This window comes from Aplidium turbinatum, chromosome 16 (genome assembly GCF_918807975.1).
Source record: "Aplidium turbinatum chromosome 16, kaAplTurb1.1, whole genome shotgun sequence".
NCBI lineage: Eukaryota > Metazoa > Chordata > Ascidiacea > Aplousobranchia > Polyclinidae > Aplidium > Aplidium turbinatum.
The window spans coordinates 13,456,883-13,528,971 of record NC_137487.1 but is presented as its reverse complement, the minus strand read 5'-3'; the positions used below and the strand labels follow the sequence as shown (position 1 = coordinate 13,528,971).

At 35.2% G+C, this 72,089-nt stretch overlaps 1 protein-coding gene across 1 annotated transcript; it reads left to right on the top strand.

The window, feature by feature from the left end:
* The first annotated feature begins 14,719 nt into the window (after window positions 1-14,719).
* Window positions 14,720-67,004, top strand: LOC145785230 (laminin subunit alpha-1-like). Its single transcript, XM_082596915.1, has 58 exons — window positions 14,720-15,029; window positions 16,475-16,617; window positions 17,516-17,662; window positions 24,050-24,174; window positions 24,668-24,788; window positions 24,943-25,122; window positions 34,092-34,181; window positions 34,459-34,570; window positions 34,948-35,095; window positions 35,424-35,639; window positions 35,791-35,893; window positions 36,088-36,221; window positions 36,637-36,806; window positions 37,106-37,212; window positions 37,608-37,831; window positions 38,270-38,401; window positions 38,655-38,730; window positions 38,894-38,988; window positions 39,112-39,234; window positions 39,355-39,512; window positions 39,761-39,906; window positions 40,664-40,844; window positions 41,240-41,376; window positions 41,555-41,664; window positions 41,904-42,027; window positions 42,119-42,262; window positions 42,715-42,744; window positions 43,586-43,759; window positions 44,038-44,226; window positions 44,882-45,003; window positions 45,301-45,433; window positions 45,735-45,848; window positions 46,303-46,502; window positions 47,010-47,203; window positions 47,885-48,027; window positions 49,893-49,955; window positions 50,447-50,560; window positions 50,856-50,967; window positions 51,330-51,483; window positions 51,644-51,866; window positions 52,399-52,515; window positions 52,913-53,085; window positions 53,188-53,420; window positions 53,576-53,692; window positions 53,916-54,101; window positions 54,227-54,381; window positions 54,811-54,954; window positions 55,496-55,635; window positions 55,762-55,915; window positions 56,742-56,872; window positions 56,987-57,158; window positions 57,655-57,799; window positions 57,995-58,133; window positions 59,585-59,720; window positions 60,152-60,328; window positions 63,231-63,376; window positions 64,109-65,502; window positions 65,620-67,004. The coding sequence occupies exons 1-58, from the start codon at window positions 14,720-14,722 to the stop codon at window positions 65,790-65,792; spliced, it is 9,753 nt and encodes a 3,250-aa protein (XP_082453041.1). The 3' UTR covers window positions 65,793-67,004.
* The last annotated feature ends 5,085 nt before the right edge of the window (window positions 67,005-72,089 follow it).

Sequence of the window (72,089 nt, the reverse complement as noted above, 5' to 3'; positions counted from 1 at the left end):
GTACTAACCAGTGTTTTGAAATTGAACATTCCTACACTTGGAGGCGGTGAGCGTACGCAAATGCAGGCGAGAATGTCGTTGTCCGACACCGTAAAACATGTTCGGATCATGTTTCCGCTAATCTACTTCATAGACAATTACCATTGAAGTGAGATCATTGTCTGCTTTCGTTTGATCTATTCCCAGTCACGACGTTTTGGCTAACCTTGGGTCAACTTCATTTTAACTAACCTCAGGTTTAAAGTTTTTTTGTTTCATTTTGAAAATTAAACTACTTTTAAGTGAAATTGTTTTTGCAGTTAATAGAAAGAAATAATCTTCAATGAGGAGCTTTAGACTCACACTAAAAACAAATCCGTATGTCACAGGTTTCAAACATTGCAAATTCAATTTAAAACAATGAAAACTATTAATACTACAAAAAGTGCTCAATGCTAAGCAAAAAAGAAAAGCAGAGCGAATTAAATCAAATATAGTTATTACTATCTGAATCCTTAACAGCCTGTTTCACCTATACGGATCATCAGAAGTTCTTAATCAAATAGCAATTCAATTTTCGTTTTTGTCGGAATGCAAAAGAAACGATGCTTATTAAATAGAATATAGAAACAACAACAACGGCCCCACCTTTCCTGTTTTGAAACAATCTCGAAAATTAGCTTGTTTAGTTTAGAGAGGTGGAATGACCAGATCCATCTTGCGTAATTCACTTCACATTCAAGGCATGGTGTCCTTTTTTAGTAATTTAAAATTGAAAAGCGGTCCACCTAGATCAACAAAACCAAACAATGAATTAAGAGTCGAATGACTTCAATGAAGGGGTCTAGTGAATTATACGCATAGCATCAGGCATGTTGTAATCTCACACGGATTTTTTGAAACAAGTATGGTGGAAAACGAGATTGTTCCTTGTTATTGACAGCATCTTGTTGCTAACGCTTTGACTTGTTGCACCACAAATGTGTAAAACTGGGCGACACCAGAGTAATTCACGTTACAATAGTCACTATCAATCCAATAACTATGTTGCTTTGTAATTAGTATATTTTTTTACTATGTAATATTTTAATTTCTTTAATAATTTTTTTCTACTTTAAACATGACTAACATATTCAAAACTTATAGGTTACAACAAAGGTGTTACAATTAAAAAAAATTGTATGTTCTTGTGGTGTATAGCCTACTGCCCACCAAACTGTTGCGAAGCGTTGTGATTCATCTGTATTTCTTCCGAAGTTTCGACAACTAAACGCTATAGACTTCTTCAAGGAGATAGATCAGTAGTGATTCCCTGTCTTAAGTAGGCTATCATACAAGGCACAAGCCAAATGCAGCAAACAAATAAGCATGCAAATGTCATGCTTTACTTGCATCTTTCTTTGTGTTAGCATAGATTGTTTCACAATTGAACTGTGCAAGATGGGTTGCATTTTAAAGGGTGCACAGATGCTGTTGTCAAGTCATGCAAAGAGAGAGAAATTTTCAACTTGGTCAAGTATGAAAACAATGACAAGTACATGCTTAAAAAGCAATCAAAATATGTTGAATGGTAGTTTGGAAGCTATAAGTACTTCTTAACTTTTCTTTTAAATCGGTTGTGATTCGAGTAATTTTCATAAGAGTAAACAATCAATTTCATACATTTTGAGCCTTTGCTCACTTCACCATGGCTGGTATAACGACACCATTTGTAAAGGTTGTCATTTTGCAAAGTTCAATAACTACAACCTATTTCTTTTTTGTTTTTTTAACCCAACGATCAAAGTATTTGCAGAGACTTAAAAATTTTATTTTCTCGAAAGGATTTTCGAAATTAATTTTGGTATTCCCTAATCTTTGTAATAACATGAAATATGTTCAGTTGCTCCTTGCCTTTTTTTAATTTCATAAACCTTACTTCAAACGTCTCTCGGCATTGTTGTTTCGTCAACTTTCTTATAATCGGAGCAATTTTACTTTTATTTTCCTGTACTGAACAAAAAAATTGGATTATCACAATTGTTAACACCCTACAACTAGATGACGCGTTGTTAAGATAAACACAAGGATATATGCGACTTATAAGTGATCGCCATCCCTTGATCCGCTGAAATAGAGCCATGTTGTAAAATCACAAACTGTGTGTTCTCTGCTTCAAAAGAGAGTTTAATTTCATAACCCAGTCTGACAAATAGTCTCCTTTTTTTTTCTCCAAATCCGATGTGCCTTGAAAGTAATGAAAAATGGCATAGTTTTATCAAAGGGCTTACGTCAAGCATTTTCTAATATGAATAGCCAATTCGGCCTGTGAAATACCGCGATTGAATAAGCAAATCCATCGTTTCATTCAGATTGTCTCGCCTGTTTGAAAAAAAAAGCTACCAAAACGAAGATCAAACAATTTTTTTGTTTGTATTACTTCATGTTAAAGATTCCAGTCCAAGACTTATGCGATAGAATTAAACCTTTGAAATCACATCCCTCGCTGTTAATGCACACGAACGGGTTAAAACTTGTAATCTTCTAATAACATCTTTTGATCTGTGGCCTATACGGATATTTTATATTTTAGCTGATATGTTAAATTTGGGGTGCTCTCGCCAAGAACGTTAGCTATAACACCCAGAAACAGACGAAATCACACACACCCCCAGTAAACCATCCATTGAGCCAAAGTTGACAAGGTCGTTCCATTTTTTTGTCGCTATTGGTCGTTATGCTTTGTAGTCCAACACATTTTAACCAACAGCAAAAAAATTACAAAAATGTCAAATGAAAAAACAGAAGTGTTTCAAATGCAAATAAAAAAATAAGTTACATTTTTAATTCCGTTTGAAGCTTACCTTTTGCTGTCGAAGCGTTACGCGCTCATCAAGCAACTGATCAAGAAGGTTTTGTAGTTCGACGCTTGTGTTAGGTATAGCAGTACCAAAGCAAACATTTCAAACATTTACCTTTTCTGTAAACTCAAAAGAAACAAGAAGGTAAAACAACTCGCACTGCCAACACGCTTCCAAGACTTTGTTTTTGATTATATTTGATGAATTTCTTTGTCAGGGGCTTATTATCTATATCAGAAAATCAAATGCCAAAAAGTAAATACCATTCCTCAGGTTTTTTACAAATAAGTCAATAAACAGCTTTTTTTTATTTTAGATGCCATAATAACAGGATTTTCAGTCTCAGAATTTCGTATTTTTTATAGTTGATTTAACGTATCAATAGCAGGGATAAACGACTATTTCTTTTTTTGTTCAGCATTTCTATTGCTTTGTTGCTGTGTAAAAACATCGCAGTGTTAAATATTTTTCTCGGTCTTGTAACTGAATAAATAATGAAGGCGTTTTTGCAAAACGTTGAATCCTAAAGGATTATCAATGAAGCGTAGAAAGGTGTCACCGCTTATTGAAAAGACAGAGTAGGCCTATGTGTTTAGCGACGATAATGGTTGTCACAGGTCGTTGATTCGCTACAATGGATTTATACCTGATACTTTTTTTTTTCAAAATAGGAGTCCACGTTTTACTTGTCATAAAAATTTTATCAAAATCTGGAAACGTTGACTCTGTGGAAATGAGTACAGAAAATTCAAAGATATCATTTATCATACTTTAAAACATTATTTGGCCAAATACTTTGACAATTTTCTTCAAAGCATTAACATGCAAGGTTTTTGTAAAACGTTGAGCTTTTTAAGATAGACTATTGCAATGTTGAACAGAAATATCAAAAACGATTTTTAACATCCAACGTCGCGCATTTTATATCTATTACAAAATTACAAATTACGAATTTTTGAGAAATTCATTTATAAAAACCGATCGCTTTACAAATACAAGATTCTGAAGCAAATTAACCGACTTGCCTGGAATGAATAAACAGATAATGCTTGAACAGGAGACCCCAACCAAATAAAAAGCTATAACAAGGTGAGAGGTGAGGCGGCAATTTACAATTTCCTGTGCTATGCCCAATGCCCATAAGCGGAAACCGAATTATTCAGCAGTTGTGCAGACGGGGTTTAGCGTCGGTTGTTCTACAAATCATAAGTAGAAAGAAATCAGAAAACCACAAATTGGCTTCAAGTTTGATGTGCACCAATTTTTTCATTTACTGCGATTACCTACAAGTTTAGTTTTTGTTATGTGCATTATCATCTTCGTTTCATCTCAAATCATCTCCAAAGTGATGTCGTAAGCAATTTTTAGCAACGTTTCAAATATTTAAGCGAATGGGAGCTTTGTGCAATAGAACAGAAAAATCCGTGACTTCTGTAAAGACAAAACTGTCGCATAACTCATTACAAACGTGTTTTAAATCCTAATAAACACATACAATAGCTTACCAACATGCTTTCATACAATAATTATTATTTTTCGTAATCAACATACACATTGACTTCAAACCAATAGCCTTCGTTACGTGAAAGAAACATGTGTGATACAAATTTTTGATACCGTTGTTGCTTTTGTAACGCCCGTTATTCTACTTTTTTTTGATTAGCCAAATGGGAATGAAAACTGATCTGTAGTCTCTTACGAAAAGTTTAAGGAAAATAATGAGTAGCAATAACTTTTGAACATTTTGCTTAGTCAGTGCCAATATAAGATGTTGAAAAAACGCAACATATTTTTTCCAGCCTGTGGTGCTGGAAAACACGTTGCAATAACTTTGCAATTGAATAAATAAGCTTGTTTGGTTGTCGTAAACTCGTGAATACCATCGAATGTAAGCTGCTACCCGACCAGCGAATCACTCCATTTTAACATTGACTCAATTCTGCAGACGTTGAATCAATGTAAAAACAGACTGATCTGATCAATGGCTGTTTATTCCAAAGCGGCATGTTGCATCTTAAACAAAAATAGACTTAAATTGAAAATGGAGTTGACACAGACAACTTGATGAAGCTTTTGATGTACAGTATACTGCCGGTTTTATAGCACATTTAAATTGTATGAATGAAGGTTATCCAAACTTCAATTCTGTTTTACGATGGTCACGTAGAAAGGTCTTTTTGAAGGCTCCCAAGTAATTTTAAAAACTGGTTTAAGTCAACATATTTTACAAAGTAATGATCGAAAATTTAGCTTGATGCAAGCGATAGGCTATAGTCAACACAGAAAAACATGCCGTGTTTACATTACGACAGGTTGCTTACATGCAATTAACAACAGTAATTTAAGTAACAAAAACAACACTAAACTTGGATTAAAAATTCTTTTTTATCTCTACAGTTATGTTTCATTTAAATGCGTAAACCGAGCCTTTATTTATGTCTCACAGTACGAACTATTGGTTTCGTTACAAATAGGTTCATTTATGTGCAAAGATTTAGATTTTTAAGATGGTTGATTCTGTACAACACACGTTTAAAACTTTTGAAAACCTTGTATTTTTATTTTTTACAAAACTTTTTTTTCAAAGTGATGTTTTCAGTTACAGGGATTATAAAACGCTTGCAAAGGAATTAAAATGGCAGTGACGTTTCAGTACCAAACAACTTTGCCAGCAACAATGTCTGCAATAGATTGCAAAATTTCTAAATCAATTAACAACAAAAATTAGATGAACTTCTGCTTTCGGTATCGTTTGGTTTAAACGAATTACGTAACTGACTGCCTGCACAACCTTTCTTTTGAATGACCAAAGTCAAAGAAAAGCACATTACGTAATCACACACGTGCCCTAAGACATTACATAGCCTACTTAAAAAACGTTCAAAAAATCGTTCTCTTTTCAATCAAGAAATTGCATACTTGATTGAAAAGAGAACGGTGTTTAAACGTTTTTTGTCGACTTTCTTTAAAATTTTAAAGGCAACTTTTGTACTCAATAATTCGATTGGTTCATAGGTCAAAATTTTGGAATCACTATAAATTTATGCGATTAATGCGAATAGACGCTTATGTAAAGTGTCTCCTAAGAGTAGTCAAACTGTTGAAGCATCGTCGATCAAAAATTTGTAACGATCGTGTTCACCAAGACAAGACACCAAGACATAGGCTACATGATGTAGCATTTTTCCAATGTCGTCCGCCATAAGCACCAATACCGATCACTTTGCAAAAAACTTCTGCTTAAGCATGATACGTGTACAAAATAGGCTCACTCACAAGTTAAGCTTGTATTGGCAAATCCGATCGATCCTTCTTACATTTGAGCCATCGGATAGCTAAGTAAAATTAGGCTGTTGCATTTGAACAATTTTATTTCATAAACCGTCAGCTTAAAAGGTTTAACCACGAAATGGTTTTGTAATGTTATCAAAGAGAAATATGTTTATTCAAAAATCAACCGTTGGCATTCTACTCGTTGCAACGTTGCCAAGTTTTCTCTGCCTCTGATTTTGTCAGTGCTGTTGTATGGCACAGCAGGGAAGTCCTCAAACCACGAACTGTGGTTGTAATCCTTTCTAACTGGCACCATACTTGAGCACACTTACTATAACTCTAACATCTGGAAAGTTCATCGCTCAAACAAAACCTAGGAAGAAAAATCAACGTTGTTTCAAAAGAGATAATCATTTAGTGATGAGTTGTGACTAAAAAGTTGGCCTGTAACTGTTTGTCATAAGTAGTCTTCATATGATTTTGATATGAGAAGTCCGATGTACAAAAGGATTAATGATTGAAAATACTACTGTACGGTATACTTGCAAACGCACGATTGCTGGTTTGTATACATGAAGATTACAAAAGCGGTATGCGCAAAGTTTACGTGAAGACGTTCAAACGTTTTAACTTATTGTAAATTTCCAGAATGTTGTATAGCCTGCCTTATATGGACAAGGTAAAAATAGGTTTTAAATTTGCTGAAACTTCTGAATTTTAAGCAAAACCAAGACATAAGAAAGCTTAAAAGAAACAGTGTCCTAGACAGCAATTGAACAGTTAGAAAACATAAAAGTCGGTTTAAAATTATGTATAGCCTATTAAGATAATACAGTAATGCCAACTGTAGTGTACAAAGCACAAAAATATTCGAAAATATCTTTTTTTTCTTTTTTTTCTCGGTTTTTATCACGTTGACACTGTAGCCGTGTACCTTCAAATTCATAGGTGGTTGTTTGAACATTGAAAATTTTGCATGTCCACGTCTAAGCCTTTAAGACCATTAGCCGGTGTAATTCATTCATACATTACACAGTGAACAATCCATTAATACTATAAACCTGTGAATAACATGTAACTTTGTCATCCAATATTGGCTATAACACTTACGTTACATATAAATAATACATAAAGAATGCCTGATGTTTCTTTCAAAGAAAGATTATACTAAATGCTTTATGAATGAACTTTCTCTTCCAAAACCTTGACAAAATTGCTAAGTATTGTAACGTTTCAAGTCGTCTTTTCAGCGCAAAAAGAGTAGTCTACTAGATGTCGAAATAAAAACGAAACAGAACTGAAAACGTTTTGTAATTGCAAATATAAGATGCAATTTACATCAGTTTTTCATCATTGGTGTTTTAACCAATATCTGTTTTTCTGGCAAATTGTAACATACACGTATGACATTCGTAAAAGTGATGTATTTCTCCTACACAAGTTCACATGTTTTTTGAGGCCCAGTAATAAAGTGGTTGGCTGTGTGGACGTATTTTTTTTCTATGTGTGACACTTTTCATATGACATCTTTTCCATTAAGGTGTTACCGGGCACGATAATGTATCGCCTACCTTCTACAAAAATTGGTGTTCAGCCGGTAAGCAATGTTCTTTGTGCTTTATGCGTACTCACAGAGCGTGTGCTAACTTCTTGGCTTTAACTTTCGCCTGAGTTTAACTTTTTCCCAAGCCACGAGTTAACCTTGACTTTAAAAATTTACAAATCTCGGTGGTTGCGATAAAGCAGCTTACACGGAGATTAGGAAATGATCTTGCAAGGTGCGAATGTAATCGTAGTTGAACCGATAATCTTATTCTTATCAAACACCTGCTCAGTTCTCATGAACAGTTGCAGCTGTAACGTAAGCTATTACCACAAAGTAACAATGAATGTAGGTAAATTCAACCTTGAAATCTAAAGTGCGTTTAGTTTTCTTGTATATTTTAAATTTAACGCCTAATTCAACGTATCCTTGCTATAAATATTTTTTTGGTGCTAAGCGATTCACTTGGATTCATAACTGTAAAACATTGCTTCTGCTTTAGTTGAACATGGGGTAAATCTTTGATCTCAAAGTTAGGTAGAGTTAGGCAAAAGTTTCCAATAAAAAAGCGTAAGCACTTTTGCAACACAATATTTTAAACACCAAAACGGCCATAAGAAGAAAGTTGGTAATTGCTGAAAGAATTGCCAGCTTGGAGTTGGTGAAAGAATTGCAAACAATCGCATATTAAACTTTTAAACCGTTCAGTATATTACTCCTTGAATCATTTTGAAATGCTACTCTAAGAAGTGCAGTAAAAGCTTAATATCTTTAACTTCAAAGTTGCATCTTTTAGGCATCATTTCCTTGTTCTTGGTGTGTTGCCACGACAACAGTCTTGTAAATTTTCACAACCCTGTTAACGTCAGATTAAGAGAAAGAATAATTTAAAGTGTAAAAAAGCTAATTCTACATCGTGAAATAAGAGTCTACACCACTTCACTTCAACCTGAAGAAGCTCTTAATTTGAGAGGTCCTTAAAAAGATTGTTGTAGATTCTGTAACGCCATGTTCTTAAGTGAAGAACTGTTCTAATATAGTTAAATACATTCAGGTTTTTCAGGGCTGACTGGGCTGATTAGTTTCCTGTTAGTTTCCAGGGCTGATTAGTTTCCTGTACACGTATTATTCAAAACGATATTTTTGTAAAAAAAAAAAAAACGTTGTCAGTTAAAATTTCAGGTTTATATTGAAAGTAGCCTACTATTTTTGTAGACTATAAATCTAGAACGGATAATGCAGTCATATTTATGTCTAATATTTGAAAGAAAAATCTTGTAATAATACTTTAAATAGCGACATTCGGTGGGTTTGTAACAAAATATAAAAAACGGCATTTCTCGATCAATGTTCTTTGATAAGGGTTCCGTGAGTTTAAACATGAAGATCCGCCAGGGTTCCTATAGGTGTTTAGGAAAATTGATGATATTTTGTCTTTTGAGGGTTTGGACTTGAATATTTACATTAAGACAGCATATAATTCAACTTGTTCTTGAAAGATTTAAAATGATCAAAGGTATTTTTGATTTTACTACAGAAAAATATGGAAAAAGTTCCGCTGCAGTTTGAGCATCTTTCAATGATTCGATCTTTCGTGGTTTGAGCAATGAAACTACATAATCAAAAACTTTTTGTGTTTACTCATCAATGGTCATCCGACAAAAACGTTATTTCGTTGTCAGATTTTCTCGAATGACTGTAGCCTATACGTAGTACGTAGCCTATACGTAGTACGTAGCCTATTCGTAGTACGTAGCCTATACGTAGTACGTAGCCTATACGTAGTACGTAGCCTATACGTAGTACGTAGCCTATACGTAGTACGTAGCCTATACGTAGTACGTAGCCTATACGTAGTACGTAGCCTATACGTAGTACGTAGCTTATACGTAGTACGTAGCTTATACGTAGTACGTAGCCTATACGTAGTACGTAGCTTATTCGTAGTACGTAGCCTATACGTAGTACGTAGCCTATACGTAGTACGTAGCTTATACGTAGTACGTAGCCTATACGTAGTACGTAGCCTATACGTAGTACGTAGCCTATACGTAATACGCACCCTACAGGCTCACTTTCAGCCTGAAAGATATTCCAATAAAAACAAAGTATAAAAAAAATCACTAAAAGCTTCTTTCATCAATGTTGTTATCTTGGTGCAGCAAACCGCCAAAGAAGAAATACTGCGAGTTTACTGTGGAATTAACTTTGTTGAACCCAAACCGCTTCGTAACGATATTTACGCTTTTTCTACTCAATGCTTTTTGTTAACCTACAAATCGAATGCAAATATGTACCTTCTATAATGATCGTTCGTTTTCCCAAGCCGGCGTGTTGTCCGATGGCTATTGAATGGACTACATATGGTTTTTGTGCAACATGACAATTGAAAGAGTGGCCTACAGCAGACGATTACGAACGGTAACATTCTTGGCGGTCTTAAGCTATGTAAAAATAGATTGCTTTTGTAGTGGCTTCAGTTTGGTTGTGTAAGTGGTTTAGTTATTGTTTTGATAAGACTTTGCGAGTATGTTGTCAGCAACATTGAAGTCTTCTTTTCGTAATCAAAAATTTGGAAAAGGATGTTATTTTAAGCAGAGAAACAATAACGTATGAAAGACAACATAAGTTTTGGTATCCACAAACCAAATTCACAATGCAGCCTACAATCTAGTGTTGGCAATGCGGTTTAGAAACGCTTTAATTGGCAAATACGACCTTAGATTGAGTAGAAATACTTTTTTCAGCTGAGTGCCAGCAATCAGCAGCTGATAAAAATTAATCTCTGTTAATTCCCAGTCGCATTAGCATCAAAGGGATTAAAAGGCAGTCGCTAAGCAAATATCCTGAAGCTTAAGTGCATTTAATTTGTGGCAACACAAGGCCGAGAAAGAACGATCATAAACTACAAAGACCATTACCAAGCACAATACAAATTCCCTTTGTGAAGGCCAGTACTTTTGTTTCTGACTTGTTGGAACAGATAAATGTAAATTGAAGTATAAATTACAGAGTCTGAAGTGCAGTAACCAAACATCCATGTTCAAAGACGTTTGGAAAGCAATGGGCTGCTGTTTCCATCATCAGTTGAACAAAAATTATTTTGCTCATTTTGAGATCTGTGTGTCGCCAGGTTGCCCAAGCATTCCGACGTTTTGCTCCCACATGCAACTATTTTATTAATTTCATATTTTTGGAAAATTGCTATTTATTTATTTGCTTCTGTGTTTCTGTCAGTCTTGCTCATAGTAAGGTCCATCAATCTTTAATTCATGAAGTGTGAGTCGATAAAGAATTTGATCGTGCAATGAATTTAATAAAATTACAATAAAAATTGCATTGAAACGCTTAGCCAAAGAAATCATATGACGCGTTGATCATATGTACAATAGACCGGTAATTCCATGAAGTTAGAATTATCATCTAACGTTTTCATGGCGTGCAATATTCGCTTTACTCACCAAATGGAATGCGTTCGGTTTCTTTTTTCTTGAGAATTTTCTTATTGTAACCAAATATGATTGACTGGAAAAATCATGACGGTTATTTTATTGAACATGCTGTTTTAGACAACATTTTTTAATAAACCACCGAAACATTTGACGTTTTACCAATTGTTGTAGTGAGTTGTTGTTGGGAAGCATGGAATGTTAGATTTTCCACTTTATTAACGGATAAAGATGTTTTATTAGAGATTGATGGATTTTGTCAACGTCTTTGTTACCAAGGGCGGCTTTCGCTGCGGGTGGCATATTGCATTCTGGTTGATAAACTTATTTTTTTTCTACATTTATGTAGCATAGTTAGGCATTGAGATATTGCACCAATCTTAAATCTGTCAAACTTTCACCGAAGTCTTTGTTGAGACATTTAATCGGTGCGTCAATGCTTATGGCATTTTATTTGTTTGTTTTTGATGTATTTTCAAATTGTTAACTTAAGAAAGGAGGAAATGTTTCAGTGACTACTGTACTTTCTTGGAAACAAGATCTAGTGCCACGGGTGTGAATCTTTCTGTCATATTCTTGAAACTTATATAGGCCTACATCGTATTCCCAGCAATCACAAAAAATTAACGACAAAAAGAAAATCCCATCAAAAATGGTCTTGCTGAAAAGAAAACTGTTAATGTCTGCACAGTGTAATGTTGTATATAACATCACTGCTGTTATATAAATAATAATTGGAATAAATCTTGAAATATAATTTTGCTAGTCTGAATCTGCGATCTTTGTGCTACGGCTGCGCTGTTGTTTACTTTTCATTACGGATTCTTACGTCGCCTACGCAACTCAGTACAGACGTTGCATTCACAAAGAACTTACGTATATTTGTAGCAAACATAAATAACGCTTTCTCGGTTCAAGCGCCGTCAATTAAAGCCACGAAGTCCTTCGAGATCGCATAATTTGCTTAAAATATTATGTGATAAGGGCAAGAATTACTAGATTAAGTGGCAATAGCCGTCAGGAGGCTGAGCACAGTCAAAGCTTCATCACCATCCCATGCTATTGCCAACATTAATATACAGCAGCACCCTTTCAATTATTTCTTCTAACGTTATGCGTAAAACTATCCTACTTTTAACGCATTGCGCCACCTCAGATACAATATTGATTTGACATGAACAAGTGCACATTAAAAAGTTAAAATCAATCTTTGGAAAACACATTTTAGATATTATGATTTACATAGTAACATTAACAACTAAGATTACGACAGCTTTATGAAAATGCTATGATCTCCAAGCGTTCGTATAACATCTCAATCAAATGTTTTGCCACAATATGCGTTTGTTGCGGTGGTGAAAATAGTTTTAACCAAGTGGCGTTATCATAAATTTGAAACTCAAAACGTCTTGAATAGTTTTTTTTTTTTTTGCTCTTTGATACTTTGTTTTGGTGAGTTTGAAAGCATAACATGCATTTGTAATTGCTTCAGAAGTGATAGCTTTTTATTCTTCAGTATACAAATCTATTAGTTTTTATTGAAGCTTCATAACAAAATCCTGAATAGCAGCATCGATCTAATAAGTTTGCAAAATGGGTAATTAAACCACCGTAAAACAATGCGATTTGCAAATTACCTTACTTTACTATAGGCATTTTAAACTTAATGAGCCAAGGAAAAATTTAACGATTTACGTTTTCTAGAAAATGCATATTTCAATTTTCTGGTACCCGGAAGAGCTAAGAATTACATTTAAAAGCAATATGTAAAATTTTCCATATAGAAATATTGAATTAAAAAGAACATTAATGTAAAACTAACAGGCGCATTTCCAACTTGTGATTTATAATCACGTCAATTGTAACAACTCAACCATAACGATTACCGCTGTTATGCATTTTGGAAACGACTTATTGCGTTCTGTCGCATTAGCACCTGACTTGCATTGAAGTTAACTTGAAATCGCACAGCTGAGATGTTTTTATACATTTGAATGTGCTTTTACACACTTCAAGCTGCTACAATAAATTATCATAAAAAAATTCCAATATACTCGGTGCTATTTAGAGTATATTCATTTAACTTAAGCAAGAAAATATTGTGTAATGCTGAGGTTTTTCAATGTAACAAAACTTAAAACATCTACTAAAATAATGTAACAAAACTATGTTGGCTAGTTAGTAAAAAAAAACGTTTTTTTGACGTCGTGAATAATTCTACCCTATCAATTGTCATAGAAATATTTGTTAGCTCTTGGTCTTTTAGTTGATCTTATTTCCATTCATTTGTCCTGTTTGAAAATACAGCAAGATGAAACGAACGCAAAACAACATGTTTCCTAAAGTCACCTGAATACCTACGTTACAACAGGACGTTGACCGCGCATATATAATGTATTAACTTATAATAACATTTTCACTGTGAACCTGGGTCTATTGTTACCATTTCCTGTACGGCGACAGGTTGTCTACTACTCGGCTTTTATACCCTCCAACTTAATGTTGATCTAGCCGTACTTTTCAGCAAAGCTGACCTGAGACGATTTGACAGATTAACGGAAAAGGGAGGCCACAGGTGCCCAGCCAACGAAATAGATCGTTTCCGATTTCGGAGAGAATGCTTTGAAGAATATATTGCATTCAATGTTTCATTTCAGAAAAGTACAACAAGCAATCTCTAAGTTACTTTTCAACTAGAGTTTTCATAAGTATAAGTTGCCATCGAGTTAAAAAGACAATGATTAATGGTTAAATATTTTTGCAAAAAAAGATATAGGGTTGAAATGAATGTGAAAGCATAAGCTTGAAATTTGTGATCAATTGCGAAGCTTGTAAATTGCGTCATTCGTGACCTTTAACTAAAACTTTGACATAGAATCTTTACAGTCTCTAACTGAAATGTGGGAAATAGGCTTCGTGGTGCCGCCTCGAAAATCTTCGCTTGGCGTTGATAGAAAAGTTCTGTCAAAATGAGCAGCGCTGACGCGAAGAGACAAAACGTAGCCTAGCCTAGAAAAGAAGTTCAAAGACGTAAATATAGACTTGGCTAAGCGACTTTTTCGACGTAGCTTTTAAGTTTATTGTTGAAACCTAATAACGTTTACCTGGCGGGTTTGCGAGAACAGCGTGGTCTAAGAATAAAGCATTTGCTGCCATATCCTGTACCTGTTATTTTAGTTTAGATTTAGGATGTTACAGAGTGTTCATAAAAACACCAATTCGGAATAAACTTGTTATTTAGACCGACAGAGTATAAATTACTCAAAGACATCGAGCTAGCTTTACTGTAGGTGAAGGTATACTGTAGGCAAGGTGACTAATGAACCTTCTTTTTGTACACTTCACGTTAAGGACAATTGTAGCAAGGGATTATATAGAATGACTTGATTGCATGATATTGCCACATTGCGTGGGATCGAGAAGCATTGATAATTATGGAATTATCTGCTGCCTCAAAAGCATGCCACTGCAGCAAAAGACATTTAAAGCGAAAGCAAAAGTTTAACTATGACAAGCAAAATAGCTTTATCCAACGCAAGAGTTCTTTTCTAGAATCGGGATATTTTCAATACACAAAATGTTGTATCCAGCATGGTTTTTGCTGGTTATCGGCTAGCATAAAAAGAAAAGGCGAAATGGCAAAAAGATATTTTACAAAAACTGAAACCAAATCTGTCAACAAACTTAAACAGTGGCCAGATAGCTCCACGGATGCTTCTCAATCAAGGTGTAATTTAACGGTTCTATATTTGTCAAATGAAAAACAGCCCAGTGAAGATGGTGAGAAAGATTCAATTTTAGATTCCGGTAGCAGACCTATTGCATGTGGAATCAGATCTGAAAAAGAACCCAGTGAAGACCAATGTGCTTTATTCCCTGCCAATCAAACATCATCCAGAGATGCTTCTGTGATACCGTCATCCGAAGAATTGACTTGCGATTCTTGTAACTTTAAAAAAACTTCACAACAAACTTGTCGCTTTCAGTCATCACATCAATATTTTTTACCTGTATTAGAAATTCCTCAAGCCATCTGCAAAAGGGATACAGAATGTAAATTAATAGAAAGATGGTTACCAAAGCAACAGTATGCTCATTCAACACTGAGTAGTGGTGGCTCTGTATATATTAAAAGCACAAAGCGGAATCGGAATTTGAGAAATTTTATATTATTTACAACTTTACTATGCCTATCACATCACGCACGTGTTGGAAAAGCCCAGCACCTTGACAGACCTCAGTTTAAAATGAGCTCAAAATATAGTTCTGATACTGTCAAAGTCAACCGGATGCCGGAATATCTAGTTCATCCGCACATGACTATGCCTAGGCCTCTTGAATATCGTTCACCCTGTGAGTATGAATGTTTGCTGTTATTGATTTGCCTACTAAATCTTCCCAACAGCATGGCTGTATATGTTTTTTGAAGACACCTTGAGTTACCGTTCGTAGAGTTACCACGAGTTAGGTCAGTGGTGAAAGTAAAAAAGTAATTGTTACTTGGACAACAATCAATCAATTGCATGTTTGCCTTTCATTCATTCAAAAGTAGTCTAATATATAACTGTTCAGTACTAAACTGCTTAGAACATGAAAGTAAGATACAGTTACAAGAAGGCTGATATATAGGCGACTTAAGACAATAAAACAAAAGTAACAACTTATTGGTGAAACACGTGTCATAGCGAATATGGCAAAATAGTATTGAAAACAATGTAGCCCAAGTATAGAAAGAGCGTTTTGAAAGATGTAAGTTGAGGATTTTTTCAATCTCTTGCCAATTGCCATGGTGTGATGGAATGCTTTATTCAAAACAAGTAATGAATATGCTTGTCTCAACGTATTTTCAAAGTCGTTCCTTCTAGCATATCTAAATTGAATGTATGAATACTGCAACACACATTAAATGCTAGTGCTCAATGTCAAGAATAAAGCCAAGCAGCTCAAACTATACCAAGTATAGTTATTATTCATCTAAAAACTTCAACAAACTGTTTCACCCTTATTGGGATCATTAGAAGGTCTTTATTCAAATAAACTCTATTTTTATTCTATTCAAATCTCTTCTATTGGAAAAAGAACCTTCGGATGATCCAAATAAGGGTGAAACAGGCTGTTGAAGTTTTCAGGTGAAGATTAACGATAGATGATATAATACTGTGTATAAAATATACAAATATATATAATATATAAGTATCATAGGATAAATTTTGTACATTAAATATTATGTTTCCTCTAGCATATCTGAATATCTTTCTTTAAATTAAAAAAAAATATTAGTGAGATAAGATACATGCTGTAACACGCAACCTGTGTATTTGTTTACAATACTTATTCACCTATGCATGACGGCACTTGTCTTACGCATGATTTGCTACATTGCTACACAGGGCTTTTTCCATCAGTTGTCAATCTTGCAAGTCAAGCCTTAATATCTGCAAATGCCACTTGCGGATTAAACGGAGAAGTGAAATATTGTAAATTGGTTGAACACGTCGATAGAAGAACCTCAACGAGAAATCGTCAATGTTCGGTGAGTAGAATAAGTATCTGGCTTAACTTCAAACCAAATTTGGGAAGTCCAATCAAGAATACGTTGCTAGAATTGTTACAATAATTTGCTGCTGTACAGTATAATCCGTTGCAAAAATTTACTGTAGTTTATGAATATATCGTTTCTAGCACTAGTTGCAACGTTCATCTGATGAGATTAAAAGTACTGTAAACAGCAACATTAAACAGGATGGTTTATTGCTTCACTGACGTTTCGCGCACCATGACAATGCGCATCCTCAGAGCGAATAACATACAAAATAAAATTTCACAAAGTTATATAGATTATATGAAAAGTATTAATACTACAAAAAGTGCTCAATGCCAAGCAAAAAGGCAAAGCAGAGCGAATTAAATCAAATGTAGTTATTACTATCTGAAGCCTTTACAAATTGTTTCACCTAACGGATCATCAGAAAATCTTGTATTCAAATAGAATCATATTTGAATACAAGACCTTCTGATGATCCGTTAGGTGAAACAATTTGTAAAGACTTCAGATAGTAATAACTATATTTGATTTAGATTATATGAATATATATTATTATAAGCATTTATTATACTATACTGTCTATTGCTTACATGCAACATATTAGTGATACATTAGTGATGACATATTATAGTGATAGATAACAATATATTAGTGACTGATAGATAAAATTAATGGGACAAGAATTAGCCGACTTAACTCCCATCACAACTAACTTGATAAATTGTAGTTTTGTTCATTATCAAAACATAAACTACAGCCCAACCAAACTTGTTTCAGATCATGTTTTCTATAGCATAGCCAAAAGTTTTTGATATAGCATTGCATAATGGTGACAAATGCATACATTGCAAGTAGTGTTGACTTGTTATTCATTTTTTTTTTTCAGTTATGCAACGCATTTAGTTCCATCGCTTCAGAACGCCATTCCATTCGATATGCAATTGATGGGAGAGGAGACAGATGGTGGCAGAGCCCCACCATAGAACAGGGTTATGATTACCATTGGGTAACAATAACTTTGGATTTACGGCAGGTTAGTATGTCATCAAAATGTTTACCGAATCTGACTTTTACTCTTTTAACAAAGTTTGTCAAAGCAATTTTGGGTTGTAGAAAATGTTTGAAGAAAAGTATTTTTGGTAAGAACATCAGTCAAAACTCTAAATATAGCAAGTATTCAAAGTTTATACTTGCTATAAAATAAAGAAAGCAAAATTTATGGTTTTCTACTTGCGGCACAGCATGTTCACACGCCACGCCTTTTCGTCATTTCAAGAAAGACATATTTCATCAAATTCAAGTATTGTTGTTACTGCCAAGTCAAAATTAGCCGTGCTTTAACATCACTGACAAAAATGTTCGCAAACGCAAATAGCCTTTTCTCTGATGAATGTTTCAAGTCGGAAATGCCGGCCTTTCATTGGCAGCGAGTCGATCAGCACAATGAGCTAAAGGGTTAACTGTGCCCAAGGTGGGGCTCCTGTTACTGGGAAATTCAATCGCAAGATTTCTGTGATGTATGATCTTTGACCTCGAAAAACGGTAAATTTGAAATATAATGACGTAATGAATTGCTGATATGTGCTGAATGACAGAAGGAAAGTAGTTTGAGTCGATATAAAGTCGGAATTTTTTGTGAAAACAATTTTGTGATTTTGTCTTTGTTATCCACGCAAGCGTAAGTCCAAGTTCCAACCAGTTTCGTTTGGTCATCAATCTTTCAATCTTGACTTGCCTAACACAAACACCATGTTGGTCAAACATCTTTCATACAGTTTCCATATTGATCGTGGGTCACTCCTTTTCACAACTGTCGCAAAAAGACTTAATGGCTGCACATTTGTCCAGGTCTGATGCGGTTCAGTTTCATTGTCAGTTGGTCTTTCAAGTTTGTTGCTGACGTGGTTACGCTCGTGACCGCAAATGTTGTAGCAAAACAGCCGTCACTCAACACCTCATTCGAGGCGTGAGCTGTACATCATTTTATCGCCTTGGTCTGGTGTGTAAATTGACCAGAAACACTACTGTTGCAGTTATGTTGCGTAAATTCAACGTTTTCGAACGTTACTTTGCAACACATGAGCCTGATTTATTTTTGGGTGGCGAGTGGTGTTACGTTGCAGAGCATGGGTTTTTTAAATCCAACAAATGAAATGATATGTTTAGTGTAAACTCTGCTACGTAAACCAACACCGATCGCTTGCTAACCACAACACCCAACAGCATGACTTTTGATTTCGAGTAGTTGAGACATATGACGTCACCACTTGTGTTCAATGTTTCCAACAGAACTTTGTCTTTTCCTCTGACCGTAAGTTGCAGTGAAGTTTTCTAGAGCAGTATCGAAGTGTTCTTTGAGAAAATTGCTGCTTTTCTGAAAAAGAGAAGCATCTTTTTGAAATGTTACCAATTTCATAAACAAATTTACTAAAACACGAAAGTTAATTTTTTGAAATTGATTCTAAAAAAGCATGCAATAGCTGTTTTGTGAAAGCGCTCCGGTTGATCAAGCGTTTCTGTTGTAATAAAAATATGAGTCAAATTGATTTTGATAACTCGTGTCTGCAGTGTATTAAATGTGTAGAACAGACGTGCAACCGGCAGCCCCCCATGTTGTTCTGCGTACTCACAATAACACTGAAATCGTATTCTGAGTACTACCGTAGCTATCACAAATTATATCTCATTGCTTTCAGCATTGGCGTAGAATCGGATTGAGGAAGGCAAGCAATGAATCTTAAAAACTTTGTGAATTGCACCAAATCTTCACATCATGAGTAAATTTTTGCTCCATGTAATATTGCACTGAAGCTTTGTGATACAATAATGCTGCCTTGCAATTTTACGATGAAAGTTCAGTAAATTTTATTTTAAAAAGTTGATGCGTCCGCGTTATCACTCGAAGTTTCGTATTTGTCCGGCGAGTAAAAAAGGTTGCACATGCCCGGTGTAGAACGTGTTGCCCCGGCGGTCTTTTATTAAATATGTATTAAAATCTTTATAAGCAAAGCTGTGCACAGCTGGATTCAAGACACTTGTTGGTCTCCGCTTGGCCATTCTTTGTCATGCTTTGTTTTGCAACAAGTGACAACACGGAATGCTTTCTGCTTTAGCCTTTCACTTAGCGAGTTAACGGCTTGTTAAAGCACTTAGGCTGTGACTATTACAGTTTATACTTCCGAAGTCGTTCACCCATGAAAACATTATCCGCTGCATTGGTTTACATTGCAGCCGGTTCGAGATGTTACATTACTATAAGCGTTATGATACTGTGTGCAAGGCAACAAAATTTTACTACACATTGTAGCCTACATGTTGGTTCACGATGGTTATTTTTATATTAAAACACATAAATAAACGTATGAACGTTCACATTACAAACAATTCCTTTTCGATATTCTGTTTCGTTCACGTACAATCTAAGCATTGTTTTTCCACATTGTGAAAAGAAAAAGTTGTCAGAGAAGTCATCAGTGCATCAGTGTATTAGTTGGTCACCAATTTATTAGAAATTGCACCTATCATTTGTATTAATCACATTGATCCTAAAACTGGTATTTTGTATTGCAATACAAAGTCCAGATAAAACCTAGATAGGTATTTCGGAGTATAGCTTATATTAAACTTAAAAACAGAACTCAACTTCTGCTTTTAGTTTGCTATTACAAATAAGAACATGAGTCATTCATAGATTTGGATACAACATAAGTTTGTAAATTATCTGCATTTTTGCATATATTTAAAAAATTGTGACATTGTTAAAATAATAACTTCATAAAAGTATTATGTTCTTTGGACAATAATAAGCATTTCGAATATAACTTACGTTGAATTATGCTCATTATCTCATGCAATTTTGCTTATCGTCTGGCATTTGCCAGTTTGCTTGATATCAGGCCTGAAAAACGTATTTAGAATGAGCCATACTTTGAAAATGCAAGCTTTTGTGACAAGAGAAGCAACATCAAAGAACTATCATCGAATTGTTACTTCCGCGTCAAATTACGTGATGAGTTCTGATGAGTGGCTTCATGTTTCCTTCTAAGAATGTTAAAGTTTGTAGTCTAAAAGGCTTTGCTAACGGTAATTGCAAACAGGAGATAAACATGTTGGTTTTACTTCTGATATCTGAACTTTTTATTGACGTTAAATTAACGAAAATAACTTGCCATTTGCTTAAGTAAAAAGTATAAAACAGTTGCAAAGTCTTCAGGTTCAAGCTTAAAACTTAAATCGAGACTACTATGACAACTCGACGATATTATAAGTAATTCAATAGTCTTGTCAGCCATTTTTGACCAACTTTAAATTACTAAGTGAAAAGGAGTGAAACAAATGAGCTTTGACATGGGCAATTGTCACAACAAGTTTGATGTTTTACGACTATAGTTGGCAAACAAAAGCTAAAATTCAAAAGAAAGTTAATGATACATTTTTAAAAGATCAAAACTATATTGTTAAACGTTTGCAATTCCAACGAGTTAAAAATGATTTTTTAAATTAGTGGATATAGGAGATCAAAAAATTCGGCCCTTGTTATTTCTTAAGTGAATTTGTGACGCCTATGATTGCGATCTAAGTATAATCTTAGAACATTATATTTAAACTAAAGTGATTTTTGACATCTTAAACTTTTCTAAAATTCTCCGTAATCTTTTTATGTAATTTTTAGGCTATTTCTAATCCTGTTAAACGAAATGGTATTGCAGCCGTTTTTCATGATGGGTTTAAAGACTGTTTTTTTTCTGTGGGCCTTCTTACTGCACTGCTAGTTACCATATTTTTGTTATAGTTTGGTTACCATACTTTTGTTCAGGGTAAAGATGAACCTCTTTTTCTCATTGGTTTACGAAAAGCCACATAAAAGTATTAGCTTACTCAAGGTTCCATACCAAAACTTGCGGGAAACAATCACTCAAGTTAATACAGGTTTTTGAACTGTCTTTTGTCGTCATTCGCTTTCCAGTGAGTAGGTTAGTTGTTACAAAAAGTAACATTAATTTAAAAATCCATCAGGCGCGAAGGAGTTTGCTACACGCACGCGAACTCTGTTTACCAAAACCTAAAACACAACGGCTTTTCAGACAATGAATTGGCCAAATAAGTAAAACTTCATGACATCCTTCCGTTCAAGAAAGAAACAATATCATTTAAATTCTTAGTCGCATTGCAAATAGATCGGCATTAGCGCATTCCGTGCTCAGTGAATGCAAGACGAAGGTTTCTGCCTACACCAAACATTGTTTTCTTGCATCTGACCGCACGTTTGGTAAACCACAAATTAGTTCTCCTAAGTGCACCTTTGTTGAAAACAGCGTGGTCAAATGACGTTGTCCTATTCCGTTGGTATAATTAAATAGCGGTAATACATGAGTGAAGAAAATTTAATGAGGCTTTTCTGTGAAGCAAAGTTGCTGCTTCAAAAAGTATCGCATTTGATTAATTCGTATGATTGCATGAAAGCCCAAGTCTTCAACAAACATTGCATACAAAAAAAAAATGTTTTGAAATTGTACCCGAAAAATATTGTAATGTTTATTTCACGATGATCAAAATTTATTCAGTGTAAAAATTGAAAATTTAGTGATTTTTAAGGACATACAGACGCTTAAAGGCCTTCGATGATAAATTGCTGTGCCGCGGTTACCTGCAATTACCTTGTTTAGTGTCTTTATCGGTGTCGGTTTCAAAGCATCTAAGCCACCTAACGCCTATCAGACCTATTTTGCTTTTTAGTGTAAAACCGTTTAACAAAATCAAGCAAAACCGTTGGCATCCAGTCGAGACATCTTTGAATTACCTGAGTCTTGTGTTTGTTGTTTGCCGTGAAATCGGTGTTTGATTTCCTTGTTTGGGGCGTTTGATCCCGCCTTGGTAAACCGACAAGAGATCTGCCTGTAACACAATTGATATCGAGTTTACAAAATAAACAATCTTGCACCGTTTGTGTGTTTGTGCTCCTGGTTTGGGTGACCCGAGTAGAAAAATGATATCATACGCACTCTTGCAAACTTACTGTACTTTTATGTTTTACCAATTGTCCAATGTAAAATATCCAATTGTCTAAGTCAATGTCCAATGCCAATTGTAAATTTAGTATGAAGTTCACTAAAAAACATTTGATTTATTGATTGCATTTTAATAAGCTTTCTAAGCGCCGCATTAATCTCCTAATCCCCAGTTGGTCTGTACCACATCTTTGCGAAGAAATTAAGACTTGAAGAATTAACAAATAGCTACGGTTACTACCGTAACCAATTCTATTCTTAAATTGATGACTTTTGTCAGTTTGGCTAAACGTTAGTAAACGTTTGCTAAACGTCAGTAAAAAGTTTAGTACAAAAGTATTTTTGCCATTGAGTACTGTTGGGTTAACCAGTTAATTATTTTAAGAAAATTGTAGTGGTAAAATCAAAGGTTAATTTTTCAAAATAAAGTACAAATCGCCTTACATGTTGTTCCATATAAATATGATTAAATGTACAGTATATACTGTAATATATCTACCTTTAATATAGAATTGGTGAGATGTATCTTGTTTTGCTTTTTTAAAACGCATTTGAGCAAGATCTACCCCATTGCAATTACCGTAGACATAATTATCTATCAAAAAGTTTTTGACAAAGAACAAAATCTTATTATTATCATTATTCAACGCTATTTTAACAAAAGTTCTTTAAAATAAGTTTTATATCAATGTATACCACCAGGTAATTAATATTCCTCGCCCAAACTATGTCTGCATAACGTTCAACTCTGGCCACAACATCAAAATTATCGAAGCGCCCTCTTGTGCTGCAAGCTTTAATAAACATATTGGTTTCCTTAGCTCAAAATCAACTCGCTTGCCTTGCACTGGGCATAGGAATTGGCTATAGTCCTACTTCCAGACAACTTATCTTCAATTATTGATATTAAAAACGTTTTCATCAATACATCTTTTCGATAACATAGATTCAATGTAAAAGTAACAGTTTGTTTAAATGAATATACAGACAACTGGGAAAGTTTTACGAGATTTAGTATTAAGGTATTAAATAATTACTGTACACTATTGCCTACGCTCATTTACTCCACCATTCATTCTATTCCCTGACTTTGGTGGGTGTCTTTGCAGCTGCTGCCTTGTTTTAATTAAAAATTGATAAAATCCCAATATGAAATTGCTTAATTCTTCCGTTAAAAGATTATGTAAATAATGCTTGAAATATACCGTGCTTTGAAGTAGGCTATAACTATATATTTATGTTGTTTTTTGTTTTGTTTTTATTTCAATATCGTATTGTCTTAGAAGTTAAATTTTTATACGCAAATTAATATACCCGTCGCAAACATCTACAAAGATATTGAATTGCATTTATTAGATTACATTTGATCTTCACAGTCTTGCAACTGCATTTAGTTATGTTTTTATGTTCAGGTGTTTCAAGTTGCTTATGTTATTGTGAAAGCTGCAAATTCTCCTCGACCAGGAAATTGGATATTAGAAAAATCGCTAGATGGTGTCAACTGGCAACCCTGGCAGTATTTTGCCATTTCAAACAGGTATCTTGTGTTTGGTTATCTGATTAACGACCCTATATGTAGGTAGGCCTATATGGAATATGGATGAGATTAAATTTCCCAGCAGTTCTTCGGTATAGGTTGAAGCTAGTTTGAAGCTTGCAAACTCCGTTTTGTTTATATTGGCAACACAGTTTCAATGCGCTAAACACAATGCTGCAAAAATCTTATTCAGAATTTCTTGCTATCTGCACATGTTTCAAATGTAACCAAAGGAATCATTAATCAGAACTGTTTGTTCTAATTTTACAATACCGTGCGTTTTTTGCAAACAAATTCATTTCATTACAGTAAATGTATTGCAATTCAAATTTTACCAACAAAACGTTTTTCAAACATATGCGTATAGTGAACGTATTAACTCTCTCGCTGAAGCTTTCTTTACTATAACAGCATATTTTAGTGCTTAAAAGTGCAATTCTACTTGCACTGAGTGGATGGGTGGCCTTATTTATTAATCATTGTATTTCTTCAGTGAATGCTATAGAAAGTATGGGCTACCTGCTGCTAGGCCTGGTGCTCCCAAATACAGGTCAGATACAGACGTGATGTGCACATCTTATTTCTCTCAACTCATACCGCTTGAAAACGGAGAGGTAAATGGTTTAACAAAAATAAATTTACGAACCTGCTGCTACGAAATTTCGGTTTTTCGAAATTTAAATGCTTTTATTGCTTCTTCAAGGGTTAAGAAAATGTATATACTGTGCTTATTGTATTGTATTTAAAACGTATTTATTGTGCTTTCAGATTCACGTGTCTCTAATAAACGGCAGACCGAGTGCAGAAAATCCTTCTCCAGCATTAGTGGATTTCACTTCTGCCCAACATATTCGTTTGCGCATGCAAAAGATTCGAACCTTACATGGGGATCTTATGACACTGAGCAGAAGCTCCGCTGAATATGCAGATCCTTATGTGACAAGAAGAGTAAGTACATCAGCAGCTGACATTTTTGTGGAACTAAAAGCCACAATGATGTTGTTATCACTCATATGGAGTTAAAAGTTAGTGAGAAAAGGCAATTAAAAATTTATTTCGGTTACAGTAGAATACAAAACCATTATTTTTACAAAGGTATAGAGAATACAAGCAGTTCTTTGTTATTAAATGATAACTTATAAATTTTTCAACTTCTCTTTTCTCCAACAAAAAATGTTCCTTGTTTAATATCACATTGAATTTGTCTGTTTTCTTGTTCCACAAAGTATTTGCATTGTCAATCACAACTTGCTGAAGCGCAATTACTCTGTTAAATGTATTTTTATTATTTTATTGAAACTGATAATTTGAAAAATGCCAGATGGAAACCAGTTCAAATTGCTGTTAAATGGCCACCCTCAAAGTGACTATTTCTTATATCGCTGAGGCAGATGAGAAATGGAGAGATAAAATTATTAGCCTCTGAAAAATGAACTGATATTGACAAATAGTCCAGACGGCATTGATAAGATGCTAATATCTTTCTTTTAGTGCTGTTGGCAGCAGGTATGGCCGTTTCATTCATTATACAGTATATTGTAGAACGGTCAAGTGATATTGAGATGATGTATCAGCAGAAAAAAGCTTCTTGTATTCAAAATAGACTTCTCATATCAAACTATACCACACAGTAGGCCAACTATTTTCCTGTGTGAAAGTCAGTCCTAATTTTTCAATTCATATTAATAGTTGGTAGGCCTACATCTGGAAATATAATTCGCTGGAAATGAGTAAATTGAATGAAACAATTGCTGGCTCGTGCTGGAGCTCGTTTTGTCACCTGCTTGCCTACTGTGTCATGCTGTTAACGGAAATTCATCGAGATTTCGACATGGAATAATTCTGATACGAGAGCGAGGAATGTTAAGTAATTCTATTCTGTTTTTCCCTACCAAAGTCCTATCTGTACATTGCAGTACGTTGTTTTTCGCCCTGGCATCACTCGATGTTTCACACGGGTCTGTTGACGCATTGCTTAAGATTGGCATGACAATTCCCAAGGCCTAAGTGCTTCATCTGTGTATAAAACGGCAATAGGCAATACGGTTTGCATTCGTCTTGTTTTCATATTGCAACAACAGTGCTGTTTACAAAAGAGAGCTTTGCTACAATTTACTGTTCATTCAAGAAGGATTATTTGCCCATTTAAATCAAAACATTTTTGCGTTTAAACTGAAGCAGAAATCTTGTTTACATATAGGATCACGTTCTTTCGTCAATGGTTGTGTTAAAAGTTAAACAAAATAAATTTAACACAAAATTAATTATCGGCCTATGGCTTACATTCGCTTTCCTTATTCGAATTTGAAACTTTTAGTTGAACTCTTTCTTCAAAAATTTTCAAATAATCAATTTTTAACTGGCAAAAACTTGCAATATTTTTCAAAAATGATTTCCAGTCATTTTCAAAAATTATGTCTGTGTGAGATGAGAACTTAATTTAAAGCGATGCGTTTCCAAATCGACAACTTTTCCTGACACCCAATTGTGCCTACGTCATTGCTACCTCGCACTTTTGTGATGTCATACTCCATAAAGCCACATATGAAGATAAGAACTCATTTGGTGTTTCCTTTTTCTCTTTTCAGTCTTAACATTACGTCTCGTTTTTTCCATGGAATCGATGTGATGTTTTATTGCGGGAATTAGGTCAAATCTTAATAAACTTTCTTGCTTTGGTTGATGTTTACTGCTGTCAACTACTTCGACTTCAAGAGTAGAATTTCAAAAATGTGAAATTAGTTTCAATGTAACAGTATGTCGAAACAACGTAGATTTTGCGCATTTTTAATTTGAAAAGCTCTCATAAATGTAGTCAATAGAGTACAAATGAATCAGGCCACAATAAACTAAAATAGATCAAGACCTTCGGAGGGATCAGTTCCAAATTCCCTTACCGCTATTGGCCATTCCAGCACCATTAAATCAATTAACGCAAACCATGATCATTGCGATATTTTTCATTTGCTCAGAGAGGGCCTGGAGTCAGGCAGTGGTTGTACCAACTTGCAAGGTTTGATTTTCAAGACCTTGTTATTTTCGTTTGCTTAACACTTTGCTCCTCAAAGGGAGGCCAGATTTGGCCCCCCCCTCATATTTCCTTTAATTATTTGAAGCACAGTAACGCCATGCACTTGGTTTTTCTTGACTTTTCCTAAAATTGCCAGGCGGATCTGATGATATTAAATTTGATGCTAAAAGTTGTGTAGTTTTCTTGTAAATTCAAGATTTTGGTGAATTTTTGCTATTTCTAGCTAACTTCCAGCAAAGCGTGAAATGGATTACATTGCGATGACAAGCCATAAGCTCATAATTGCTTCGTGCATCGATATGCGCGAGCAGAGAGAAGCATCCTCTTGCTTTCTTTTGTTTGGTTTGACCTCAATAATACAAAGCGCGTTATTTCTTATGCTACAAAGAAAAGCCAGTGATCGCAAAGCTGTTAATTAGAAACAATAATAGCAAGCTTTTTTGCGTTATCAGCTCTACAAAGAAGAATAGCAATCTACGATCAAAATAGTAGGCTATGGAGGCCACAAAATATTCAAAACAGTTGTTTCAAGCAGATAATATTCATTGACGAATAAAAAACGTTACAATAAGAAATCTTCTCTTGGATAAAGACACGAAAACCTGGTTTCGAAATAAACGTTCTATGGAAATGCTCTCATTGACAAAACTTGCAATTGAGGAAATGTATCACTGCAAATGCTTTTGGGAGAAGCCGGAGAAATAGCGTTTTTGCAAACAGTAATTGTGAGATACACTCAAAATTATGAGATAGGCTCCATTTACACGTAGCAGCTAACTCGATGGCGTCCCTTCACTGCTTTATGTCGCCTACTTGTTGTTATGTCCTGTATTTTTGTTTCACAGTGCACTGTGTTTTGTTCCAAAGAGCGCAAAATAAAGATGATAATGCCTCATCTACATTACAAAATATTTTGTAATGTAGGCCTACAAACAAAATGTACAATGTACACAATGTACATTACAAAATATTTTGTACTGTAGACGAGGCATAAATTTAGGCGTCACATAAGACAAACAACAAATCAGCTTTCTTCATCATTGATTCAACATCTGAATACGTTGCGCCAATGTATAAGAGGCCGGCTATTGTGAAGACCCGCCATTTATAAATGATCCGATTATACCAAAAGTGGGACAAACTAGTGGATCAAAGAATGAATAAATAATGCTGAGAAAACTAAATCTAAGTGACGAACAAAACCGATGTCTTCATTTATCTTGGAAAAATGCTGCCTAAACTTATCAACAAAAAATACAGTAAATAACGGCAAGGATCCCGAAAGCAGAATTTGCTCGACTTTGGCATGAATTTAGTCAGACATCTACAGTAATAATTCCACACATACAATAACGGGCTCTCAACTGCTGTAAGATACATAATAATCAACCTGGTTCTGGGCGATTTGTGTAACAGTTTAGGGGAAGACACTACTTGAAATGATGCACCACACAAAAGATTTTCAATGAAGACTGAGTCTAAAAACCGATGTGGATAGTGCTCCACAATAACTTCAAGTTTAGGACAGAAGAGGCACAAAATATCACGATAAAAATAAAGACCTTGTGGGAAATTTTCGAGAATCATAACACGATGCAAATACCATAAACGCTTAGTTTGCATGCTGCTCTAAGCTGGCCGGCAACCACAAAGGTAGACAATAGCCTACAGGCAGTTTATAATTCGATAACAGCGCAATAAACATTATAAATACGTAAACCGACAATTTTCTTTTACAAACGTTTTACGTCTAATAGTAAATTTTCCCCCAACAATTTTTTGTGAAGCACTTGCAAACCACAGTTTTGTAAAATAATTCATCATTATTATTTTTTACTTCTCGGATATTGTAAAACGTCATCAGCAAAATCACAAAAAAAATTTCATTGCTTCAATGTAGTAGGCCTAAGAATTTTTTATAGAATTGTAGCCATGTTGTTTCAACAAAGAAGCCATTTTTTAGCAATATAAAGTTATAGAAAATAATTTGCAATCATGCAAATGGTTGGAAAGAATCTAGGAAGTCTTCTCACAATCTGGCACAAAATGATTATGTTTATTGTATCTCAGTAAAATGTTTTACGACAAACTTTGAAGCTTCGTTATAATCATTTTTATCTTTGAAGTAAAACGTTATTTTTTTTTGGCCAAAAACATAATCACTGCCTTGCTGACGTTGTCGCTTTTACGCGTATTTTTAGTGCTTCAAACAATAAGGACCCAGTCAGCAATCCAGTCCTTTTACATTGATTCAACATTTGTAAACGTTAAATTTATGTAGATTTGCTGACTGTGGGTTATTTCACATTTCCTTTGTTTACGCATGTTCCTCAATTCGCTGTTGCATTATTTCGACGCTGGCTGACTAAAAATGTATTTTCAAATTGATTGACACAATCTTCAATAAAAAGTGAGCTTCGAACTTAGCTTTGTTGATGTAAATGCTGTATTTTTTGTGGATGTAATTTATGAGTCATGTTTATAAACACCCGTAAGCGAAATGACTTATGATGTGGCCTGCGTGATGCGACTTGACACAAATCCACAATTTCAAAAGCACCTAATTTGAACTTAGAAATTTCAGATTATTTCAACAACTTGTTCAATTGTCTTCTCTCTACTAAAAATATTCATACTACAAACTCAATTGTAGACCTAAAATACACAAACGAAGATGTAAACAGCTATTCAAGCAGGCTAAGGTGTTACTTATGAGAAATTTGGTTCCATACAACTAGAAGCTAGCCATGAGTTTCGGAATGCATTAGTTTAGGATAAAAATGTAAGACAAACGCAGTTTTGTTTTTTTCAAATTCGTGTAACAATATTACTCTGATTGTAACTATTTTAGAATCAGTGAGTAGTTTACAATAAGATTTGCTCGCAAGTCGTAAATTCTAATCAATGCAATGATTCGGCACACCGCACACACACTTCGTGCGTTCGATCGTGCTCTTTGTTATTTAGAAGTTTGCATGAAATCGGATTAGCACGGTTAATTAAAGGCGGCAAGTTAAATCAAAATTGTCGTTTTTGGGTACCTTTGCAAAAATTGAAATATCAAGTTTAACATATAAAATTTTAAAATAATGAGTTTTCAAACTTATAGACAAATGATTTGCTTTCACACCAGTGCAACTTCTGTTGAAATAGCATCAGCGGATAACTCGTAACAGCTGATTGAATTTGATCCAAAAACGGCCCCCCCTTGAGCAGTTAACTTCCAAAAAAACGTTGAAAAGCAAAGGGTTAAAACCCGGCTTCGATTGTAAATCACCACTCAATTCAATCGCCAGCCGTTTTTTTTATATCGAACGTGTGTCATTAAAGCAAAGTAGCCGGTCTACTGGTCATAGGTTTTTGTTGTGGTCGGAGACGACACCAGGTGTAATACCTAGTTCTAGACGTCAGGCTAGAGAGAAAGTAATAGAATCTCAGGAAGCTTGAAACGTAATCATATTTTTGTACAATGATAATTCAGTAGCAGGCCATGAAAAGTTAGAAATGTATTGTATTCAGAAATATTTCTTCATGTATGAGTACAATTGTAAATATTTTTTTTAAATATCAAGAATATATAAATTTATTCAAGTTACTCGTCAAATCTAACAGGGTCTAGAAGTTTTCATAATCGTTTTCAGGAAGTACAAAAATATTTATCTTTCTGATGCGGACATTTTTAAATTCCTAAATGAAAAAGTATTTAGATACACTGAAAGATATTAAGAAGTAAGCTAATACTTCCTTGTTCCTTGTATCAAAAAATAATGTAGCCGATGTAAGAGTGATGTTCTAACTTTACGTGCTTCAAACTACGACTTTTTTTTCAATATAAACTCGACAGTAGTTTTCTCTGCAGTTTATTGCTTTCTTGCAAAAGACAGGAAATTAAAATGCATTTTATTTTTACACTATCTTCAGTGAAGGGTTTGCCATCATATTATTGCTTTTAGTAGTTAAACATCTTGCAAGCAAAACCAACAAAATGTAGTTTCACAAAAAGTTGGGTTAAAAATAGAGTATAACCGCGAATAGATAGCCATGGGACTTGTGCCTAAAATTAAAACTTCTATTTCTTGTAGCGACGAAAGACACAAAGGTGTTGCTAATTGATATAAACATATAAATGCTGCTTGATGCATGTCTTGTTATTTTCTCTCTTTCACATCTATTGGAGAACAAGTGATACGGAAGAGATGTGGATATTACATGTGATTGTGATAAATATTTTATTAATTTTGTCAATACTGGCCTTGCATTCTTCAAGTATGAATCTAACGAATCGAGACTTTCGTATACAAAAACTAATGGAAATGACAAAAGGTGATCTGCAAGAATTGTTTAACCAAAGAACGAAAGATCGAAGAAAAGTGTATGCACATTTAAAATCGCATTCCAATCACAATAATAGAAAACATCGGTTGAAATTGTTTTCATTTGCCGGAATGGCAGACCGTCGATCCCGAAGAACTGTAATTAGGCGTCGAGGTGATTTAACAATAAAACAAATGCACGTCATAGCTTCTGACTTGTGTCCGTGTGGCGCAATGTCTATGATCGACGTCATTTTGGAGGTAAGACTTGTGGGTCCAGCACTACTGTATATATTTTGCAAAGACGATGAAAATAATAAATTTCATTTGCTTTAAGTCATTGTGCCATAGAAGCTTAACTAAAGCACTAAGGTGCTAATAAAGATAATGAACTAACACTTTAACATGCAATGAAACAACATAATGCCGCTTTTTGTAAGAAATTATTCATTTTGGCTAAGCTGTTGTCTTATATTTGCCTGGCATACTTTCATTTTGCCTCCAATCCTATCGAGATAAAATTTATTTATCTTGAATAATGTAGCCTACTTTCAAGTTTCGAGAATACTGTAGAATGGGGTTTACGATGTACGATTGGGTTTGAGACGATATACGACATGTATTCTCAGTAAATCTGGTTTACAGTTACATTGCATTTGGCGGCCAGCGGCGTATTTGAAATTAATTTCCAGAAGCTATTCTCAGAAACTGTGGCGTTTTTTTTTCAAAGTCGGTTTAGCGTTGCCGACAGATCTAAAACCAGTTGAATTTGTGCTAGTCTTTCATGGTTATTCTTTCGCTTCCATTAATGGCTTGTAAAACTAGCAATTAAGTTTTGTTTGAAAGCTAACACGCTTTAAAACTCTTGTTCTTGGATGGGAATAAATTTACTTAGATCCTTCTATGGTCTGAAAATTTCTATTATTTTTCTTCATGACTTCCTGGTTGTTGTCTGCCTTGCTGTCTAAACCGAATAGACAGCTTTCAGTTTCAAAAGAGTCATTTGCTAATGTAAATTTTTTAATGATGACAACACACAAAGTTAGTTGTCTTTTTCTTGTGGTTGCTTGTGTTTCTAAGCACCAACACAGCAATTCACTGCCTTTGTTTATTTAAATTTTATGCTTTGTTAATTGCACCAATTTGGCACCTTTAAATCATGAACCCTTTCAGTATAGATATTTTTTGCGGTTCAAAGTAAATGTTTCAACTGTGGTTTACGTTGGAAAATTGAGTTACCATGTTCGGATCGAGGACTGAAAAAAAACTAAAGCATAGTATCCACGAATACTGTTTCTGTGCTCCACCGTATTCAAGTAGTAAAACGTATCATATTAGATTGACAAGTTTAATGTTTATTGGCTTTTCGGCTTGTATTTTTAATAGTCTTTTTTGGGGATAATTTGATAGTTATGTAACAAAATTTGTTCTTGTCCGATTCTGCACCTCATTCTGCAAACCCAATAAAAGTCGGATAACAGCGCTGAAATTGTTTGCAGATAATTTTGCTTGCATAAATATTCTGCGGAAGTGATCTCTTTCAAATCATTATTGTATCAATTGGTGCATTATGGTAATAGAATTTTTAATAGCGCATAAGTCAAACCAAAAGTAGCCTATACTATAGTGCGGAAGTTTTTATATTTTTGTAAGAAAGATGAAAAGGAAAATTCCTGATTTGGACTCAGAGATAGATTTTTTTCAAAATCAGTTGAAAATTTTCTTCCACTTGCATTTAGTTAATTACCGAGTTAAATGCCTTTAACCTGATTTTTAGTACGTCTCAAAAGCAGATTAAATCTCATTAATTATGGGAAGGTTTAGTGTAGGTTGTGCCTAACCTAACTAATTTTAAATGCTCTGATGGTGTTTGTAGTGATAGCAATTGACAAGTGTTTTTAAACCACAATCTTTAAATCGTAATAACGCTCTTGATTTTGACGAATGTTTGTCTGTTTTAAGCCGAATGTCGGAAAAAGCTCTTACGTTAAACAGAAGTGTTTCAATGTGCTAAGTGCTGGCGTAATTCTCTCTATCCCAGTCTATATTTCAGAGTACATTATTTCTACATTGCCTAATGTTACATAGCCTACCTACTTTCAGACAACAGTTGCATCACAGACAGAGACATTTTGATATGTGATTGAGGCTTAGAGTGGTTAGGTTATGTCATGCAATAGATGGCATGATCGTTCGAAGTGAAGGTTGACTTGCGTTTCGGTGACATATTCTGACTTGCCAAAGATCATGACGTCATAAGTAGTTTGATAGGAACTCAGAGCAACATGTTTGTATGAGACTATCACCATTTGAGCCACTTCAATCTTCCCCTTATTACATGAAATTACAGCACCAACAATTAGTGTCCAGTGACGTTCCGTGGGAACCTTTAGGGATTTTGATGATTCCACAGCTTTTCTGGTTAGAGAATTTCTTTGTTGCGACAATCAAACGTTGCCGAACGGGAAATCAATACAAGAAAACTTAAAGAAGTTTTTGTTCTGAGCCTGTATTGTTTGTTACAATCCTTGTCTGAACAACTTCACTAAACTTCAAACACTTCCTTTTAACAGTATTTCTACTCGATCAAGGATATTAGTATCGGAGGAATGTGTATCTGCTACGGACACGCCACCACCTGTCCAGCTGATCCTGAAACTGGGGTACCGTCATCGGGTTATTTTCTATACAGTTTATAAGATTAATTACTTTTACACATACTTAAGCTTATCATGAAGTAAATGAATAGAATAAGTACTTGTTGACAATAAATACACCTTGGGGCAATTATCGCAATAACTACGTCTAATTTCTTTAGCGATAGCCTACCATAATACATCAAATACTAATAAGCTTGTTTTTAATTGTACAAAACGATTGATTTCATGTGAACATCACTCAAACAACTTTTGTATAAATACTTTATTTGTTTTGAAACAGCTGCTATCTTGCGAGTGTAAACACAACACTGCTGGACCAAACTGTGATGCATGTGCGCAAGGTTACAGCCAACTCAAATGGCAACCTGGAAACAAGGGATTTCAATGCGAAGGTGAATACCGTTTCAGAATATATGACAAACAAGACTGTGCTGTATAAAATAATAACAATCGTTTTCTTCGGATTTTATTCCCACTTCAAGTGAGATCACTAGAGCGGATCATAGTCGCCACATCACCCTGCCACCAGTCTCTATTTGTTTGATTTCCACTATTCAAGATTTCTAAAACACAGTTTCCACTTTTGTCTCTTTGGTCTTCCTCGCTTTCGTTTCTTAACTTTTAAATTATAATACTCTCATAATAATAACATTAATAATGGTTACTTCTTTTGCATAGATGTAGAAAATGTATCGTTTTTATTAACTCAGTCTTTCCATAATCGTGGCGAAAAAAATGATACATATTCACATGCGTGTTGTTTAATCAGCTTGTAATTGCCATGGGCATGCTGACGATTGCTTCTATGATCGTGATGTTGCTGAAAGAGGAGACAGTTTGAACATCCATGGAGATTACATTGGAGGTGGAGTTTGTGTGGGCTGCAGGGACAACACAGATGGAATCAACTGTGAAACGTATGTTGAAACTAAATTGTAAATTTAGTCATAATTAAATTAATTTAATTAAATTATAAATTCAACCACAATTCGTATGTTTTCAGCAAAAGTAAAATTACGTCACCTGATGCTCTGACGTCATGATGCGTGACGTTGTTTTCTTTGGGTCAATGTTTCAACTAAGGATATTTTTAAATATAATGATTGTAGATTCTTCGAAAAAAAAATGTCAAGTACATAGAGTTACCAAATCAAATACGTAATGCATTCACCATGTAGGTTATCAGTTTGTTCACTAAGCCTGCCGGTAAATGCGAGTAAGATTTGTAACGTTGTTTTTTTTTAGGTGTATCGATGGATACTATCGCCCACTTGAGCTGGACGCGGATTCCAGGAATCCATGTATTCGATGTGTCTGTAATCCGTTTGGTGGCACACGAGTGCCTAAAGGTAGAGGGCCTCACGTTTGTGTAAAAGATGCTACGTTTACGGACGTTGAAAAGAATCTATTTCCGGGATATTGCTATTGCAAGGATGGATATACCGGACCAAGATGCGACAGGTAGACAGAATTTATAATTGGATGTTTCCACTTCAATATTAGTGAATATTTTAAAACTAATTGCTGTGTTATCATTTTGTTAGATTTTTGAAAACACTGATAGGTAAAAGCGAATTCTCTGTCAACAATTAAGGTATTTTTATGACTTTAGGTGCGCTCGTGGTTACCATGGTTTCCCCTCATGCAAGCCTTGTCTTTGCAATATAACTGGAAGTTTGAACTCCGATCCTTGTACAGGACAATGTGTGTGCAAAGTAAGACTGAAACATAATTTTATAAGGAAAGAAACTGAACGTTACTTAAAAAATGAAAAAAAAATGTAAATTCTAAAACTGATATATTCAACATCTTTTTCTCAATATTGCATCAATTTTGTGAGCAAAATTCTTAAACTGCTTATTGCAGATTTCGTCATAAATACCTTATACAATGTGTATTATGTATTCAGAAAAATGTAGGTGGAGAAAGTTGTTCTGAATGCAAGTCTGGATACTACAATTTGCAAAGTAACAACCCACATGGATGCGAAGCGTGTTACTGCTCCAGAATAACTGGCAATTGTCAATCCTCGACTTTGCACTGGTAACGTTTTATTCTTGTTGTGAGATAAAACATGATGAACAAGATAGAATACCTTCTGCAAACAATTCCTACTTGCTAACGTACAGTACAACGAAGCGCCCTATATTTGAAGCTTTTTCTTGAGCTGGCGTTTTCAATCTTTGATTATATGCAAGCTACTTTTTAAGAATTATTTCATTTACTTTTTGTTACCATTGCAATTTTTTTCGCGAATGTAACAGATAGGCATTGTAAATCACCTTCCAACAGCTCTAGCACTTCAAAACAAGAACGTAATTGGTAAATTAACTTACTTAAGATTTGTTGATCACAAAAGCATAGGCCTACCATTCATTTTCTGTTCAAGCAAAACCTCAGAATTAGATGAAATAAAAAGAATTTGGAGACAAAACAATATCTTTTTTAATAAACCAAGGTCGCCAGTGCAAACCAATCAAGGATGGGAAGTCCGTGACAGGAGGAGTAGACGAAGCAGTCCGGCTCAAATGGATCCAGACTTGGAAGAACCGTACGTTGAGCACGGACAAGCTGCCAGAGAAGTCGGAACTACGATGTACTATTGGTCTGCACCAAGGGACTATTTAGGTTCAGTAACGATTTTATGATTGGCTTGTGCGTTAAATTGCTTTCGAGATACAATTTTTTCATGACCTTGTAATTCATAGTTTTTAACAAAAGATAAAACTTGTTTACTTTTCAAATCAATAGTTTAAACTTCGACGTTTCGTTAACTCCTACTGCATTTATATAAAAACACAAGAAACTTTTTTGGGTGGTGCTGCTCAGGGCTATCTAAATGCCTTGTTACAAATGCAAGCTTGGTAGCTATATCTATTTACTTTACATTTTGTCAATAATCCATTGACGAATGCTTTGGTACGCAGGTGAACGGCTCTCGTCGTATGGTGGAAACTTACGTTATATTGTGTCCTACGATATTTTTCAAGGACAAGTTGCTTTGCCGATACAAGATGCTGACGTTGTGTTAGAGGTGTGTTTATGTTATTTGATAGGCAATGTTGTATATAAATGCAGGCGTATAGGACACATTCCATTTGCTACAAAATCTTTCGCTGCATTACATTAGAGTACTTTTGTTCCTTTTGATTGTCTGATTGAAAGGGGTTAATTATCGACAGTCACAAGGACTTTTTGGAAGCCAAGTTAAAACAGTTTTGCGGGCTCCATTGCATGAGCTTCATAGTATGCTGTCTGTAGGTCATTTTGTTTTTAACATGCTTTCGTAAATTGCAGTGCATCACATCTGCAGTATTCACTATGTACGCCTGAAGTTGCTGTTATTAGCAGCAGTGCTTCACTTGATTTCATGATTACATAACATTTTTGCAAGAACTACAGTATTACAATATAACTATTCCTTCACAGAATGGTGACAAGGCAATCATATACAACTATCGAGGGTTATTGGTAGACCCGCAACTAGAGCAAGAAGTTTCTGTGCCATTGGTTGCGAATGGAGACAGCTTTGGATGGGTAGATGCAGAGACTCGCCGACCCATCAACAAATCTGAGATGATGACGGTTCTTGAACATGTCACCCGGTTGCTCGTTCGTGCTGTCTATAGTCGCAACAACGGAGCTGTTTACAGGTAAGCCTACGGTTTTGTATCCTTATCTTCTTTCCGCCACGACTAAGGACTTGTTATTTATAAAATTAATTCTATTTACCATCATATTATGTTTGCTTATCAGGTGTAACGCAATTTTTGGTTAGCAAGTAATAAATGTTGTTTCACCACTTGAAAAAAATAGAAATGTTTTTTTGTTACATTTAAACGTTCTGAAAATATCGTTAAGAGTAAAAAAAGTAAAAGCGGGTTGTTGAGGCTAGTTTGATAATTGTAATGTAGTAGTGGAGTAGTCCAGTTTTAATCCGGTGATGTCCCCGTTACCGAGAGTGGCCGGATTCATCTCCAAGTGCCGCAATCGCCTTCACACCCTGCCTCCACATCGATCAGTCTAGCATAATCTGTCTAACCTAATGTTATTTATGAACAGAATCATTTACAGAATGACATTTGTTACAGAATTCGTGACGTTTATTTTGATGTTGCGATACCTAACGGGGATGGCGAGGTAGCTCGTTCAGTGGAAGTGTGTGAATGCCCACCAGGTTACGCCGGTTTATCCTGCGAGAGCTGCAAGGTCGGCTACTGGAGGTATGTGAATAAACCACGTTCTATTTAAAACACAAATCGCAGTCTTTTTCACAATAAACTTAGGTTATACTTTCCCGATTGCAACCTCCTGATAATAATCAGATGAGTTGAACAGTTTGTTTTTATCCTTTCAAGTCAACTCCCAAATGACTTTCTTGACTGCTGAGTGTGACGATTAGATAATCAAAATAACTTGTTATAGCCATTACACGAAAGCTAAACTTCTAATTCAATCTCACTTTATGATTAACAGAAGTGGCATGAACTGTTTGCCATGTCAATGTAATGGACACTCGAGAATTTGTAACCAACTGAATGGAGTTTGTGAGGTAAGAATTTTGACAATTAAGCGAGTTTGAAAGTGTGTTTGTGATGAAATAAGAAATTGTTTTACGAAAACATTCAGTCTTCCTTTGTCGACCTAACATGTAGCAACATTGAACTATAGTATTTTAAACGCGGAAGTGTGATGATTATGATATAACATGTTAGAATTGCCATGACAATACGATGGGAACACACTGTGAACGTTGCAAACCTGGTTACTATGGAGATGCTACTTGGGGAACGTCCAGAGATTGTCAAAGGTAAATTTTTTATTCTTCTGTAGAAATTGTTTCTATCCTACACTAAATATACTTGGATCAAATTTATTAACTTTGTAGATCAAAAATAGTAGACAAATTTTATCCTTTTTTTGTATTATGTAGATGCTCATGTCCGCTACCCATCTCCAGCAACAATTTTAGTCCAACTTGCCAATTAGATAGAAGTAATGGCAACATGATATGCCTGGAATGTCCAGTAGGTTATACTGGAAAAACATGTGAACAGTAAGTCGTATTATCTACAATTCTACATTGTCGTCAATTACTGAAAAGCTTCAAATGCTTTAAAAGTCGTGGACTATAGTTTAACACGGATAAATCTGGCATAATCGTTTTTAACTTCAGCTGTGTCAATGGCTACTTCGGTGAACCTGCTAAACTTGGAGGCAGCTGTCAACCATGCCAATGCAATGGAAACTCACAGACATGCAGCCCCGTCACAGGGATGTGCACATCTTGCCAAGGACATACTGCTGGGGATCACTGCGAAAGATGTGAAGCGGGTAGTGAATCTTTGAATAGAAAATAATTATTTGTTATAAAATATCTAGGTGATTAGAGACAATGTGAGTTTTCTAATGCTTCTTTAAGCGTTTGCGTAAACAAATCCAACTTTGTTTTTACTAAGATATTCCGTATATTATGTAATGGCTCTATTTGTTGGGATGCTATGTCTTTCATGATCAAGAACGATGGAAATTTTACGATAAAATTTTTCAATTAAAATACTTAACAAAAAACGATTTTGCAGCTTATTATGGAGATGCTTTGGTTCGTAAGAACTGTGGCCCTTGCGAGTGTCACCCGTCTGGTTCTAGTGGTCGTCAATGCGATGCCGTCAGTGGCCAGTGCTCTTGTAAACCTGGTGTGTATGGGAGAAAGTGCGATACGTGCGCAGTAAGTTCATAATATTGAAGTTATTGCGACAGCAACTTTGATGCAATCTCTACCCTTGGTTTTGATAAAAATAACTCTTTAGTTAAGAGTTAGAGTATTGACATAAACAAATGCAATTGTAGCTTATTGCAACGATTTGGATTATAGCCTGATGACATGTGTTCTTAGCCTCTATACCGCTATATACACCGCAGATATGCGTTGCTCTCAGCTCTTTGCAAAGTGTCACTGCAGCGTTTAGAGGCGTAGAAAAATACCCTTTTACCCTGAATCCATTTCTTTGTTGAATGCCAAGTCTTTTGTATGACCCGACAGGGAATCAGACCCACGCCTATCGATTCAGAGACTGACACTACCTATTAATCAACCGACCAGTTATTGGGAACTTTTGTAACAAGTTTTGTGTTTCTCTTAACAAACAATAATAATAATAATAATCATGCTTTTATTTAGAATGCCATTGCTTTGTTGAATGCCATGCTTAAACACAAAAACAAATTAAAGACTTTGTATCGTTGTACCTCTCAAATCAGTAAAACACTTGATATCAATTCCAACCAAGTAATCAACTGATGATATAAACACATATTGATCGGTTTACGTTAATGTAATATTGCAATACTGAATTGCTTTTACGAAGAATTGCTTACGAACAATTGTTTTACGAAAAACTGTTTACGAAGAAAACGTCGGACACCGTAGTGTACACTAAATGACCTTATTTCAACTTCAAGCTATTTAATTGCTTTTCTAACAGACGAATAACTATTTGAGCACTGAAGCTGGAATGTGCGTTTCCTGCAACTGTGATAGAACTGGGAGTTTGACTTTGCAATGCACATCTGATGGGATTTGCTCATGCAAAATCGGAGTAAAAGGCCAACTATGCGACACTTGCGCTAACGGCTTTTACCGTTTTAGCTCCAGTGGATGCACTGGTGAGTGAAAGCTTGTTTTTAAGTATATCAAGATGTCGCGTTAAGAACTAACTAGAAATCACTATTAATCAGTCGTGATAAGCTCTTGCTCATTCTAACACAAACTTGATGATTTTATTTACAAATAAATTAATCACAAACTGTCAAAAATTTGATAAAAATTTAAAAAAAAAATGAAATGTTCAAGAGACAGAATAGCTGTCTTGCGCTTACCGACGGTAGACTGTCGAAAAAATAATCATTTGGGACATTTCTGCATGGACTTTTAATATGCAGTTTGACGAGTAATATAGTTTTTTGTTTATATTTCAAGAATATCAAAGGGATTATTTTCCATGCTGTTTAATTAACTTAAAAATTTTTATTTAAAAAAAATGGTTATTTTGTGATTTTAGCATGTGACTGTGCTGCGACGAATGGAAATTGTGATACAGTGACTGGCCAATGTATATGTCCACCTAATACTGAAGGCTTTGGCTGTTCACAATGCGTTGCTGGGTCATATCAGTGGGAACAACATTCTGGTTGCAAGGTGAGAGAATTGTTTTTTTTTTCTTCTATGAAGTAGGCTACTTTAACTTTAAACTAGCCCACTCGTTTTCAAATCAGTCCTCAAGGGAGTGAGCTTTGATTTGTGTAGTGACATCACACGACTGTGGCACGTGACTACAACGACAGCAAATCCTAACTGACGTTGTTGGTTTGTTAAGACTTGTGATTGCAATTCCGTCGGTACGTCACCATCTTCAGTGTGCAACAGTGAAACAGGACAATGCCCATGCAAAAGTCAATATGGAAGCCAACAATGTGATCAGTGCAGGTACTACAGATTTTTATCCAATAAATTGATTTTGTTCTTGTAATATGTACCCTACCCTTACAACACTGTTATATTATTTTATTTACCTGACTAGCAGTTTTGTACTCTTGACAGAGTCACTGTGTGGCTGGCTTAGTGCTAATAAAAGTTGTAGATTCACAGATATTACGGTTCTAGGTACATGACTTAATTTTATCAACGTTTTGTTGCAGTCATTTTTTATCAACATTTTGTTGCAGAGATGGATACTTTAACTTTCCTGATTGCCGTTCTTGTGATTGCAATCCTCACGGTACCACACCTGAAAGGTGCACTGATCAGAGTACCTGCAGCTGCTCAGATGAAGGAAGGTGTTTTTGCAAGGCAAGTCGATTTAAAATCTATAATTAATGAACGTAGCTTCGTCTCAAAACACAAACTGAACATTCAACAATCAAATGTACAATGGTTACAGGAGAACGTAGTTGGGAACAAGTGCGATCAATGCGCTCAGGGCACGTTTGGCCTTGCATCGAGTAATCCTCACGGTTGCTCGTCGTGTTATTGCTCAGGAGTAACAAACAAATGCACCCAAGCAACTTACGTTTGGGGACCACCGGTAAGTCTGTTTGTGATTCGTACCAAGACAATGTTAACTTTTTATTTGACAGTAAATATTACCAACAGGACAAAAGAAGTGCTCAATGCCTGACCTAACTTCAGTTTATTGTCATAAAAGTGCGCTGTGTTTTATGATCTTTCAAAGCCACCAGCTGCTATACCGACTTGTGTGTAATGTTAACTACCAGCGTATTTTCTTATCAAAACACATAGCTCAGATGCAAAGTATTAGTTATCTTCAGTAAAAGTACATATAACTTATTCATGCAGAAGGCAATGATTTAATGCATTAGTGATTGGCTGATAGACAATACAGTGCAGAGTCAAGAAAATGTCATCACTTTACATTAGTGATGAGACTAGCTGCTTTTGTCAATTTGACATTTTCCGACCATCAATCAACGTGGAAAAGTTAAGATTTGTTACAGATCTCATTTAAATTGCAAATAGATAGCTCTTGAAGAACCGCTTGAGATTGTGGTGAGTGTCTGGTCAAATGCATCAACGAAATGCGCTGCCAATAATGCTGAAAATAACTTCACTTGCGCAACCGCTTCAGCTTTTTGCTTACCTACTCTTGGTCTCATTTTGCTTGAGCTAATAACAACTTGCATTTTTGCTTGATAAAATGCGACGCTGGTACATTTCGATTTCACAATTGCAAAGTGAAATGATTGCAGGGGAATACAACAAAAACTGTTCCACCACATGTAGCTAACTGTATTTTAAAATGCATTTAGAGTAGACTTGGTCTTGGCGGAACTTTTGGCTGAACGAATTTTTCGACTCTGTTTTAGGATTTTCCCTTTTTGAGGCTTCTTTCATCATTATTAACTTGGTTTATGCTTAAATGCTTTCCTACTTCGAACCAGCTCCATGCACTTTATCAAAGTTAAAACTGAGCTTTTGCGAGTGCTTGTACTTCATGTCTGGCTTTGCACTATTGAGTTTTGCAAATAGATCGATGCTGAAAAACTGTCGCAGTGTATGACCGACATACAAAAAATAAAAGTTTACAAATTGTTCAATACTGCTTTGTGCGGTTATCATTCTTGCATTATGTTGACATAAACACTCTTGTGATTTTTCGCTTTGCAAGCTAAAAAGCAGTTTCATAGTTGCGGCACTTACAGTTACCATTGAAACATGTGATTATCATTTGTAGGTTACAGTAGCCTATCTATTGTGTTATAACTAGTTTGCAAAATAAATCTAAATCAACGCAAAAAGCTGATTGGTTGATTGTGACAATTTGTTTCAAGATATGCTGTAAGTTGTGCAGAATACCACACATGGTCCCCTGCATTTACATTTTTTACAGATATCGTTAGATTTCCAAGCAGATGGAAGCAAAAACATCATTGATACGCGATCATTAATTGAGGAAGTACTTTTTTCCAACAACATTGTCACAGCAAATGCAGATGCTGTAAAGCTGAGATTCAGAGAAGAACCTTATTACTGGCGGCTACCCATGCAGTTTAATGAAAACAAAGTAATGTTTACATAAACTGTATATCTTTTGTTAACCATAAACAGACATAATTGAGAAACAACTCAAAATTTAACATTATAAAAACAAAACTTAAATAGCAAACCTTTTCGGCTATGCAAATAGCCCTTATCAAGCCTTTAAAATAAGTTTGAAATCTTTTGTACACCATAACAAACTAACGTAAAGTACGCTTTTTGAATAGTTTTTTTTAATTTTTGAATAGTTTTTGGAAGTTATTTTATTATTTATTTTTATTGTATATTTTTGTTTTGTTTTAGTCTTTGTCATATGGAGGAAAGTTGTCTTACATGATTGACTATGCCTCGGCAGTATCCAGTGGTCCAGGTATCGATTCCGCAGCTGGTGTTATTATGCGAGGTGGTGAAGATTTTGTTCAAACTATTCAATACAAAATAGGTGACCCAGCTGCTGGACATCCGCAAACTAAGGTTGTGCCAATGACAGAGGTAGGAGTGGGGCTTACAAATAAGATAACAAATTGTGCTGTGGTTGTTTTTGCGATCTTTGTAGGTTATTATCACGACCGTTCGAAGCTCTTATGATTACATTTTGGCCGTTTAGAAAATTGTTAAACCGAAGGCAGTAGGCTAAATCGCAAATTGCGCTGATGTTGAATCTCCAAATAAAAAAATTGTAGTGTCACCAAACTTACCCTCTTAGGCTAATTTAAGTAGGCGAAATAAAGATAAAGTAGCCTTTTTAATACAAGTAGGCTACTAAAGCAAATATAAATTTTGCTTTCCAAAAACTTAACAGTTTGTCTATTGGGATAACAACCTGCTAAAAATCTCATTCTACTAAATGTGAAATAGAGTGTTTGCGTTTTTGGATGGTAAGGCCTTTAGCAAATATATTGTTTTAATTTGCACTTTTTGGCTCTTTGCTTGGCACTAAGTAAGCACTGTTTTGTATTATTAATTTATTAATAATATTGTTTAATTTAATTTCTATAGGCCTATTGCATATAATTTCAAGTACTGTATTTCAAAACATCAAGAAATAATTGTTGATTTATGGTCATAAAAATGTCACCAACAATTATGTAATTTACATGCGATAAAGTAGATGCTTTCCTTTAAATTACTACATGTCTATTTTCAGTTTGGTTGGACTGATGTAGACACTGGAGCAAACGTAACCAGGGCTGAGTTTTCCAGCATTCTTAAAAACATTAAGTTCTTTCTCATCAAAGCTTCTTATGGTTATCTGACGGACAGGTCCAGGTATGGTAGCCTAAACCGTGTTTCGACTTTCTTGATTGTCACGATAGGTGATTGCAATTTATATGATAAGACATTAAGTTTTTACTGCTTATCATTTAAAATCAATCAAAACTGCTTCTATGGGTGAAAGATTGCACAGCATCCAGGCTCATACCAATTTCGTTTGGATTGTACCAAGCATGTGTAGATCTATAGATAGTACAATCCTTTGTTACTTATGTTAGTAAAGTTCGGATTGAAAGAAACTGGCAACACTTATGGCAATTCTGGTGGTAATGCTCACATTGTTATTTCTAGACTCAGCAATGTTTTCCTTGATCTTGCAATTCCTGGTTCAGGAGGAAGAGGCGATCCTGGTTCAGTATATGAATCTGCAATTGGACTAGAACAGTGTTTTTGCCCTCCAGGATACACTGGACTATCTTGCGAGGTACAGAGACCAGGGATGAAAAAAAAACTATTAAAAAAAACTAAAAAACCACTACTGTAAATTATTACTTTAGTCAAAAATTTTGAACAGTTTCTGGCAACACTTAGATTTAACACATCCCTTTTTTGGCAAGTAGTTGGACATTGTAAACTACTTTTATAAATCTCTGGCAGAAACATCAGTTAGAGTTTTTTCTGCATCTTTCCAAACATCTATGTAAAAAAAAGTTAAAACAGTACATTGCAATTTGCAAATATTATTCACTGTTCTTCTTGGAAATTGTCATAAATTCTACTTTCAGAAATGCAGCCCAGGCTACATGAAAATTCAGCAAGGTCGTGGAATTGTCAAGTGTGAAGCATGCAATTGTCATAATCGAAGTGATACTTGCGTAATGGAGACGGGCCAATGTTTGGTAAAAAAAAAATATATATTTTGTTGGTATGCACTACGATGGTAACGTTTAAAATTCAATCATTGTTTCACGCTGGTGAAGTTATCGACTGTACAATTGTTTGTTTGTCGTACCCAGGCTTACTTCTGGCGATTGAAGATTTAGATTAAGTGGACGGGAAGGCAAGGAAGCCAATCTTCGTGACTACCTTCAAGCATGCCTTTAAGTGTCTTGCCAAAGACATATCTGCATGCTCTTGAGCGGTGTCGAACCCGGCGCCCTTTCGAACGTCGTTCCAGGGCTCTCACCACTCGGCAAAGCAGCCGACTGCACAGTTGTTTAAACTGCAATAAATAATAAAATAAATCTTTCCAGTACAAATGTCGGAAATTTAATGAACTAACGCATTTTATATTTTCCAAACCTCTCCGGCCAAAGCAATGCTTATTCGACATCACAAATCTATCCGTTTCAGAATTGCAAAGAAAAGTTTACTGGAAAACACTGTGAAACTTGCATAGCGGGATACTATCTGTCCGGTGATACCTGCAACAAGTGTTCATGTCCGGGGAATGCTGTAAGCAACAACTTCAGCCCAACTTGTCTTGTTGATGATGCCGACGGATACACGTGCAATGCTTGTCAGGCTGGTTACATTGGAAAACATTGCGAAAGGTACTACTCTTGACAATGCAGTTGACATATGGTTCTCCAGCATTTTGAGCTACTTTTATTGGAAAACTTCTTTTGCTTTTGTTGCTATGGCAGCAAAAAAGTGCTGTCAAAATTCTGTTGCCTAATTAAAATGTAAACAACCTGTGAGACCCCAAAGTTTGCATCGCAGCAAGCCGTTTTGCATTATGACGTCAGGAGGAAATTAATAACTTTACAATGTCATGAAATATCTCGTGGTTGGCGGTAAAAGTGTTTGAAATTTTGCATCAATAATAGTGTGATTACAATTCACAGTGGCTAGAAAATTATTTATAAATTAAATTGAAACCTTCTGTACCCTTGTTCAGCATTAAAAATTTGCGTACAAATTTAAATTTTACATTAGTTGATGCTAGGTTAAATCTACATACAAAAGCAAAGATTTAATCTGCTAATCTTAGCGGAAATTTGCTAGTTAGCAAAGATTAAAGGTAGCTTTTCTTATCATTTCACTGTCTGTTGACACAGGTGTGCCGATGGTTACTATGGTGATCCTACTGCACCAGATGGTTTTTGTGCCAAATGTGGTTGCAATGTTGCTGGTTCAGTGGATGCTTTTTGCAACAAGAAGTCAGGTCAATGTCATTGCGACGTTGGCATTCAAGGACGAATTTGTGACCGATGTCTTCCTGGACACGTCATTACTCCAGTTGGCTGCATGAGTGAGTTTTGCAGCTAAAAGCATGGTGGTGCTTTATAAATTATTTCTACTGCACTCTTTTTATGAAATGAGCTACCATTAAAATTGGCTCCACTTTTGAAAATTTATTGATTGTTACCGTTTTGATTTTACTTTTTCACCTATTGAAATGTCAAAACATAGCGATGCCTTAATGTGTTAATTTACAATAATAGAAATAATTTTTTGATATTTGCTTTATTTTTAGTGGCCCTTTGCTAGTTGCCACAGCTTTTGTATTTACAGGTTCAAATGCTATAGAGTAGCAACGTTTACAAAGTGCAATATTACATCATGACATCTCTCAGCAGCAGCCAACTATTTTTGCAAGCATGATAACTTCCTCCAGACTGTATGCGCATAAATACAATTGCTAAATATACACAACAGTAATCTGCAGGCTGCCTTTGTAGCAGTGTCAGGAAAGAATTTAAAAAAATCAATTTTTGTACATTATCTCACTAAGACAAGTAGTTGATGGCTGTCAATGGTGAACAAATCAACTGAATAGGTTATAGCTATAAAAGTGTTGATTTATGGTAGGGGATTTTAAGTTGATGTAAAACATAAATTATCTCTCAAAATATCTTCCACAAGCCAAGAACTCACAATTTTGTATTTTTTTAGAATAAAAGCATCTTTTAACTTCCTTGTTTTTATTCAGAGTGTGATGGAGTATGCATTGAAACTCTGCTGATTGAAGTCGAAAAGCTGATGAATCGAACTGGAATGGTCGACATCCACCGCATGTTTCCTCCACCCTGGAACCGTCTCATTGCTGCAAGAAATATCACCGCACAATTACAGGTGAAAACTCTTTCCTAGCTACAAGTTTACTTTTTTGACAATTTTATGCTTCAACTAGGAAACACTGGAAAATATTACAAACTGAGCATTTAGTTCATCAAAGGCCGCATTAGCTATAGTACTGTAGTAGTAGTGTAGTATGCTTCAACGTTTTGCATTAAAGTAATTGTCGTGTGGGCAATGTGTTTGGCTCGGAATATTGCATTACTTTCTCTGATTTTAAGGGTAACAAAAAAAATCTGCTCCTTATATCCACAATTGCAGAAGTACTGAAAACACGCGTGCTCTATGCTGCTGTTAAATTAATAAAATGTGATCGAACAAACAAAACAAGCCGAAAGATTTGTCAAAAAATAGAAAAAATGAGTTTTTTTTCTGTTTTATTTATTTTTTTGAGGGTGGGGAATTGCGTGTGAACAAGTGCCACCCTGGATGTGCTACTGATTGATACAAACTCCTGCAGATTTAAACTTTCTAGCTTTGATTGCCAACTTGTCAGCTGCGTTATTTCACTCTCGTTTTTCTGTCTATCTCTTTCTTGCTTTTTTTTAAACTGAATTATGTTTCAATACTCAAAACTTCAACAAAATCTGTAGGTAACATGTGAATACGTTTTCTATGTCATACTTTATTTCTTCAGGCAATTTTAACGTTTCTCCAGCAGCCAAACCGACTGGTACGTTAGCAGGTTTTGTTCCGCTGATAATGATCATCTCACTTCATCATATAAGCTAGTCTACTGTACTGTTTCCTTTTCATCGACATAAGCTTGCTGCTACTGGCCGTGTTTGAAAAGTTCAATCATTTTTAGATTGAGTCAATTCAAAAATTACTTTTTTTTTTATTTGCATTATACTCTAAGATAACCCAAGATACAATTATACTGAAGGCTTCGTTTATATCCAAAGTTTGCATGTGGGGTTGTTGCTATATTTTGCACACAACCATTTAAGTCTAGTCCACGCTACTTAACATTCAATTTGGTAAACGGTTTCAAAACCAAGTTTTAAAATGTATGGTTGTGATTATGCAGTATGGTTTCCTGTTTAGGCTATGAAACTTTTTCTCTTTTGCGCAACAATTTTCTTTGAACTCTTCTAAATCACTTCCCATTGATGCTTTCCACTAGTTTTTTAATTTTTCTTTTTTACCACCATAGAAGGTTTGAAATAAAACTGTCCATTGCATCCATTCCAAACCGATTTGTTAGATTTGTGCCTTTCATGTAGCGTATATGTTACTAAATACTTACAGTACAATAGTTGATACAATAATACAATTCAGTAGTCGGCAAACTATGTTTCGTTGCCAAGTTGGTGGGATTTTTAGCAATTTGTATGGGGCCGTGGGTTGTTTATTGTTATTTCAGTTTATGAAGCACTGTAGTTCTAAGCCCGTAGACAATATAGAATCTATTTTACTTTTGTTTTTATTGTTATTTTGACCCAAAATTGCTGTTAAAAACTCGCCTTTTGGTTGTACGATAATGTGAAAAAGTACCAAACACTAATGGCCTCACAATGTTATTTCTTCAAAACAACTGAGCTTTTTATAAACAAACATTTGTTTTGGCATAGTTGTTTCAAAACGTATTGGGTCTTCGACAGCTATAGAAAGAGTGCTTTGGGCCACGATTAAAACGTTTGCCGACTACTGGTACAGGTGTTCTGTTTGTAAAAGTTATGTTTTACAAAATTATTTTTCATCTGAAATTAACATTGTGTGGAATAATAAACTCAAGCCTAAAAGGATTTGCAAAAGTGCAACTTTTTATAAGTATAATAACTACAGAAGGCTATGTTTAGACAATTCTGCAAAAAAAAATTTTTTTTCTACTTGAATTTACTTTGAATTGTTGCATGCAGCTATATATGCAGCTGCTGCACAAAAAGTTTAATTACGTTTCTTTTCTGCAAACAATGGTTAAGGTACAAGGGTGTTGTGTGGGGTAGACCAGGGTTGCATATATTTTTACTTTTACGTCCATTGCAATCAAACCACATCGAGGTGAACGTAAAATGTAAAAATTTTGCGCCATGGTACAGAGTTTACCACTAACCACACTTACAGAGTTTTATGACTAACCATTCACAACTTTTCAAGTTTGGCAATGGCTGCTGTTCGGTTATTTACCGTGAACATCCAACACTTCTGCTGCGGTTTCAGTTTTGTCATTTTGTCCCATGCTTTCAATGTGTGCATTTTGTTTTGCGTCATCAACTTGAAATCTTTGTTCAAATTGTTCAGAATGTGAAATGGCGAGATTTTGCATTACTTTTTGTTAGCAGTTATTTTAGTCAATGCTAATGCTAGTTCCCTTACGTAATAAGTTTCTTGAAAAGAGTGAAAGTTTGAAATATGAATATGTTGCTGCAATTAGCATTACTCGACCAAATCTCCAACTTTGCTCTTCGTTCAGGACAGTATCACCAACTCTTCCCAGAAAAAAACTGAAGCCTTTGCCTTGATCGCGGAATTGACATCAGGCAATATCAGCAATTTGGAAAATCAACTTACTTCTATGCTCTCACAAGTACGTTCTGGGACCGATTTTGAGAGGGCAGCGTGAGCATACCCTCCCTCAACTTTTAGACCAACAACTAGTACTCAAATTATTAACAGTTGCTAATTTGCAACTGTCATAACTCACAATAAATAATCATTGATAATCCTTGATACGTTTACGTTTATGCAATGCACTTCAATGTTATATCACCGTCTACTTTGATGGTAAACATGGTATCTAACATTTACTTGTGAATTGCTATCTAACCAACACAGTAATTTTACATTTTTTTAATTGTCAAATATTGAAAATTATTTTTCAGGCTTCGCGTTGTGCTAAAAGTTCTAATGAATTAACTTCGATGGTGAAAAAATCGGCGTCCACGTTCAAAAAAAAGAAGAAAATTTCCCGGAATTTATCCAATTCAGCTGAAAGTGAGTCTTTTTTTGTAAGAAAAAAGAACAGCAATAACTAATGACTTTTTAACAAAAGTATTATAGTAGATAGTACTTGAGATAAACGCTCTACTTCTTTCTTTTTGGCCACAATAGGCTACAGTAAATTAAAATAATCTGTAACCCAGTCTTGATTGGGCCAATTTTGAATATATTATAAACTACATCAAATATAGTTATTATACTCTCTAAAACCTTTACAGCCTGTTTCACCCTAAAAGGGGAATCATCAGAAGGTCCTTATTCAAATAGAATGTTATTATCAACTACGCATATACAAAATTGCATATTTATTAAAACAAATATCAATTGTTGCAAACAAATATTTTCTTTATTTTAAGGTTACAGTCGTGGTCTTAGAAGACTGTTGAAGCAGTTGAAGAATGGATCTTCTGCAGATATTTCTCAAATGTACTTCGACGCAAATCGTTTGACCAATAAACTGCGCACGCGTGATCTTTCTCCGTACCTACAGATTGTTCTTGATGATATATCGTAAGTACTGTGGAGAAGATTTTCTGGTTCTGTTCAATCTTTTCTTTTTGGTTAACATTAAACTTTTCAGTTCACTCAAATAGTTTGACCAGATGGAGTTTAAATTAAAAGTTTCTAATTTTTTTGTTTTGTAAATTAACGATTTATATTGCTATTTTAGACTTAGTGAAGCTCTCGTGTCGAACGTGATACTGAATTTTACATTAAAATCCACGGAGGTTGAAAATCACTTTCGCGAAGAAGGAAAATCGCTAATGGCATCTTACGAGGATTTTTTCTCCAAACTGAATAACACTCAAAAGCGATTATTCAACGTCTCGGTTATACTAACTACCACCAACAAGATGAACAACTTGAACAGGCAATATCATCGACAAAACGAAGTGCGTACACAGATTTTATTTAACATAAAGTTTTCAGTTCTTGAAGACCACAGTAACCTAAAAAATTTTAATGAACAAATATGAATTTCTGGAATTAGAATAAGATATGGTTTAATTTTTATTATACTATTTACAAACCATAGTGGTTGGTTTTCCTTCTTTAAATTTTCATTTTGGATAATATTGATTGTCGGCAGTTTGGCGTATACTTTCCCAAACAATGTTGCACACAAATAAATACTGTTTCAAAAACTGGCTTGTAAGTTAGGCCGTGAGTACCTAAAGAAATGGTCCCACTTTCATCGCTTAAAGCTCAGTAGCCTACCACAGAAGCAAGCAAAAAGCTTAAATGAAACTGTGGAATAGTTCAGTTCAGTTGTTTTTATTTCTGACCATCATATCAAAAACAATACACGTCAACATAGCAAAGGTCGAGAAAAAGGTAGAAGTGTCAAAACGCGAACGTTAAAACGTGCGTGTGACCGAATGTGGCCTACTCTTCAAAGTCTTAACGTTTACAATTTGTTGTTAGGGCGATATTGTGAGGGTGGGAAATATTGCCACTATGACCGATGTGGTACTGGAAAGAGGAAGCAAAGTTCTTTACAAAGCGAAAAGACTGTACAATGAGGGAAGAAAATTCATGGACGTAAGATTGAAAAAAAATTGTCATAGATTACGGTGCTGTTTCAACTTCCCCAACGTAGCACAATATGTTGCTTTGTTCCATCAAATAAGCCATCTAACAGCTTTGAAAAATTGCAAACACAACTCTTTTAACTCAAGGAAGCCTAAAATAGCTGTTGAATTAAATGATAGCACTCCCAAACTTTTGAAACTAAATACCATGCATCTAGGCCCCACTTAGCAAGATCAGCTTGGTGTTTTTCAAAAGCATAAAACCGCATTTTAAGAAACTTTGTAAAATCATTTTTCGGTCTACAATACAAATTTCTACAAAACTATAAAGTATTTGATTGGTTTTAAGCAGTGCAGACTGCAGAGAAGACGTAACAATATTATCGCAATTCTTTACTTTACTATAGATGCTTTCTGATGAAGACATGATCAAGTCGAATCTGCGAAATGCCACTCGGCGTCTTAAATGGTTGCTGGAAAATGATTTGAATCCTGCTCCACGAGACCTGATGATGAAAGTGAAAAAAGTTGTTGAGGACCACAAAAAAAATCTTCAAAACACAGCTGTTTACATAAAGAGGTAATGACACAGAATCATAAAACCTTTTGCATTTACAAAATCTCGTGTTATTGTTTCCAGGAAATACATCTAGTAAATTGTAAAATGTGTCTTATATTTCAGTGTCCACAACAATATCAGTGTCGAGTCTTTCAATCAAACTGAAGCAGCTTCAAGATGGACCAACATAGCTGACCGAGTAGAGCAAGCGAATAAGTCATCTTTTGCGGCACATCGTCTCGCTATAGACGCAAGAAGAATGGCAACTAACAATCTCAAAGCAAAATCAGACGCATCTTTAAAACAAAGCAAGCAGACGTACAGAGGCGTGATGGCTGTGAGAGTTACAACAGAAGGTAAGAGCAACTGACTCCGCTCATCTTCTAGACGTTTATGGAAACAGTTATCTAATGGCTTCATATGCCTTGTTTGTATTGTTATATGACATCGTCTGCTACTTTTGTATGAGGTTGCATCTTTTATGCACAGAAGCATTTTTAATTTCTTACAGGAGATCGTGATCAGTTGCAAGCTCTAAACAACCAACTAAGGTCAGTAAATCGCAGCTCAAAGGAACTTCAAAAGAAATACGACAAAATTCTCAGCCGAATGAAAAGAACAGAAACAGGTGATGCCAATGACTTCTAAGGCAATTAAAATGTCTTTAATGACATTTCTTTAAAAATTGTCTTTAAAAATGTCTTTAAAAATTAATGGTGGTTGCATAAAACATCTAGTGACGTTGTGCTTCTATCATTGTTACGTTTAGCATCAATAATTGGATTCCTCGGATTTTTAGTTTTCTGTTACTTTTGAGTAAGCTGCTTCAACCTGATTTTATCGTTACACAGATTTTCTTTTACTCAAATCGCCTCTCAATCCGAAGGATGTGCATCAAGCAGTTCAGAGCATGGGCCCTCTTGTGAGTGGAGTTGAAAGTGGCATTTCTAGGTTGCAGCAGAAATATCAACAGTTGGACGTGGCCAATCGCAATACGCAAAAACATAACACGACACTAAAGAAAGCAAAGATTGCATGTGAGTCTTCACTGCTGCTTTAACTTATTGTTTTCTGAACCCGTTTTACACCAATTTGTTTCAACAACTAAGAAAAAAAAATCAGAATTGAACAACGCGTTGCTTTTACTATTCTATTTCATTAGTGGCTCAGATACCAGAGAAGTTAAACGGCGCTGCTGCAGCTTCAGATAGAGCAATGTACACGGCAAAAAGACTGGAGTTGATACGGGACGCTGTAGCTCAAAACATAAGCCATATTCGCAAATTGATTGAAGACACCCGCAGGAAAGCAGCTTCGGTAAGTAGGTTATATCTGGTGTATTCTTATCAACTAGACAGTCTGTTTCACACTTGTGTTACAACTATGGCTCAAATTAGTTCACATTGTATTTGAGTTTATTCATCTCTTTTCTCAATCGTAGAACGTATCAACGTGTATTCTGCGTGCCTTTCATATGATTTTATGCCTTAACTTTAGTTATCATGTAAAGTGCAATTACGATCTGAAACGTTGAAATCTAAAAGCTATACGGAAGAAGCTATAAAGTTAATATAAGCTAAAAGCTATAGGGCCTTGCAAAATATTGTCCTCTTTTTCAGTTACTGGAACTGTTAGCAAATGGCATTGTGGTTGTTGTGTAGCCAGAGGGCCATAGCGTAACATATTACGTTCCGGACAAGAAGATTTAACATTAACTGAAACTAAATGCGTTTATTTTTGACACAGATACGCAGCGCATCGGTCAAGTCAACTGGCAGCTGCACTATGCAATACAAACCTGCACCAACATCAGGAAAAATAACAGAGATAATTCTTAACGTACAAACAAGCACCCCCAACAACATGCTATTTTATTTAGCAAGAGAAAAGGTTAGTAATATAATTGTTTTGCTTTGCCTTGATGCTTTTAATAAAAAATTACAAAACTATCAGGAACGGTGAGCTTATCACTTTTCTGAGACCTTACTCGCGGTACATGTCCACTAGGTTACAAAAAAAAAATTTTTTCTCACTGGAGGATTTCTTAGTCAATGTTGGCTCATTGAAAATCCTTGCTGCAGAACGACGCACTTTGCGTAATCTTTATCAAAAACAACGGGAACAACGTAAGATCGGATTGTTTATTGATTTCCCATCCAAACAAGCTTATGTGTTATCCAGCAACATATGCTCTGCCGCACAGATCTGCCCTCATTAAAGTGATCTTTGAAGCAATGCACGCCACTTACAGGATAAAACCTAATTATAACCATTTTGCATTGCAAAGAGCGAACATCATTGTATTATACTTCATATTTGCTTGAACACGATAACCCTATTTGACACAATAAAAAAAATCAGCTAATTTTTTAGTGTTTTATATGCTAGAAACAAAGTAGATTAATTTACGGATCTAACATATCTGTTGCAGCAAGATTACATTGCTGTAGAACTACGTGATCATAAGGTATCCGTGACGTGGAACCTTGGTGGAGGCCCTGGATTTGTGCAGAATCCGCTTCGTGTAGAAAGTGTTGGTGATCAAGACTGGTACACCATTGAAGTGATGAGGTGGGAAGCGTATGAATCTGCTTGGAATTGTTGATCTCAGAACAACTTTACGAAAATGTGTTGCTACGAGCTATAGAACGTATCTGCATAATCTAATGTGAAAACAATTTATCGATTGACTTGCAGAAATAATCAAGAATTGAACGTAACGGTATACCAAACGTCGAATAAAACTGGAACCATCCGTACATCTCAAGACACTTCCCCTGGTGATTACGCCATGTTGAATGTCAACACAGATGACATCTTATTTGTCGGGGGAATTACACAGACAATGGATGTGAGTATAACCCTGTACAATTCACCGCATTCAATTCATCAAAACAACAATGTACCTTTTTTTGTCGTATCCAGGCTTACGCCCTATGATTGAAGATTTAGATTAAGTAGACGAGAAGGCAAAAAGTCAATCTTTAATTCCACTTTGCCGTGCGTTTAGGTGTTGTACCAAAGACACAGCTGGATGCTTTTCTGCGGTGTCGAACCGGTACTTTTTCGAGTTCCGTACTAAGACTCTTACCAAGGGGCTATGCAGCCGATATACCTGTAGTTTATGCTAACAATATTGGAAATGAAACAAATTAACTACCAAGATATTGGCTGAAGTTTACTCACTTGAGATCAAAACCATAGAATCTTGATGTTTACATTCATTCAATCAATCAATCAATGGTTTATTTGTCAGAAACAAGAACATAGTACTTGTTTTGAAATATGCAAGTAATATACATATCACACAATGCAAAAGTTGCACATGTTCCCATAATGACAGGGAGACAACGAGGCGACAATACGGTCTGCTTTGTCTACATTCATTCATCTTTTGCTAATAAACTTGTTTTATACAGTTTACTTTACTTTTATTTCTGATCATCACAACAAAAAACAATACAGTGTATACCAAACATAGCAGAAGTCTAGAAAAAATTAGAGGCAACAAAACGCGTACGTTGTAACGTGCGTGATACCGAAGCAGGATAATCAACTTAAAATATGGCACGGTCTCAGCACTTTATAATACCTTAAACAACAGAAAATACGGAAAACATTTGGTGCAAAATAGCCTTTAAGTTGAATGCTTAACAACGGTTGCTTCCTTTTTGTAGATTCCAAAAACAATATTATACCGAACATTTACTGGATGCATGGGAGAGGCATTTCTGCAAGGCAAAAGCATCGGTTTGTGGAACTTTAAAAACATTCAGTACAGTGAAGACTGCAAGGGCTGTGTGGCCAGGTAAAAAAAAAAACTTGAAGTCAAAAAATTATATACAGTTGGCTGTTATTGTGTAAGTCATCCGTCTTCGTCTTAAGTACTGTATGTAATTTTATTGATTGCATTTTTCAACAGCCCTGTGAGGAATACAGGAGAATTTCCATCCAATATATACAGTTACAATGGTCACAGCTACTCTGTACTGAAGCTACCTCTCAATCGACATACTGAAAACACAAAGTTTATGTTCAAATTTCAAACCTTTAGTTCAGAAGGTCTTCTCCTCTACATGGGATCAAAAGAAATGGTAAATTTAGTGTACAAAAGAATACAACTCCTATAATTCATTAGCAAAGACTACACTTGATATTTGAATTTAGCCCTCATGACTAGAATTATCAATTCATCACAACAGAACGTAGCCTATGGGGGGATGTTAAAGTGATTTCTGCAAGAATTTTATCGACTGTTAATGGTCTGATTAGTATGGTGGATGCAAATGAGAATCTGACTGTAAATTGTGCTAGTCTATTAAGCAACAGATGCTAGCAAAAAAGTAGGCCGTACAAAATTGTTCAGTAGGCTACTTAATATTTATAGTATATGTTTTAATAGCTATTGCATACAAAGGGAATACTTTCATACCATAGTCGTAGTGTAGAAAAACACCACTTGTATGAGTAACATGCATCAGTTTAAAAATCTCGCTAAATGTGCTGCAGCAACAAGATGAGTTTCTAAGTTTGTCCTAAAATAATGCCTGCACTTCCTTGAACGTAAGGTTAACTTGCTTCCATTTTTAGCCTGACTTTCTCTCATTGGAACTCTCCGAAGGCAGACTCGTGCTGAAAATGGACATGGGTGATGGCGTTCACATGGCTACTTCCATCAAGCGGTATAATCGTGGAAAATGGGTCTTTGTGGCTGTTGGACGTCGCGGAAGTTTTGGTACCGGTATATTAATTAGTTTCCAAAATGTAACCTGTTTAGAATAAATTAGCTTACCAATTTATTTTAAATGTAACAAAGAAATGCCGAATAAATTACTTTATCAAACAGTTCTTTGCCCTTTACATTATTATTTCCGTATGTGCTAACTGTTGAGTAGACTGCGCTAACTGAAACGCTTATGTTCTTCATCAGCTCGCCTTGGAGTGAAACTAAACGGAATCTTACAAGAGCAGGTGTGGCTTAACATTACTGCACCGAGGGATTCTCGTTTAGACTTAAAATCGAATGATCTTCTCTGTGTTGGTGGATTCCCAACAGAGCGTATGCTCAAGTGAGTAATCCATTTTTAAGTTCCATTGAATTGATAAATTCTAGCGTTTTTTTTTACGTAACCACACCACTTCTCGTGTTAACTAAATTGCAATCAGTAGAAGCTTTTCAGACTATCAAACCAAAAATAACCTAATTTTTTCAAGCACTTGCACCAACGTATTTCCAAACGTTCTCATTGAATTACAGTAGGCCTACATGTAGGCTACTTCTTGTTTCTGTATAAAATGTGGTTCTCATAATACTAATTTAAACCAAAGTTTTATTGAATGCCAACAATTAGCAGTTTATTATCTTACTTTATTAAGAAACAGCTGATAGCTTTTCTTATTTTCTTTTTAAGTTTCAATTTCTTTTCCATTGATACTATACAGTTTCATTTTTCATAATAAATTTTGCAGTTTCACACATAAATTTACAATGAAGTATTGCAATCATGGTTTACTTTAAGTCTTTAACTTAATTTATCTTTCACTGCTTCTCTTCTTTCCAAATTCAGGGACTTTCTTGATTTTGTGATAAGGTAAAATGTCTTGAAATGAGTGATTTTCAGCATGACTATTTGGTTTTCTTTACTTAAGTATGTTTCATTTGTTTGCTATTGCATAGATCCATGGGTTTGAAAACGCGATATAAGTTATTTTCAGTCAATTTTACACTTTAAAATCAACACTTAACCGTCTTGATGCTTACAAACAATACATCTAAACTCAAGCCGAATATCCCAAAAAGAAAACAAAAACTTTTAGTTATGTGATAAGAAAAGTAATCGCGTATGCAATAAGAAAATTATCGAAACCAACAAAATACAACTTACCACTATGAAAAAACTTACAAAAATCACCCAAAAAATGCAGTTACTTATTCAGTGAAGAATTATTATCATTGCGTTTAGTTTATGAAATTTTAAAGATTTCATTTGGCAACTCAGATTTTTTGGACATTATTTTGAAAAGTTCAGCTGTTTTTTTTCTGAAGTATGTTGTACCCCACCACTCGCAGTTGACAATTTCCGACTAAATCTTCTGTTATGTATTTAGAATCTTAATGAACGTTTATTTTTATAATTAGTGTTTGGTAAACAATATCCGGCGCGATGTAGCAAAAAGAGAAGATGAATTTGCAAATTTTAGTTCAATTAAGAAATTCGATAACAATTAAACCCATGTTGTGCTCTGCGATATGACTGGTGATGAAAAAATACATTTTTTCTCGTTCCAATCTATATAGCCGTCATTATTTTGTTAGTAGACCAGTTACATACAAAAATACTTTCGTTAATCGAATGAATTTCGTTGGACAAAGGAGATAATAACACTAAAACAAACGGATTTTTTAAAAAATACATTGTTGAAGGGAATTGAACAATTGAACATATTTCATACCATGGCCATGCTCAACTACGGCCTATGATTTAGCTTTTGTCTAAAGAAACACTCTTGATTTGAACAGGCCCAATGTAACAAGAACTTCATTTATTGGATGCATCCGTGAATTGTCGTTTTCTGGAAGATCCCTCATGTTAAAGTCCAGTGGAGGACAGGGTGTGGTCTTGGACGCGGGTGTCGATTTCTCTTGTCCTGCTAAAGTGAGTGCCTTGATTTACGCGACTTTATCCTCACCAATAATCTCACGTTTAAAAATATGAAAGTATCCTACGAGATTGTCATTGAAATGGACTGTCTCGTGATTAAAATGTCTATGTTTATTATGGGATAATAAAATATGAACCAAGCGTAGCAGTCGTTCAGCCGGAGTCGAAAAAAAACATCATAAACACATGACTTGCTCTTCACAACTCAAAGTAATGTTTTAATTTTTCCATAACAAACAATGCATATTTTGTCATGCTACTGCTCAGTGATATGTTAACTTCAAAATCAACAAGGGCGTTTGAAAGGTCGAGAAATAGTGCATGAAATGGTCGATCACACCCTCAAGTGGAAAATAGAATGTTTTATTTTTGTTTGTCTTAACGTATGGTTGTTCGTCACTAATGAAAGAAATCCTCATCATTAGATAACTCGTGATGTTGGAATCTCCAAGAGAGGCCATGTGGAGCTTCCTCCAGTCAATTTTCCTGCATTCGGATCAATATCGATGACATTCAATACAAGAGAATCCGACGCACTTCTTCTTGTGGCAACAAGTAAAGCCAAACAAAGAAATAGAATGAAAAGACAAAGTGATGACCTTGTAAGATGGATGATGACTTTTCAATCTTTGTAGAGTTATTTAGAAATGGATGCATTTTAATTGATTGATTGAATCTTTATCCTCGGACTAATAAAGCTTCTTTATGAGCTTAATCCTGGCAGTGTCACGTACTAGTAAAGGCTTTGAAACACTGATGCAGGCTCGGTCACGAAGTTTTGACAGGGTGCTGTTTCCGATTGTTGAAGTGTTGTTGTTTCATAAAAACATATCTTAAAACTATGTAATTTTTATTTAGTCATACCAAAGCATAGCCGTACGAGCCAGGGGGGCAGGGGGGGCAGCCGCCCCCCCTGTTGTTTCAAAACGTCGCGAATTCGGGCAAAATCTTGCAATTATTAGGGCAAAAATTGCTATATGAAAAGCCACAAAATTGCATGAATTAAGAAAAACTATAAATTAATATCTTTTACCTATCAAACTAAGTACAGCCTCTTATTTGCACAAGAAATGTGCCGCAAAATCTTCATTTGGCCACACAATATTGATGTATTGTATTGCATGGTGATCAAACTGTAGTACAAAATGCATTTAACCAACAGCATCATGCCAATTTAGGCAGCCACCAAAATATGTCTCTAATACTTTTGTGAAACTGCTCAAGTCAAAACGCAAAATTTTCTATAGTAGGCTATATAGCTAATTTTATTAATTTTCACAAATGTATCGTGTTGATTTGGGCAGCTCAAAACATGAAATTATTTGATGAAACTGATTAGTCTGTTTATGCAACTGCCCAAATTAGCGTGAGGCAGTTTCCCCAAAATGAACAAATTCATTAATTTAAGGCAGTGGCTTTTTCGTGAACAACCACAGTAATGTAGGTTATATATGATATCGGTCATATAGTGTTTCAGATTGACAGACTGGAGCCGGTTAAATAGTGTTTCAGATTAAAAGGCCGGCGCCGGTCAAATAGCCACTGCCTTAATTTTTCCCATTTACATAACTGTATCGTTTAGATTTGGGCAACAAAAAAATATGAAATTATCTGATCATAGTACTGTATATTTATAAAACTGCCCAATTGGCATGATACAGTTGCCTCGCATCAAAATTTACAAAGTCTTTAATTTTTTTCATAATATCCATAAATGCATCATCTTGATTTGGGCGACTACAAAATATGAATTTATATAAATCTGGTGAACACTTTTATAAAACAATTCGGGTGGAGAGGTTACAGTACTTTTTCAACCATAAACAGACATACCGTAGCTATTAGCTAAGCAACACCACAACATTGAACAAAAAAATGTTATAGCCTACCTGTTAAAAGTAATGTTAAAAGGTGTAGCTTAGCTTTGTTTGGTTACTTTTATAAAAGGGTCTGCTACTATTCGGCGATTTTTTGAAAATCCAACGACGCCTTCTGCAAATCCGACGATTGAATATTATTCAATATTCAGACATTGAATCAATGTAAATACGAACTGTTAGACTAATTGGGTTCTTTGAATCCTACATCACCGTCTGTATGCAACCTTAGAATATATTAGTTAATTTTTGTCATCACATTACCCAGCCTAACTATATTTTTAGAAGTAGTGCTGCCAGACTTTTTTATTTTTTGTACTAAAATTCGTATCATCAAAACTATTTTAATTGATTTCAGAACAAAGTTTATTTGAACAGAAGTAGTATTTCTGTGTTTTATTACATTTAATTATAATTTCTCTATTGTTATGTATTTTTTTCTGAATCCGCATGGTCACACTGAGCCGGTTTCCTGCAATGTTTATTTTTCTGAGTCTTTTATGACATCACAACTGAATATTTAAGTGGGGTTGTTTTTTATTTGTGGTGTGTAAAACAATATTTGTTACTCCTATCTACCATGCCAAAGTGCAGAAGCATCGAGCAATGCACATGCACAAGCAAGGTATCTTAAAAGAGGAATTCAGTTCTTCTATCTTGATTCCTTTAGTAAGAAATTCTAGGTAGCTGGTGGCGTAGCCAAGGGGGGGAGGGGGGATTGGGGGTTGCACCCCCCCTTTGGCACGTGTGTGACGTCACGATATTGAGAATGATGCTTTCAGTCTATGCCTCTAAAACAAAGTTTGCCTAATTTTAAATGAAATATGCAAAGAGCGAGTTTTGCCATTACCAAACATTCAAATATCTCAGCCAGGAATTAGCAACAAGAAAACATAGAGACTTGTAGCTTTATTTCCGAAAAATGCCGTAGAAAACATAATCTTATCCTTTTGCTATGCCACCGGACAGCACCATTTTACAGTAATATTCATACCCACATTTTTGTTGAAAATATTCTCAGAATGCACCAAATTCAAAGTAATTTTTCAAAATTTTCTGGGGGAGGCCCCCCAAACCCCCCACCGATGGGTGTCGCCACAAGCGAAACACGTTATCAAACTCCTCCCCTTCAAAATTCCTGGCTACGCCACTGCTGGTGATCTTGTTATGTCAGTTTTTCACTGTTATCATGCACCGCATACATTATATTTAGGCAATTTTTATAAAAGCGTGCACATTTGGGCAAATTTACGTTCTGCCTCCCCAAAATGGTTTGGTCTCGTACGGCTACCAAAGTAATTATTTTTTTTTTTCTTGTGTGATTCTGTTTTATAGTATATCTATTATGTTTCAACATAGTAGCGTATTTAGCATATTTAATATTTATACATAATTATACTTTTCAGAAAGTAATGACTATATTGGATTAAATTTGTTCTGATTGACTTTTATGCTTGGCATTGAGCACTTTTGTAGTATTAATAGCATTTACTGTTTATATTAACCAGATATATAACATATTTAACAAATTCTCACCATTTTGAGTCTTAAAATTTTTCATTTTGATACTTTTAAGCTTTGTGAATCTGTGTAACTATATCTAAACTATGTTCCATCTGCTTCACAGAACTATTATTCCATATTCCTATCCGGAGGGCGTGTCCACGCTCGAGTATACTTAAATAAAGAAGATGCAGTGAACATATCTTCTCGATATGATTACTACTCAAACGGGGAAACCTACTTGGTCACTTTGCGCCGAGAAGAGTCAAGGTATGTGACATTTTTTCATTAAATTTGTGCCTTTATAAGTAATACCGGCATAAACAGACATAACCCAGCAACAACACTACATTTAACATTATAAAAACAAAAAACAAAACAATAAGCTAACGTTTTCGGCTAGTCAGCATATTGATTGACTAGCCGAAAATATTACTGCTTTTGATTTTGTTTTTTTGTTTTTATAATGTTAAATGTAGTGTTGATGCTGGGTTATGCTTGTTTATGGTTTAAAAAAGTTATCTCTCTACCCAAATGGTATTATAGGTAATAGATTTAGATTTTATGGTGCAACATCACAAAAAAGAAACATTTTTCGAACGGAATGTATTTGAACTGCAGGTTGGTAGAGAGTCTGCCTTGTTGTACTAAAAACGTATAATACCAAGTAACATTTCCGGGTACAACCTGCTGGTTAAGTAGCTTTTTCGTGTGTTTAAAATGAATGCGTGAACACAGCCACGTTACTTGGTTGATATGTTTGTGGTATTTCCAGCAGTAATTTTTTGTAGCAGACGATAGTTGGTTGTATGTAAAAAAGTTGCCTTTCAAGCTGAGTTACAGTATGTAAAACATAAATGTACTTAAATATTTTCTTCTTCAGAGATCATTGCACGCATCATATAAATTGACTAAAAGACTTTTCCATCTTTGACATTCTTTCTTTGAAGGTTTTATTATCTTAAGTTGTATTCTGACCAATAAATGTTTTTATGTTTCCAGTATTTCTCTTCATATGAACGAAAATGACGATAATGCATCTGGAGTTTTTGGACAGCAAACAAATCGGCCTGTCGTTGTTCGACGTCTTTTTGTTGGAGGAGTCCCTGATGCATTTGACGTAAAGGGAGTTGCCGGAGTAAAACAATCTCTAAATGGATGTATCAAGGATCTCATCATAAACAACGTCATCGATTTTAAAGAAGCTGTCAATGCTGAAAACATTTACATGGGAACTTGTGAATATGTGCAAGTCAACCCCTTCAATCCTTTTGTCACATCTGCAGCTCCTCCACCGTCTAACATGACCGGAGTTTCGAAACCATCCAAAGCAACTACCTCTTCCATATCCCCAATGAAAGATGGTGGAGGAATTTTAATTCCTCCGACACCGAGACCAACTGATCCATTATGTAAATCTTCTGGAAAGTTCAGCTACCGAAAATCTACAACACATTTTGGCATCAGTCAAAATAGTCATTTGAAGTATACATTAAAAACGACAATCAGTAAACGGTTGGCATTTGAATTGCGGCTCAAAACTTCCGGAAACAGTGGCTTGCTGTTGTACTCTAGCCATACATCACAACGAGACTTCTTTTCCCTTAAGTTAAAAGACGGAAAACCTGTTTTTCAATTTGATAATGGACAAGGAGCAGCAGAAGCATTTGGTCGTCGCAGAATTAACGATGGAAAATGGCACCGAATTCGAATAAAGCGAACGAAACGACAAGGCTTGCTGATAGTGGACAAACAAAAACGCATAAAATTTAAAGCTAAGAAAGGGGCAACAGACTTGGACGTTAATGACGAGTTGTTTGTTGGGGGATTACCTAAGGGACACGATGTAACTCGAGTGGGACAGATATCGAACAGCATGGACGTGTGCATTAGAAGCTTGAGGCTGAACAAACATATAAAATTGGAACCTAGCAAAGCAACATCTTCGTACAAAGTCCAACAATGTTACAAAAAGCAGGAACCGGGCGCTTATTTTGATGGTAGTGGATTTGCTGTTTTCAATAATAAATTTCGAGTAGGTCCAAAAATGATGATCGAAATGGAATTTCGAACCTGGAGAGCGCATGGTGTCTTGATCAGTGTAGACAGTGATCGACGAGACGGACTGGCGCTTGAAATGGTCAACGGAACAATCTACTTTCGCACGGACAATGGTGCAGGTGCATTTGAAATTTCATACAAGAGCCCAATGTCACGACGTCGTCGTAAAACCACACATCAACTATGTGATGGAAAATGGCATTCAATAAGAGCTGAAAAGGATATGAACATATTGCGACTTAATGTAGATGGACAAAGTGTGCCAGACATTCTTAGCGAAGCCAGCACCATCTCTGCAGACACAAAAGATCCGTTATTTATCGGAGGAGTACCAAGTAAGTAACCCATTTAAAGCTTTTTTTTTGCACGGAGCTAGTGAAAGTAAAAATTTGATACAATTTCGAATGATGTTAAATGACATGTAACTTTTTTAAAGAATTTTATTTCACCAGGTAACGACCTCTCCCCAAGACAAATTCGTTCAAATCAGAGTTTTGAGGGATGCATGAGAAATCTACGAATAAAAACAAATCCTGTACAATTCGATGAAATTTATCGGCTTGGTGTCTTTCCCAACTCTTGTCCAGTTGCAAAGAAAAAAACGAAAAGAAAACCTGACACTTAGAAAGGAAAACATTCGAGAATATTCCCAACAGATAGTGGCAATCCTTGATAAAAAGGCAACACCAATTTCTGGGCACTGCAAGGTGCAATGCTGATACCACTTCTAACCAAAGTTATTATTTTGAAGCAGCATACTTCGCCAGTTTACGTTTAAATTATTTCGTATTGAAAAAACACTGTGTCACCCAAAACGCAAGCTTCAGAAACGGGCCAATAAAAATACTATTTTCTCTTGATCAGGAAGGTAAAATCTTTAAACAGTACTTACGGTTATTTTGATACTTTAACTGAAACTTCCTACAGTAAAAGTGAAGTTGTGATGTTTGTTTGCGGAATTTTTACTTCACATCTTATATTATCAGCTAAATAGTTGTGCGCATGTACTTGTTGAGCAAGAAACTTATTCGATTTTTTCCCTCAGCATGTGCTCTTAAGTTTTCACTCTATCATAAATTTTAGTATTTTTTGAGGTGTACTTTAGTGCCGCATAAACTGATGCCTTTTATTTTTCATATGTTAAATGTTTTTTTATTTCGTATTTTGTGCTTATACCACTTTGTTGACAGGACGGTTTAATATCGCACGTACTTTTATATACTCTTTAATGTTATTTTTTGTCCAATTTAAAACGTTTACTTTCACGTTTATTAGTGTAAGGATGAAGCATCGTTTTCTGTGTTGTGTTTTGTCTGTTGTTTTTTTTCTTGCTTGTTGAAGAAAATAAGTTGAAATAATAGCTTTTTTACTAAGACATTACCTTTTTCACCAAAACGCATTTAAAAATGCAATACGGTGATAGAGTTGAGACGTACATAGTGAGACGCACAGCATTACATGGTGCGCACAGCTAGTGAAGCAAATTTTGTTTTCATCAACTTGTGGTGCTCACACGCGCTATACGTGTAAAACTAACCTGTGCTTTAAATCAGGTCACAGTGCAAACTTTGCTACACCCCTTACATTATATTTTTACATGTTTCAATCACTCCCACTAGACAATTAAGGTAATACTTCAAACTTTGCTGAATGTAACCAATCAAACGTCTTTGTATTGTTGCTTTGTAACGTTTAATTGTTGTTGATTTTGCATACACAAACGTCATTGGTTGTCACTGATTTCAGGTTTGCAACCTATGGTGTTTATTTCAATCAGCATATACAACATAGTTTATTTTCGTTTTTGATTTTACGCCATGAGAAATAAAAAAAAAGAATAATAATCCTCATTTACTAGAGTGCGGTCTTGCAAACTCATTCTGCAGCCTACAATGACTTGTAATTTTGAAGTTAGCAAGCAGTTATAAACTTTTGACATATGATATTGATTTTTATGTTTAAAGGTAAAGGTTAGTTTGTGCAAAAATAGCAGTTGAAAACTATCAAAGGTGGCAATCTGTATTACATTTGCAATAAACAATTAGTTAAGTATTGCAAAATGAATTAATTGCTCGGCCAAAATCGAATCACGAGCAGTGGTGGTTCACCGTGCAAATATACTAAAATTCGGTCGCCTCAACTGTACGTAAAGTATCTAAACCGATAATGATTTTCATGTGCAGATATTAGTGCAACGCAAATTAAGTGTAGCTGGAAAATATAAATCTGCGGAAACTACGTTAACAAATATTGAGGTCTTGAACCAAACTGTTGAAGACGCAACACGTAGCCTATTTAGCTGTTCTTGCGAGTCCTCAGCCTTGTTCTGACTGCCAGTAAGAACGCTCCTTCCTAGATATTTACTTTTGAAGTTATTTGAATAACAGATAAGCAGGCAACCAAGCAACCCACATCATTCAGTAAACTAAAATTAACAGCGCAGGCGTATTACCTCAGGAACAACAAAAGTCACGTTGCGTCGTTTATTTATGAAGTGCTGTAAGGCTTACGCTATCATTAAGAGGTCAGAGGAGATGTAAGGTTACGTACAAACAAGGAATATTGGCTCTTGTAGAAAATACTAAATTGTCCAAGAGTAAAAAAGGCACTTTACTGTAGCCTATTTAGTTATTTTGCCATAAAAGAAAGGTATTAGGAGCTACAGCATGTGGCATAGCCATAGAGGAACGTAACCTGGTCGTGTAATTTTATTTTGATCTACTTGAAGTAGGCTACTGGTACCAAAATCTTGAAACTAAAGGTCTGCAGTTTATTTTGAGAGAAACGGGTACAAACCGTCCACCACGGCCAGAAAAACATTTAAATTACAGTAGACCTTTTATTATTTTATACTTTACGTCCATACACCACTGTAATTAAAATAATGCTTATTTTTGGGCCACTTCCAGTTACATTTATCTCTTCGGGTAAAAACCTGAAGCTATCCTGAGCCTCCTCGAGAAAGTGAGAGAGGGAGAAAAGTATGTGTTCCCAATTTTTTTCAAATCAGTTATAAAGAGCCATGCAATTTTGGTCCCCTAATTGAATACTTTGAGTATTGATTGAAGGCATCATAGGTTACTAACTTTTTCATGGTTGTGCCAAACCCTTTATTTCTTTACCTCAAAGCAGTTAATCAGCAATTTTATGTTCAATGACTGTTAATCTTCCACCGAAAACCGTTTAGTTTAGTATCTCTGTTGTCAAAGAGTTACAAAGCAACGTCATCAACGCGTTTTCTGTGTCAATGATTCGAATAAAAACCACCTCTTTCATGCATGCTTCTCCAAGTGTAGCGAGAAAGAGAGCATAGCCTTTCTCCGTATGAGGAGGTTTGTACAGTAGATGTTAAGACTTGTACTGAAACAGCATGAGCGTAAATACCAACAAAACAATATGAATGCGTTACTAGGTTTCTTATTTGTCATATGTCGGCTGTGTGGCTCAACGATAACAAGGTGCGACCGACAATAACAAAGAATATTGATTTGACGTCAGGGACATAGCCACGGGGAAGGGCTTATATTGCCATCCCCCAAAATTGTATCTTCCGCATATTTCATTCGTGTCTTCATACTTTCATATTCTTTTATATTTCTTTCGCATATTTCATTGTATCTTTCGTATCTTTCAATTTTTTAAGTGTTTTAATATTGTTACAAAGTTTTAATATCATTGGAAATCATGTTGAATGACGTTTTCCCCCAACGGTTGCTTTTGCCCCCTGAAGTTTTCTTTCTAGCTAGGTCAATGTTTGACGCCCGTTTAAAGCTAGTTGGTTCTCACAAGACACTGAACACTGGCATGGCATACTCACAGAAAAACGAAAAAAATAAAATTCTTGCATTCCCATTCTCATGTTTCGTACATTTTCAACTATAAGATATCGCCAAGCCCAGATACTTCAAATTTAAAAAATATACAATCCGACAAAGTCCTGTGTGGGCCTAATTAGTGTTTAATAAAAATAACGTTACATAATTACAATACTGTATATGCTAGGTAGTATGTTGTAATGTAGACTGTAACCAGGGCGTAACAAGAATTACAAAACAAACATCCTAATTAAACAGCTATTTACAAGAGATGAGTTTTTTTTAGAAACAAAATGCAGCCCACAAAGTAAACGCACACTGACTTTCTCACGTCAGTTCAACAAATAATCTACCCTCTCATCGTAATATATGATAAACTAATTTTAGTAACAATAAAGCCAAATAAATTGCATGTCCTACGGAAGAAATTCGAATTAAGGTTATCTTTTTATCAATACAGTCTAAGATGTAGCCTACAGTAGGTGGTCCTCACAAGACACCAAAAAGCGCATTTGCCAAACTGGAAATATTTTACAGTAATCATTAAAAAATTGTATGATCAAATTGTTTGTTTTTTTTACACCCATTTGAGAGGCTAATGGTGTAATTAAGTTTTTTTTATGAGGGTCTATGTTTTAAAGAGTGATAGATCAATTTTGATTAAGCTTACTTGATTATGTAGCTTAGGCCTACTGTTCTACAAAACAATGACAAAATTGGGGTGTGCAGTATTGAAATAGATGATAACCTTACTTTCAAATTTAAGTGATGTGACCACTGGCTGTTGGTCGTGATGATTTACTTGCAAGTTTTATAATTGATGATGTCAGTCAGCTTTCCAAGTCTAGAAAAAGATTATTCATAGTGACAAAATAAGGTGCCGTAAACAGAACAAACAAATTACCTCACGCATTGTGTGTTTGACTTAATACATCATTCTGTCACAGTACACAAAGAGCGACGTATGTTCGAATGCACCACTAACATGTGACAAAGATCGTTATGCTAATATCGACATTGGTTAGTAATAAAAAGCATGGTTTGCTTGAAGCGGCGAGCACATTCCGATTTTCATGAGGTTACTGAGTGGCGGTGTCAGCTTAATAAGCTCCAACGCTTGTGTTAGCCAAACAACTAAATGGCACCAGGATTAAACTCAAACATAAAAAGGGTGAAACCCTTGTATCGTATGAGGTAATTTCAGTTTTGACAGTTTCAGTAGAAATCAACTTAATTTCTTAGCAACAGTAGTCTAAAGTTTAAAGTTGCGCATGTAATTTTGAAGATAATATATAGCGTAGGCTAAATCATGATTGGCTTTCAGTTTTAACCAGAACATTTTTGAAGTTGTATGTGTTTCCTTACTTCAAAACATTTGAATATTAGAAATAAAGTTTACGTAACCTGCACTAAATTTACAATTTGGATAAAAGGGTTACTTTTTTAACAATAAACAGATATAACTGAGCAGTAACACAACATTTAACAATATAGATATAAAAACAAAGTAGCAAACGTTTTCGGCTATGCAAATAGACCTTATTAAGTTATTAAGTTTAAGATGCCTAGGTTGACATAGAATAAGAAATAGTAGAGAAACACACAGTATAACAACAAACTGTTATAATGTGTGTTTTTCTTTAATTCTTATTCAATGCAAAATTAGTTTTAAGACTTAATAAGGACTAGATATTTAGCCAATAATGCCTGCTATTTTGTTTTTGTTTTTATAATGTTAAATGTCGTGTTGTAGTAGGCCTACACTAAATTTAAAACTGAAACGAAACCATAACCCAGATATCATACATTCAAAAATGAAAGACTTTGATAGCTCTTCTATTTCGATCATATGTAGCAGTCTGGTATGACAATTGTGAAGAAAAGTAATTGAAGGCCTGAGTTGTAGAACTGCTGATGTCAAATTTGTAGAAATTGAGTTAGGCTTAAAAAAATATGTTGCTTGATGGTCAATGCATGTCCCCGCGCAAAATTTGGTTTAAAAGTGGCTTAGTTGTTCTGCAACACACGCTGATGTATGCATAGAAATAAAAGTTTAGGCAACGTTGAAGGAACTTTGACTTGCTTTATCTCTAACGCCGTATTTTGGACATTAGTAGGTTTTTCAGGTCTTCAATTTAGTGTTTTCGATATGCACTTATAACGTGGCCGACCGTACTTTTTTTTTGTTATAAAATAAGCTTATTATTAGAACATACATTATTGCGTATACAGTAGAACTAAGAGAGAGAGCTAGGCTACATCAGTTCAGTTCAGTTGGTTCTATTTCTGACCATCACAGCGAAAACATTTTTGGAGTACTGTGCTCTGTTGCTCCACGATTGCGCGAAATAAAGTAGAATAGTAAGAAATCAAAACAGAAAAAATTGTCAACAACCATTAAAAAAGACTAATCATGTTTTTGCCAGTGCAACAAACGTATGTTTTGTGAGTTATCTTCTTCTTGTGTAGAAGCAAGACTTTTAAGCTTGGAAGCAAAAAGAAGCAAGCTAGACTAAAGAAGGTCATGCAGAATATTATTGATAAACCTGTAGCCTAATCTCGTTTGGCGGGTTATTGAGTAGGCAGTTCATATATTACAATTTTGCTTCTTATCCGCAGATTGGCTGCTAATAAAATTCAAAAATAAGTTGGGAGAAGAAAACGAAACAAAAGTGGACATGCTAGGGTGGGAGAAGCTCTCTATTTTGGCTAATTGGGCTTAATCCAATTGAATCACATCCAAGGCAGTAAAGTAGATAACTTGGGCCCAGAACCAATAAATTCAGGGGTACTAAATTAAGGCACTTCTAAAAAAACGCACGATATCCAAAGAATACTCGGCGGTTCCTGCAAGTTTCCGGGCAGCAAAAATTATTTCGGGCCCTGGTCCAAAAACACCCCCTTAGACTACTTTGTAAACTTTACTGGTCACATCATATCAATTCTAACACGGTGGACCGGATGTAAGCACTCAGAGTTTGTGATCGTTCCAGATAGGCTAGTAGCACGTGTAAGGTATTAAGTTGGTTATTTACGAAATAAAGCTTCGTAAATAGAAGGAAATTTATCGATAGAAGTAGGGGAGAACCTCCATCATTGGGACGATT

Coding starts and splice junctions, on each gene's coding strand:
- LOC145785230 (XM_082596915.1), top strand. CDS start 14,720: ATGGCAAAAAGATATTTTACAAAAACTGAAACCAAATCTGTCAACAAA. Junction 51,867..52,398: donor AATATCATCGACAAAACGAA/GTGCGTACACAG, acceptor ATTTGTTGTTAG/GGCGATATTGTGAGGGTGGG. Junction 55,916..56,741: donor GAATTACACAGACAATGGAT/GTGAGTATAACC, acceptor TCCTTTTTGTAG/ATTCCAAAAACAATATTATA.